This window comes from Panicum virgatum, chromosome 2N (assembly GCF_016808335.1).
Source record: "Panicum virgatum strain AP13 chromosome 2N, P.virgatum_v5, whole genome shotgun sequence".
In the NCBI taxonomy this organism is placed as follows: Eukaryota; Viridiplantae; Streptophyta; class Magnoliopsida; order Poales; family Poaceae; genus Panicum; species Panicum virgatum.
The window spans coordinates 60,694,401-60,765,810 of NC_053146.1; the positions used below are offsets into that span (position 1 = coordinate 60,694,401).

The window sequence follows — 71,410 nt, forward strand, 5'->3', positions numbered from 1 at the left end:
TGGCCGGCGGCGTGGAGAGGGGCGGCCCGCGCCGACTGCCGCCCGCGCGTGCATGCAGGAGGCGCGCCGGCCGTCGTCGCTGGAGCCGAGCTCGTGCAACCAGCGGCGTGCTAGCTAGACAGCGCCCAGCCACCAACCCAGCTATCTGGCTAGAACGACGGCAGCTCGGCGCCGCGCGGCTTGAGGTGGACGGCGCAGTCGTCCCTGGGCGCGATGGTGGGGATGTACGCCAGGCCGTCGCACCCCTCCGTGGCGTGCCGCCGGAAGTCGACGAGCGACACGAACAGCACCAGGAGCGCGAGAGAGAGGGAAGAGGAAGGAGAGCCGGCCGTGCCTTATCTTCGCGAGAGAGGACGGAGGCGCCTGGTGGTGGGCATGGATCCGGGGGAAGGAGTTCAGCCAATAGGAAGGCTTCATTTCAAAGACATGGATTGCACATTATACTGTATTTTTGGATAGATAAATAAACTCAAATGAAAAAGTGCTCAACTACAAAGTTTTAAATCTCAAGGAGCTCTACATCTTTGTTATATAACTTATTTACATTCGAGGCCATCTGAAATTTTTAAAATTTTAAAATGTGAAATCGGATTGCTTATAATGTACTTTTGAAGTACTAGACAATCTCAAATAAAAATATTTTCAACTACAAAAAATTATATTTTGTTGAGTTGTACAACTTTGATATAGAACTTATTTACATGCGAGATCATTTTAATATTTTAAAATTTATGATTACAAATTAGATAACTTATAATAATATCTTAAAATATTAAACAATCTCAAATACAAAGTTGACAACTACAAAGTTTTAGATTTCATCAAGCTGTATGAATTTGGTATAAACCTTTTTTTGCATATGAGATCACATAAAAAAGTTTGTATTCAAAAAATACATCCACTAACTCTCATAAACAATCACACATATACTTCTTGTGAGATGTTTCGATTTTATAAACATCATCATGATAAAGTGTGCGAAATCTTCTCAACTTTTTATCACAGCATCCACGAGTGATACCATCACATCATGACAAATCTCATGATTTTCAGACTTTATTTACTTTTTTTTAGAGTTTTTAAAAAATTCGGACATGCGTTCGTGGTTGTGTTTCATTGACAATATGTTCAAAATTTCTTTTCATTTGATGGATATGATCTCAAACTAGGTTAAGTAGCATGAATATCATTTTTTCACTCATTTTATTATATACTTTGAATCACTTGGGGTTCAAATTTGACTTAATTCAAAAATTGCTTGAAATGAAATTATTTAGTTAAATATAGCAAACAAATACAAAAGTGTACCAAATTTTAATATGAAGTAACACAAGTTATATGTAGGGAGTAGAAAAAGTTTCGAGTTAAAAGGAGAAAAAAATTGTTGTTTTGCCGTGTGAAAAAAAACACACGGCAAACTATTGACTTTACCGTGTGCCAAAAAAAATACACACGGCAAAGCATGATTTTGCCGTGTGCCAAAAAAAATACACGGCAAATTATGGATTTGCCGTGTGTTTTTTAAGCCGGATGTTTTTGTTGTGGCACACGGTAAAGTCCATATTTGCCGTGTGTTTTATTATTTGCCGTGTGCTTTCTATCGGGCACACGGCAAAGTATCTTTGCCGTGTGCCCGATAGAAAGCACACGGCAAATAATAAAACACATGGCAAACATGGATTTTCCTATAGTGCTCTAACATAAATATTAAAATAACACATAGCAGTCAAAACTGCGAACACATCATCTATTTTTCGAGTGAGATTTGAGGAATATCTTCTATATTTAGAATGCATCTTCGTATCTTTGATTGTGCTCTCAGTTCCTCGAACCAATTATAAAGTCATCATTCATGCCAGATTTATAAAGAAATAGACAACGACAATAAGCATATAAAATTAATAGCACAAGCTTACAATAATATATCGGTGTTCATTATTAAAACTTGCACAATCACTAGATAGTATAGTAGCAGTACTACAATACTACAATACAGAACTAGTAGTCAGCTATCCACAAGTAATTAACGAAATATAATCCACCAATCTAGCTACATGCTAGTATCATTCAAGCTCAAGAAAATTTATGACCTTCGTGCGTAACTCCATACATATTGTGTACGTACCTGCGAGAAAGGACCTTGGTTCGGGGCCCCGGAGCGGCCGCCCCTCTCGCCGCCTGTATATTAGTATATAAGAGAGGAAAATGAAAATGTGATGGGAGGAGGAGGAGCAGGAAATGAGGAGCAGCAGCAGCTCAAGAAGAGGAGGAAGAAGCAGCAGCAGCAGCTAGATTATAGATAGCCCTCGTACATTTTTCTGCTGGATCCACCTCTGCTCTAGCCGGATGCTTCTTCATGACGGTGACGGTGCTCTGTCATGAGCCATATGAGTGTTGTTAACTCGCCGCCTCCGCTGAGCTGCTTGGCATGCGACTCCCTGCTGCACCGGTTGGCCGTGTAGACTAGAATATCTACCCACACAGCTAAGACTATTTCCAGCTGGTCCTTTTCTTTCTCCTTGTAATTGTAAAGTGTTTGGGCGAGTTCGATCCCGAATCTCACACGAGAACTTTTCCCATGGTCGTCCAACTCGGGCTTGTGATCGAACAGCCACTCGGCAAGTCTCACTCTACGTTGGAGCCGAGGATCAGAGTTGGGGCCAACCCCACACAGTTTTTCCATGACCATTGTACAGGCACTGTGAATCCAGCCTGCAGGTGGCTTGCGAGTAGGAGGGGGTATCTTGTCGAGTTGGGCAACCAAAGTTTCCTCCGTCCGTTGATACAGCTTGATTTGGGCAAGGCCGGGGAGCATAGCAGGGCGCCTGACGAGCAGGAACATCATGTACTGGGAGATTGCCTTGATTGCCTCCACCACATCACGCTCGGGCGCGTCCAGCTGCTCGGTCCTGACGAGCATCCCAAGTTTTGCGAGGAGAATATCAGTGGCGATGTGCCAGACGACGATGGCCTCCTGGATCTCAGCACCGAGGCGTGCCACTTTGGCGATAGGACTGTGGTCCTTGAGTGCCTTGACGCCCCAATTCTGCCTGATCACCCCCAGCGTGTTAATGTCATTCTCCTTGACAATGCTACGAATGTGGACCAACACTTGGGCCTTGACTTCCTCCGGAACCTTAACACTCCACGCGCTACTGGGGCCTAGGCCTAGCATCGTCCAAGGCCGTACGCCGGCTGTGCGCCAACGTGTGCACTTGTCCAGCATGCTGTACTGCCCCATGGTGCCGTGCCAGCTCCTCGACAATCTCAGGCAGACAGCGATCCCCGTGTCGTAGGCTAGCCGGTGGAGAGAAACGACCACTCGGCGGAGCTTCTCAAACCTTCCAGAGCACAGCATCGCGTGCCGAAGGCGGCTCCACTGCGTGGTGCACAGGAAGGCGAATGTCCAGGTGGAGAAGAGGGCGCTCAGCAGCGAGGTCGTCTCCAGGAGCAAGGCGCCACCCAGCAGGGTGTAGGTGATGGCAACGTCGACCCTGCTGTAACGGGCTTTGCTGCTGAACCGGAACAGCAGGAGCGAGGTGGCTACCGCGAGCGTCGAGGCGACACGGATGCAGTAGCCGGGCAGGGTGTGGACCACGGCCGCCTTGGTGTAGAGGATGTCGTACATGAGGGACAGCTCCATCTCGATCAGCTTCCACCTGTACCTGCTGCCATGGTCCCTAAAGCTTTCAAGCAGCCGGCCAGGGTCGTAGTCGACCGAAGAATCGACCATGGCGGACTTGCAGACGTGGAACAGGGCGTGAGCACGCTTCTTGAAGAACTCTTCTTCTCGGGCACGATCCTTCTTGAACCCCCCTGGAGGTGGCTCGTCGTCGAGGGAGGAAGCGCACTTGGTCGATGTCTCCGTCTTCACCGAATCCCGGATGATGCTTAAGCTGGCGCGCCTGAGAGCCAGTATCTTCTCCACGGACTTGACGAGACCCACGACGGCCATGAAGGCGGCCGCCAACCATAAGGTCCCGCGGCTGGAGACGATGTTCTTGTAGAGGACATACCCGGCTCCCAGGGCCTGCCCGACGAGGGTCAGGCTAGTGCGTTTCCAGAGCTTGTTGTCCTCGAGCTCGTAGGCGGCGATGTTGTCCGGGCCGCCGAGGTGCAGCAGCAGGAAAGGCGCCCACAACGCCACCAGCTGGTGCCCGTGCAGAGCGCTGCCGGCGGCGAGGTTACCCAGAGCGTACGTCGCGGTGTAGTCGGCCAGCTGGTAGGCCAGCCAGAGGATGCCGATCCTTGTCCCGCCGTCTTTGTGCCGCCGGACTCCGGCGAGGAAGAGCAGGACTACCTGCAGCGCGAGGCTGAAGAGCACAATGAACTGCGTCGACCATCCATTCCAGAAGTTCACCCCCCACGGGATCACGGCGGTCACCTGCACTGCTCATCGTGAAACAAACAAAATTAACACTATAGGATGCATGTGACATGTATGCATGCGTACAGGGATTAAACATACTGGCGGCCGGCCGGTACGATGCGTATGCAGTGGCTAGCTAGCTCCTGGCCGCGGCCTGCTGCTAGTGCTAGTAACTGTTAGTTCGCGTCTGGCGATCGACACAGCCGGCCATCGGTAGAGCTAGAGAGAGAAGTGAATCAAGTATTCAAGTGTGCTAGCTCGCCGTTGAGCGGAGGTAGGCAGCCAGTAATCACGCTAGCTACCAGCTGCGACGGGTGGCAGTAGTATATGTTGTCCTGGGCTATGGCTACCCTTTTTTTCCCCCCATTTTATGGTTATCCTCATGCCCCGCCCATTTTTCCCCCCTATTTTATGGTTAGCCTCGTGCCCCACGTGTCAGCATAAAATTATTAGCCAACCAAGGAGAGATGACAGACGCTCGAGCAAATCCAAGGCCTTTCGATCGGTCAGCGATGCCGGTCCACTCGGACCATGTGATGCGCCTCTGGATGGGCGTGCTGCTCTCGAAAGTGGAGCAAAAAGGTTTAGGAAAGATCCTACGAAAGGCCACGGATGGCGACAAGATGATATGATGATAGCTCTCCCCTCCTAATTACTGTAAGAAAAAAGAGTGTCCTATTTGATAAGCAACCGACGTAGCTGCGGCGGCGCATGCGAACGCACGCAAGGGGCGGGCACGAGCGCGAGTGGCCAGCTGATCGAGGCAGGCACAGGCGTGGCGGCCAGCGGGAGGCATAAAACGAGGGGCCTTCTGTTCACAGCGCGCGACCCGCTGCTGTGATGTCGCGGAAAGGTCTACTTAGGAGCTCCCCAAGACCCCACTGCTACACGAACCGATCGTGATCCTGATCCATCTAGAACAAATAAAAGTATTCCACTATTGCAAAAACAAATAAAAGTGTTCTACAGGAAGAAAAACAATCAGATCTATTCTATCAAAAAATAGAAAATAGTCCAAGAACAAAACAAAATGTTTCCGAACAAGATAATTTTTATTAAAAAAGAAATTATTCTCGAATAAATAAAAATGTTCCATAACAATATAAAACAAATAAAAATGTTCCATAACAATATAAAACAAATAAAAATGTTCCATAAAAGATAGAGAACAAATAAAAATGTCACATCAAAATAAATTGTTTTAGAACAAATGAAAATGTTTTAAAAATAATATTGTCTAAATATAGTCAAGAGTGGTCTAGTTTTGAAGGTTTCATCGTAAGAAACACAATTGCGCAATCAAAATTGAATTTGAATAATCAGTTTGTGAAATAGAATATTTTTTGTTTGGGTACATACTTTGCACGGTAATCGAGATATGCATGTGAAGGTTGTGAGCTGCGGCAAGGTTTCTGCGATGCGTCCGTGCCAATTCGCGCGCGCGATGAATAGAAATCACCATAAAACGACGCGCGCGACTAGGGCCAGCGAGACCAGGACAGCGCGCGGCAGTATGCGTGAGAGCGAGGGGCGGCGCACGCGCCTCGCGCCCGTGGCCCTGTTGGCCGCCGCGCCTGCGCGCCTCGCGCTGCTGCGGCCCCGCTGCTGGCCGCGTGCAGGCAGGGAGGCGCATTGGCCGTGTGGCCATGGCTGCCCACGGCGCTCGACGGGGTGTCAACGGCGGCATCCGTCACATGCATGCATGAAGGCGCGTGGTCGACGCTGCACATCTAGGGCGCGACTTACGCTCGATCGGGTGTGCAAGCTGGTTTGCCGTCCGCGACGGGGACGGCGGTGCACGCCGGCTGCGAGCGATGGTGACAGAAGTGCGCAACAAGCATCTAGATCGTGCGACCCTTTTACCCTTAACTAAAAAATAATTAAGGTAAAAAATTGCCATAAATTTCTAATCTCTTTGACTTTGGAAGCATTACGGTACATAGAGATCTAGAGGTGCAAATGAGTGCCCCTTAGGGTATCCATTGCCCCTACTTAGTTCAAAGAATTGTACTAATTTCTCAAATTGAGCTACCACTCTGAAAAATTAGTATAAACTTTTGAACTAAAGAGGGGCGGTGGATATCCTTAGGTGCGCCTCTTTGTACCCAAATAGAGATCCACCAACCATAGACATATCTAACGTCTCCCATCACCCCCTCATTGACACCTCTCAACGCATTCCCTCATAGACACATGAAAGGCCTCCCAACGCCTCCACAAGCATTGTAAAATTTCCGCAGGCGCCTCGCTATTGTCGACGGGAACGTCACCTACCAGTGAAAGCACAACGTCATTAAATCCTAAAATATTCGTTTCTATGAGGAGTCGAACACAACACAGGACACTGCTAGAAAATCTCTCATTAGTACCGGTCGGGAACCCCCGGTTTGTACCGGTTTCCCGACCGGTACCGCTCCTCCGGTACTAAGTGCACGCGCACTTAGTACCGATCAGCTGGCCCGGTACTAAATGACTCGTTTAGTACCGGTTGGTAACACCAACCGGTACTAAACTACTGGCCACGCCAGCAGCTAGTCCGAGCAGTTTAGTACCGGTTGGTAATACCAACCGGTACTAAATGATTTTTTTCTTTTTGATGCTTTATATTTGTTCTTTTTCTTTTCAATTTCAATTAATTAGTATTAGTAGTCGTACTCGTAGCGGTTTGTGTATTCGTACTCGTGCTCGTATCTAGAATTCGTATTTGTATATGGAGCAAAGCAAATAAAAAAATTATATACATATACATACATGGATAAAAGAAATGTTAGAAATTATATACATACATGGATAAAAGACAATAATATTTACAAGTATGAATTCTCATAAGTTTTCTCCGACAAATTCTTCAATAATTCTAATCATCTGCATCGTCATCGACACCGGCATCCTTCTTGCGGCGTTTGTTGAGTTTATCAGCTCGAGCCACACTTATTATTGGATCGGAATAAAATTCACCTTTTGGATTTATCACCTCATCCAACAGGAATCCACAGAGTGCTTCTTGAATTGCCCTGATTCTTTCCGGTTCGATGAGGTTCTCTTTCAGTCTCCAAATCTGTCAACAACAAATAAACACCAATAGTTTAATTTAGTACCTGCATGGAATTAGATACAAGAAATTGTTACTAATGTTATACGTACTTCGAAGTTTTCTTTCTCGGTCTCGGGAACGACGTCAGCATCGATATTTGTGGCTTTACTTTTCTTCCATAGCTTGAAGCTAATGGGAATGTGGTCCCTGACATAACATCCACATTGATTCACCACCGTCGTCTTCACACCCTTCGGAGACTTTGGTTCACCGTTAGGATTCAATGAAGTGATTATAGTGTGCCCATACATGATTTTCTTCGACCCTCGTTTCTGTTTTGGTTTCCTAGTCAATCCGGATACCTAAAAAATATGTATTTAGTACGCATTGTACTTAAATACAGAATTAATGCGTATGTTTATATATATAAGCACGAATTGTATATACCTCTGCGCTATCATCTTGCACAGTCGTTTGTTCTGTCTGGTTATCATCGCCATCGCCAGTATCGTTAAGGTATTGGCTGCCATCGTCCTCGGCAGCATCCTCTTCGTTGTGGTGCGTGCCCGTACCAATTATGTCCGCAAGAAAGGCCTCGTCGTCATCACGGTGAAAGGGTTCCATTTCGTTTCCTATGTGAATCAACATATGTTTGATATGCAATTTTGTACTAATTGACAATGTATAAAAAATTTACAAGTGCACCTTCAATAAAGCCGTACAACGCATACATGGACAAAATTTCTAAAATTTACATCATATACATCTTATATACAATGTGCCCTAGAATTTTATAAAATGTGCCCTGAATTTTGTAAGATTTTCAACTATTTTTATACAATTTTCACCCATTTCTAAGATTTTCTACCATTTTCTACTAATTTCACCTGTTTATAGTATAACAACCTAAAATTTACAAAGAAAATTACAAATTCAATAGATAAAGCTGTACAAGACAAAATTTACATCATATACATGTCATAAAATACATAATTCAAAAATACCAAATAAAACAATAAATGTTAAGCCCGTAAAGACATGAAGTTTTCTACAATATTCAAGATTTTTGTACAATATCCATAATTACTACAAGATATAAATGTGAAGCCCGTAAAGACATAAAGTTTTCTATGTATATATCTACCAATTTTTTTACAAATTTTTACAAATTTCGTACAAATTTCAACAAATTTACTATATATTGAACAAATATCTATAATTTTCTACAAATTTTCTACAATTTCTACAATTTCACTATTGCGTATCAATTTCTAACAAAAGTATGATCAAGGGGCCACTTGCCTTCCTCGAAACGCTGCTGCCGAACGGCGTCTTCAAAGTCTTGCTCTTGTTGACCCTCGAACGGCGCGTCGTCTACGCATCACACGAGCACATACAAGCAAACACATACAACAAATAAGAAACAGTACACCAAACAATATAAACAGTTCAAAAAGAGGGTATAAAACTATTCTACATGTTGCAAGGATCGGTGAGCGCAAGAATCGTTGAAAACGGATTTAAAACAGTGAAGTAATGGCTAAAAAAGGTGCTAAGGGCTTATTTGTAAAGGTTTTAAAACAACAGGGGCTAAAACATAAAGAAAAGGACTAAACTAGGATTATTTTTTTAAAAGGCTTGGACGGCGGGTTGATTTTAGAAAACCAGAGGGGTTCTTTTGCAAAAACGCCAGAGTTGACCGGCACTTGGCTGGTTGACTCGGCTTGGGACAGATCTGGACCCTTGGATCGATCGGGCGGCTGGTACGCGACGCGGCGGTGCGGGCGGCGGCGCAGAGCGCCGGCGGGGACGCTGGGCGGCGGCGGCTCGCTGGCGTAGGCCGAAATCAGCCGTCTGGGGCACTTTTCGAGTGTGGTTTGTACGGGGAGTGAGCTCGCGAGATCGCGAACTCATTTAGGGGCTCGGACGGAGCGCAGAGGCGGCGGAGGGCTTGCACGGCGGCGGAGCGACTCGACGGAGGCGGCGGCGGCGTACGGAGGGACGGAGGCGGCGGCGGAGGGCTTGCGCGGCGGCGTACGGAGGGACAGCGGCGTATGGAGGGGCGACGGCATACGGAGGACACCTCCGGATGATGTGCTTGCGCGGGGGAGGAGGCCGGCGCCGGAGAGGACGACGACAGGCGGCGGCAGCGCGCGCGGGAGGGCGCGGGGCCGACGTCCACGGTGCAGGGCGGCGCAGAGGAGGCTGGCGTGGAGGATGGCGGTGCAGAGGGCCTCGGGCGACGCGCGCGAATGGGGCCGGACGGCGGTGGCGGCGTCGGCGACGGGCTGCGGCCGGCTTCAATCGATCTCGTCGGGGGGGGGGGGGGATGGCGACGAACGCTAAGTCCCCCAGGTTATATAGAGGAGGCAGTTTAGTACCGGGCCATGGCTGCGCCCGGTACTAAACTGCCGACAGCGCAGTTTAGTACCGGCTGGTGCCACGGCCCGGTACTAAACTGCCCAGTTTAGTGCCGGGCCGTGGCACCAGCCGGTACTAAACGTTCCCAACAGGCGAAAAAAATTGGGGAGGCAGTTTAGTACCGGCTGCAACTATGACCCGGTACTAAACTCGCAAAACGATTTTTATATCTTTGTAATTGTTTTGTAATTCGTTTTATGTTTTATGTGCAATAAAATTCAATAAACGATTAAAAAATAGATATATGTAATATTTTCACCATGCAAAATTACATTATTATTATTAAACATACGTTAATTTTAATAAGTATTAGTCTTTGCACTAAATTCAACGTATTGACACTAAATTTCAAATTTCAAATTCAATAAAAGCCTAGAAAATAGATAAATTTACTATTTAAGCACTTAATTTATCATATTAAGTTCAAAATTTATAACATTAGTGTGTCAAATGTGTTTTAGTGTCTAAAGTATTATAAAAATGCATATATTTAATATTTAAACACTTAATTAATCGTATTGAGTTCAAAATTTGTTATATTAATGTGTCAAATGTGTTTTTAGTGTGTAAAGTATTATACAAATGTATAAAAATGCATATATTTAATATTTAAACACTTAATTAATTGTATTGAGTTCAAAATTTGTTATATTAGTGTGTCAAATGTGTTTTAGTGTCTAAAGTATTATACAAAAGCATATATTTATTATTTAAGCACTTAATTTATCGTATTGAGATCAAAATTTGTTATATTAGTGTGTCAAAAGTGTTTTAGTGTCTAAAGTATTATACAAATGCATAAAAAAAATGAAAAAATAAGTTTCAGAATCAAATCGATTGTAGGTTTACGCTCTGAACTCGTCATATTGAGGTCAAAATAAGTTTCAAATATATTACATCAATCACTTGATTACATGAACATGAAAGTATAACATAATGATTACACATTATTGTTTAATGGAGCGTTGACAACCTTTCTTTTTACAAATGTCCCTTGATCATGATCGAGGCGTAAGTAAAGAGCGTCCTCTTTGGACAACAGGATGCTAGGGTCAACATCGATAGAGAATGGAGGACGGTCGTCAAACTGATCCAAGTCTTCTGACTTGTCCGAAATGTCTTCAACTCCAACGATTTTTCTTTTTCCTGGAAGAACTATGTGGCGTTTTGGCTCGTTGTCGGACTTGCCTTGATTTTTCTTAGGCTTGCTTGCCATGTCCTTCACATAGAAAACCTGCATCACATCCTTGGCGAGGACGAATGGTTCGTCTTTATATCCAATCTTTTTGAAGTCCACTATTGTCATTCCATACCGGTCTATTGTTACACCGCCACCTACTCGGTTCACCCATTGGCATCGAAACAAAGGAATCTTCAAGGGGCCATTGTCAAGCTCCCATATTTCCTCTATGACACCAAAGTAGCTGTCCTTATTTCCATCATGGCCTATTGCATCAATACGCACACCACTATTTTGGTTCGTGCTCTTTTCATCTTGGGCTCTTGTGTAAAACGTATATCCATTGATCTCGTATCTTTGGTATTGCATGATTGTGGCCGATGGTCCCCTAGCAAGCCATTGTAGTTGTACAACAATCGTGCTGTCACCTATGAGTTTTCTTCTTAGCTATCTATGTGATGACGTGTAATCCATGCCTTAGACTTCCCTATGTTTTCATATCGGACAATATTGATGTGCTCATCCATATATGGGGCCACGAGGGATGAATTCTGTAGAACGGCAAAATTTGCTTTGTGGATTTCACTTTCAGGGATGTGCATATTAGATTTCTTACCTAGTGTGCCCTTTCCTTCCAATCGCCCATCATAGCGTGACATGGGGACCCCAATCGGACTAAGTTCATCAATGAAATCAACACAAAACTCAATGACCTCCTCTGTTCCATAGCCCTTGGCGATACATCCTTCTGGCCGAGAACGATTCCGAACGTACTTTTTTAAGACTGCCATGTATCTCTCGAAAGGGAACATATTGTGTAGGAATACAGGGCCTAAAATGTTTATCTCTTTCACAATATGAACCAGGAGGTGGGTTATAATATTAAAGAACAAAGGTGGAAAGACCATCTCAAAACTGACAAGATATTGGACCACATCATTCTGTAGCCTTGTGAGCTTATTTGGATCGATTGCCTTCTGTGAAATTTCATTAAGAAAGACACATAGCTTCACCACTGCTAATCTTACATTTTCTGGTAGAATACCCCTCAACGCAACTGGAAGCAATTGGGTCATCAAAACATGGCAATCATGAGACTTTAGGTTTGTGAATTTTTTCTCTTTCATATTAATTCTTCCCTACATATTCGAGGAGTAACCGGACGGTACCTTCATACTGTTCAAGCAATCAAACATGCTTTCCTTCTCCTCTTTGCTGAGAGTGTAGCTAGCAGGACGTAAGTAGTGCTGTCTATTTTCTCTCTTCTCAGGACGTAGGTCTTCTCGTTGTTTTGTTTCTTTCAAATCACGTCTTGCTTCTAGTGTATCTTTTGACTGCCCGTACGTACCAAGGAATCCCAGCAGGTTCACGCAAAGATTCTTCGTCAAGTGCATCACATCGATTGCGTTGCGGACCTCCAGGACATCCCAATATGGGAGCTCCCATAGTATGGACTTCTTCCACATTGGGGCATGTTCGTTTTCATCATTCGAAACTTGTTGGCTTCCACGGCCCTTTCCAAACACGACATGGACATCCTTCACCATCGAGAAAACACGCTTCCCGTTTTGGAATATAGGCTTAGCACGAGTTTCTGGTTCCCCTTTGAAATGTTTTCCTTTTCTTCTTAAGGGGTGGTTGAGGGGAAGGAATCGACGATAACCCATGTACACGACCTTTCTACAATTTTTTAGATACAAGCTGTCGGTTTCTTCTAGACAATGAGTGCATGCCTGGTATCCCTTATTCGACTGTCCGGACAGATTGCTAAGTGCAGGCCAATCGTTGATGGTAACAAAAAGCAATGCTCGCAGGTCAAACTTCTCCTGTTTGTACTCGTCCCAAACACGTACACCTTCCTTCTTCCACAGCAGCAAAAGTTCATCAACCAACGGTCTTAGGTACACGTCAATATCATTGCCCGGTTGGTTTGGGCCTTGGATAAGCACCGGCATCATCATGTACTTCCGCTTCATGCATAGCCAAGAAGGAAGATTGAACATACAAAGGGTCACAGGCCATGTACTGTGACTGCTGCCCCACTCGCCGAATGGATCCATTCCGTCCGTACTTAAACCGAACCTTATGTTCCTTGGGTCGTTATCAAAATCTGGGAAATCTCTGTCCGCGTTTCTCCACTGGGACCCATCCGCAGGGTGTCTCAGTATCTGATCTTGCTTACGCTCTTCTTTGTGCCACCGCATCAATTTAGCATTGGATTTATTTCTGAAAAAGCGCTTCAAACGTGGTATTACTGGGAAATACCACATCAACTTAGCGGGAAATTTTTTCTTGACGGCCTCCCCGTCGACCTCACCAGGATCATTTTGCCTGATCTTGTACCGTTTTGCATCACAAACAGGACAAGCATCCAGTTTCTCATATTCTTCGCCTCGATAGAGAATACAATTGTTAGGACATGCGTGAATTTTCCCTCTTTGCTTCGTATGTTGTAGAGGGCAGTTCATTTCCCTCTGGAAGCATGTTCTTTACGATTCCAAGTAGCTCCTCAAATCTCTTATCGGTGACACCATTAGCTGCCTTCCACTGCAGCATTTCAAGTGTGGTACCCAACTTTTTAAGCCCCTGCTTGCAATCTGGATACAATATTTTTTTGTGATCCTCCAACATCTTCTCAAATTTCTTTGACTCCTTTAAAGTTTCACAGTCTCTTTGTGAATCCACTAGAACCTGACCTAATTCATCAGGTGGTTGGTCTTCTGCTGTATTTTCTCCAGTCTCGTCCATTTCTTCAGCATCGTCCATGGGTTCATCTTCAAAGGCTCCTGCTTCATATAGATGAGCCCAGTCTGCAATATTATGATCATCATCTTCTTCACCATCTTGCATCACAACTCCAGGTTCACCGTGCTTGGTCCAAAGAGTATAGTTATCCATGAAACCCTTTTCATAAATGTGGGCGTGTAGAGTGCTCCTCTTAGAGTATTCCTTATTATTTTGGCAAACGCGACACGGACAACACATAAAACCTTTCGATGACTTGTGGGCCTCCGCCGCATCGAGAAAAGACTTTTGACCATTAATCCACGCCATGGTGCACCAGTCGCCGTACATCCATTGTCGATCCATCAATCTACATTTTTGAATTAAGTAACAACATTATTTTACTTGTTTTCATATCATTTAAATTGGCACATAACATAATGAAATACAAAAGCCATTTTTGCGAATTTAACATTGAAATACAAAATTAATAGAAGTCCAAATTAACAGATACATTACACTACATGCTTAAATTATAGAACATGATAAATAGAAGTCCAAATTAATATATACACTACACTACATGCTAGCTACCTAATACAAACTACTCATCATGAGATCTTTGGACCAATTAATGCCTTGTGAACTGCCTCGCGAAGTCTTGACACAGAACAGTTATATTCCGCCAGCCCCGACTCTTCACGTCTTGCATTATATAGAGCCATCAACTCACGATCATCATCAGTACCATGCAACTCGATATTAAATTCACGACAAAATTTACGGCTTTCTTTGCCAAGGGAGAACATATAAAAAACTTTCTTAATCAAATGACGAATACGACCGCTAACAAGACCAACACGCTGTGCACGGTGGAACTCAAGCTTTCTTAAAATGAAAACATAAATTGTAAACCATAATTATTTTGACACTCTTCAGTTCAATGCGAACACGTCGTTCCACGCCATAAGGGATGCGCAATAAATGTTCGCGGCTTTGTTTCAGGCTCACTTTCTCTAAAACCATCGAGAAGAAAAAATATTTGTTTCGAAACATGTCTATGTCGTCAACCTTGACCCTGCAGTGATAACACTAACATTTGGGGCTACTATTGACATCCACGACACAGTGCGGTACAATAGGACCAGATGAAGGAGTACGGCATTGCTCCGGATAATTTCATTCTTAACTGGCTCAAAAGGTGTGGATTTCATAATTGAGACCAAGACCGTACTCCTTCATCGCGTCCTCATATATACCGCACCGTATCGTGGATATCGATACTAGCCCCGAATAGCAGTGTTTTCACTGCAGGATCAAGGTTAACGACATATTCATGATCCGAAACATATATTTTTTAAACTTCTCGATGGTTTCCATATGAGCCCGAATAAATACATCATTAGAGTGCCAAAATAATGCAACTAAATACATAACAAATACCAAACTAATTAACCATGCCACTTGAATATTGCAAAATCACATTAATTCTCAATCAAAAAACCTGAATAAATTAATTGAGAGAAATCTCTAATTAATTGAAATAAATCTCTATAACTCCTAATTATTTTGACACCCTTCAGTTCCAGGAGAACACTCTTTTCAATATCGACAAACCATCTAGAAGAAAAAAAACTTTGTTTCAGAAAATGTATATGTCAGTAACCTCGACCCTGCGGTGATGACAATGCCTTTCGGGGGGACACGGTGCGGTACAAGGATGTCACCAATCGGCCAGTCGCAGCACCAACATTTTCGGTTAATAGGAACACAGCACTAGGCACAGGCAGCGTGCTCGTTGATATGCTCTCAGTGCAACAACGGCCACGCTGACTGCGTCAAATGCTGTCTTCGTATCAATCGGAAGTGCTGGTGATGCGACCAACCGATTCGCGACGTCCATATAGCGCATAGTGTTTCCCCGAAAGGTAGTGTCATCACTATTGGATGGAGATTAACGACGTATACTTGTTTCGAAATAAAGATTTTTTTAGCTTATAGATAGTTTCAATGTGAGCCTGAATAAATACATCACTAGAGTGTCAAAATAATCAATTCATAATAAAAAAATCTATTATAATTCTTTCATTAGTTCATTATAAAAAAATTAACTATCCACATTATGGTTATATCTACTACAATAACATGTTTTGTCTACACTCATTCTAAAAATTCCTACTATCCACATGCTCATCTGAATCTAAAAATAAAAAATATGCTATGGTCATTTGTAATATATAGAAAATGATTGAAAAATATGTCTATAAATTTTTCATATTCAACATAGCCAATAAACCTACTCCCACATTCAAGTCATCGGTTCTATATATCTCAAATCATTGCATAAATCAAAGAAATCATACTCATCCTCACTATTTCTAAAAGTCACAAATTTCTCCAACTATAGAGCATAAAACGAAGAATAAAGACTATCAATGGAGAGAGGATGAAGTTGCGAACCTTTGGCGCACTTGAATGAGTCCAAATCACACAAAAAATGGATCAAATAATGGCAGCGCAACTCTAATATGAGAGAAGAAACCGAGCTCGAGCTAGCTCTATGGTGAAATGGGCGCTGGCTCGGCTCGGGAGGAAGAAGCCCCAATTTATAGTGGGAGCATTAGTACCGGCTGGTGGCTACAGCCGGTACTAAAGCTCCCCATTTAGTACCGGCTGGAGCCACCAGCCGGTACTAAATTGGCGCTAGCCGTTCCAGGCGGCTATCGGGGGCTGTCGGTGGCGCACTTTAGTGCCGGCCGGAGCCACCAGCCGGTACTAAACGGCTCCCAAGGGCACTGTTTTTTTTTGACCCGGTACTAAATTTGCACGTTAGTACCGGCCGAAACCGTGACCGGTACTAACGGCCGCGGATGAATGTGCGTTTTTCTAGCAGTGGGACCTAAGATGCTAAGTGTATAATTTATTCACATCAATAGCTAAATTGAGCAGAATTATTGAACAAATTTTTAGTAGTTTAGTAACTAGCAAGCTATTAATAAACATTGTTCAGTAATTTAGTAAATGTATTTTAATATTTTGATGATTATTTTGGTAGTAATAGAAAGTGTAGAATATTCTACACCTAGAATAGAATGTAGAGTAGCAGTGCCGCGTAAAGATACACACTCAGGTGGAGTATAGACCAAAAGTACGACCATTGTTGCTTGGAATTGAATCTGATAAAAAACCGCCTACTGTTGAAAGTACAAAACAGTCGGCTGAAACCACCTGTGGGGAGACTGCTTTCTGCATCGCTGACACATAAATATTGCGCATGGGGGCTATCCTTTCACCTTCCGCAGTGCATGTCAAGTACTCTCTCCATCCCACCCAAGATAAGTGTATTTTTAGATTTAAGGTGAAGAGATCAAGAGTAAAATGCACTGTCAGATTTTAAACTTGGCTTGAGGTGTCATTCAGATCCTAAACTTTCAAAATGTACAATTCGGATCCTTAATCTTGCTAATAGAGTAATAGTATCACGTTAGGTCCAAATTATAGTTGGTTAAGTTAAATCAAAAGTTATATGATTTGCTTGAATACAAAATATATACGTGCAAAAAAATATAATAAATTTGTGGATTTGAATGTGCATTCTAGAAATTAGGGATCTAGATGACACTACAAGCTAAATTTGCGGGGCGGCCATGCATTTTAAATGTGTGTGTGTGTGTATTCCTGTAAAAATGTAATTATTTGTATTTTGGGAAGAGAAAAAGTAGAAAAAAACAACTGGAGTTTGATTGTCTCATATATAAAGGTGTATTCTTTTGGATAGATTTTGAACTTTTAAAATGCGCTTATTATGGGATGGAGAATTATGGAAGGGATGAACAAACAAACACTCCCACATATTTCAAATATTACATCAGACCATACAAGCATGTAAAAGCAGTATATATGTCGCGGTGTAGTCGGTCAACTGGTAGGCCAGCCAGAGGACGCCTATCCATGTCCCGCCGTCTTTGTGCCGCCGGACTCCGCGAGGGAGTCAGGGAGATAAGGATGAACTGCAGCGTGAGGCTGAGGAGCACAACTGCACAAGGAACTGCGTCGACCATCCATTTATTCCAGTGGTCCACAGCCGCCGCCGTATCACGGCGAACAATGCCAGCAGCGGTTTGCGAGGCCGGGTAGAAAGTCAGACCTCTCTGCTCTGCGTTAAACTAGGTCATCGATATCTGGTGCCCTTGTTAACCGACCCTCCCCCCATTTCCTCCTGAGTTCGCTGGCCCCGGCCGGAGCTGGGGTTTCGTCTTTCATTCATGTGCGTCCGTCCGTCCGTCCATCCGTCAGTTCCGAATAGATTAATATCTCTGTGGCTGTCATTTTCACCGCCCTGAAAAACAGATGCTGCATTCCTCTCAACATTTCTTCTTCCAGCTCTTTATTTTTAGCTGCTCTTTTTACCGCTTCATGGATGCCACTTGACTCGAGCGTCAACGGCCAAATCAACCACAAGCAGCAATAAGCTAGCTCAGTGAGCGATGCTTATCGCCGTCGCGATGCGCGGCGGCGCGGCCAGTTGGGCCCGGTTGCGTCCCAGCTACGGGATGGCGCGCTTAAACTAGTGGCCGCGTGGATGCTCCGGTGACCGGGCGCCCGCCCGGCGAGGCGGCGATCCAATGCCCGGTGGCCGGGTTTAGTTTTACCTACTTCCTCCCTTTATGAAACAATGAGATTATAGGACCCGTACCAGTGAAATTTAAATTTAACTAGATTCATAAGAATAAGGTCAATAATTATAATTATCTATCTCACACCTTTTTATCTATTAAATATTCTAACACATACTCTAAAGGGAATTTGGTGATCTTACCCCTACTCTGGAAGTGAATTGTGTTTTTACCCCTATTTTTTTGACTTTGTGATTTTGCCCCTGTGATTTGAAAATGAAGCTCCCGTTTACCCCTACTTTGGACGGCCGTTAGAAGGTGCTATATTAAACGAATTAAACAAATTGAAAATTAATAGAATCGTATGCAAAAAGACCTCTATGCCCCTTATCCATCCAACCTTATCCATCCAACCACAACCGACTCCTCTCAGTCACACACGCGCGGAGGGCGAGCGGCGAGCGTGGCGGGCCGGCGCCAGGCGCGCGCGGAGGGCGAGCGGGCGGGCGGGCGCGAGCGCAGAGGCCGGGCGGGCGGGCGCGAGCGCCGAGGGCGGGCGAGCGCGCGCCGCGGGAGGGCGCGAGCGCGGCGGGCTAGCGCGAGCGCAGAGGGCGGGCGGGCGGGCGCGAGGCGAGCGCGGCGGGCCGGCGCCAGGCGAGCGCGGCGGCCATCTGCAGCTGTGGTGAGTACCCACATCTCGCATGAATCTTCGATTTCTTGATCCATTTTTTTGAGGTCGCTTACGAATTTCCTGGTGGTGGATCCACTCAGTCGAATTTCCTGGTCTTCAGCGCGAGGCGAGCGGCGGATCCGGGGCCTGCAGTTTGCGAGCGTCCGGGGCCTGCAGCTTGAGGCCACGAGCTTCCTGGGAAGCCGGCAGACGGGGCACGGGAGGACAGTCCAGGGGCAGTGGATGGAGGATGGTACCGAGAACATCGTAGATATGGATATTGATAGGTAATTTCTTGTGTTCTTGAAAAGCATTAAGTAGCATCTAACTCGGTCAGTAGCGTGCAGTAGCTTTGATGAAAAGATTGGCTTATATAACTACATTCATTGTTGTGATTTGTAGGCCAAATCACAAGGATTTTGAACTTGTAGTTAGGGTTCGGTCATTTTTCAGTATGCCAGATGGGGGGCCAAAGTTATGGTAATATTGCCAACACAATTTATTGACATACATAACTATGGTCTGCAGCAGCTAGTTGATTTCGTAGCTGAACATTACATGTGGGGTTCTAAGCAGTTGTGCACTTTATGGCGTGATTTGGAGAATATATCTTGTGAGATAAAATCTGATGAAGAATTGCTTGATTGGTTTCTACTCAATCTAGACAAAGGGGTTGCGTGTATCAATGTCCAGATGAATGATTTTGAGGGGGCATTACAATGTTCACCAACAAAACGTAGATGTCACCCTTTTCATCGAGGACCCACAAATGAGACACCAACTAATAATGATACACCATCTGATAAGAGACCCACAAATGAGATCCCCACTAATGAGAGAACCAATTTCAAAAAAAAGGCTGCCAAAATCCAGAAGTCCAAAAAATCCAATGATGAGGGCATGTTCTCTGACACAGATTCACTTGCAGCACTGAGTGATAGCAGCTATGACACTGATTTGGCTGCATCATCTGACTCTGATGATGACTGCTCTGATATTGAGTTTGATCCTGATGGGGAGATAGTTGATATGGAAGATGAGTATGATCTTCCCGACTTCTCATATGATGTTGATGATCCTTGTATTGATGTAAATGTGGTGTTCCCAGATGTGGATCAGTGCAAGTCAGCAGTTACACACCATGCTATCTTGAATGACCATGCTTTCGAAATAGTGAAAAAAGACAAGACACGTTTTAGAGCCAAATGCAAGAGAGCTGATAGGGGTTGCAAATGGACTTTTTTGCATCTACAAGCAAGAAATACATTGGATGCAAGGTAAATGATGTGGCCATTTTCTTTCTTTCCTTCATTTATTTGGTGATGATAATTACTGACATGATGTTTTTTTCCGTGTTGCAGGTTAAGACCAGTGGACCAAAGCACACTTGTGGTTCTTTCAACAAGTGTGGTGATACAATGGCTAATAACAAATGGGTAGCTGATCGAGTTGTCAACTTGTTGCGGGATGACCCTGAAATAGGAACAAAGGAGTTACAGGAAACTCTAATGAAGAAGTACTCAATTGAAGTGCCATATGATCGAATTGTTAGAGGCAAGTTGAGAGCACTAGATATGATATATGGCAAATGGGATGACAGTTATGACTTCCTACCTACATATCAAGCTGAGCTTCTGAGATCACTACCTGGCAGTATTGTTGACCTACAAACTGAAGAGCACAATGAAAAAGTGTGTTTCATGAGGTTCTTTGTAGCTCTCAAACCATGCATTGATGGATTTTTGCAAGGATGTAGACCCTATATTGCCATGGATGCAACACACTTGACAGGGAGATCAAGAGGTCAGTTAGCATCAGCTGTTGCAGTGGATGGTCATAACTGGTTATTCCCAGTTGCATATGGAGTCATAGAGGTCGAGACTAAGGAGAGCTGGACTTGGTTTGTTAATAACTTGAAGAAGGCAATTGGTTCTCCGCCAGGTGTGTTCATGTATCAAGTTGTTTTTGCTCAATTAGCATATTTCATATTCCAACTTTCTCCTAACATCGAGTTTTTTTTGTGTTCACACAGGTTTGGTCATTAGTACAGATGCAGGCAAAGGAATAGAAGGGGCAGTAGAAGAGGTGTTCCCAGGAGTTGAACATAGAGAATGCATGAGGCACTTGTGGAAGAACATGAAGAAAAGTTTTAGTGGAGAACTATATGGCAAGAACATGTGGTGTGCAGCCAAGAGCTTCACAGTTTCCAAATTTAACTACTTTATGGGGAAGATACAAGAGAAGGATCCTAGTGCCCTTGAATGGTTGGATGAGAATCATCCATATGTGTGGAGCAGAAGCAAATTCTTTGAAGACTGCAAGGTAGATTACATCAATAACAACCTCTCTGAATGTTTCAATAGTTGGGTATCAAAAACCAAAGACTTTCAAATTATAGAAATGCATGACAAGATTAGGCAAATGATTGTTGAGAAATTTTTGGTGAGGTCCAAGATTGGTAGAAATATGTCAGGAGTGATAATCCCAGCTATCACCAATGCTCTGAATGCTAAAACAAAGACTATCAAAGATCATGATGTCTTAATATGTGGAGCTGGGACAGCTGAAGTAACTGTGAACAAATTTAGACATGCAGTGAACTTGGAGTTGAAAACATGTTCTTGTAGGGTTTGGCAAGTCACTGGAAAGCCTTGTAGTCATGCTCTAGCTTTCATTGCAAAGCTTAGTAGGGAGGTACAGATGGATGAGTTTGTACATGAATACTTCTCTGTTGATAGGTTTAGAAAGACATATGATGGTACTTTCACTCCAATGACATCCAAGGACCAATGGCCAAAAGTTGATTTGGGCTACAAAATCCAAAAGCCTAAACTGAGAAGGAAGCCTGGGAGACCAAGAAAGTCTAGGATAAAGGCTTATGATGAAATTAGCACTAGTAAAAAAAGGAGACCATGTACTGAATGCAATGAACTGGGCCATACAGCTAAACATTGTCAAGGAGGCCTTACTGCTAGTCAAAAGAGGAGGCAGACATCTTCACAAGATGGTTCTGCGATGGACTGCAACGATTCTGTGTAAGTTATGTTATGTTTGCCATTGATGTCTATTCATGGTCGTTCTGTTCATTGCTATTTCACTCATTTTTTTTCCTACATATGAAGTGCAAGTGGTAGTGGTAGTGCAACTGGAAGGGGAAGGGGAAGGGGAAGAGGAAGGGGGAGGGGGAGGGGGAGGGGGACACAACCTGCAGATGGCAACAATGAACCAATGTGAGTTTCATGCATGAATTAGCTGATTTACTTGCTAATTTCCTCATTTCATTTGTATTATTTTCATGAAGTGCAAGTGAAGCTGTGAGGGAAAGAGGAAGGGGAAGTGGCAGAGGAAGAGGAAGAGGAAGAGGTGCAGCACGGGGTGCCAATGATACAAAGTAAGTCATGTTCATTGTATCATTGCAGTCCATTCCTATTTTTTCCCCATTTTTTTTCTCAGTCACTAATTGGTAACATGTTGTACAATCTTTCATTTGAAGCACAAGTGCGGCTGGACAACGAAGGGGAAGAGGAGGGACACCAGGGAGGCTAGCAAGTTTGTTAGGTTTAGATGCTTAAATATGTGCTGTTTGACACCTAGACTAGTAAAAAACTCACTATTACTAGGTTCTTTTGTTGGACATGTCATGCAGACTTGTACTTTGGATCCTTATGCAAGTTGGTGTGCAAAACTGTAGGTTGGGATCTCAGATTGACATCCTTGATGTGTTACAATGTTATATATGCTGCCATGTTTGAATCTATGGAAGTTGTGTTAAAATGCTATCAAATTTTTATCAAATTTGGCCGTTTCGTAACGTTTCTAAATATATGCAACTCATCTCAGTTTCTATTTTATGTGAAAATCCCTTTCAAACGTGGGTATATTGCATTCATAATCTTGTATTATGTGTGAAAATATTTTGGACACGAATTGTATACGTGGCTCATGTATACATGGGAAACACTCCAGAGCTTATCTTACAATGTCAGGACAATACCTAATGTAAACAATCTCATTCTTAATAGGGGTAAAAACACAAATTGTGAAAACAAGTAGGGGCAAAATCACATGGACACGATGGTCTTTTTGTGAGCAAATTGACACCGTTAAAAGGACTTGACAGAGTAGGGCCAAACTGTGTCTTCAGTTTCAAATAACAGGGGTAAATTCACAAAGTTAGAAAAAAAGGGGCAAAATCACCATTACACATGAAAACTAGGGCAAAAACGCCAATGCCCCTACTCTAAAATATATATTTATCATTATCTAGTTACAATAGATTTCATTTTGCATCACACCTCCATATGTATTGAATATATGTTTAATTGAACTATTTGTTTGTGAATTGGTATTCTTATCCCTTCCATCATACATGAATATATGGTGACATATATCGTGGGTAGTATTTTTTATAAATAATAATATTATATTAATAATGAGAGAAATAATAATTTATAATTTTACATTGATGCACTTTAATATATTATTATAATTATATAATTTAGATTTATATTTATGAGTAATTTAACTTGTAATAATAATAACATAATTGGATAATTTATATTCAAATTTAGGAAGGTATTTGTATTATTTTTATAATGGCATATGTGGGTAATTTACATAAATATTAGGGGGTTACTTTAGATTATTTTTATAATGGCAGAGGTGGGTAATTTAGATGCATGTTTAGGGGGTTACTTTAGTCTATTTTCATAATGACAGAGGTGGATAAGGTGGATAATTTATTAGAAAATATAACAGATCCGATGATTATTATAATTAGAATTGTTGAGTTGATGGCTGGATGTTTCTGATTTTTGTGAGAATTTATTGAATTTCTCTATTTTTTCAGAGTGTCCACCTAGAATCCTATGTGGCTTCATATGAAAGCTACATAGGAGCCACCAATTAATAATAGTAAGATTCAAAGCATTCAAACTTTGTGCTCAAATATAAGCATTCCTAGACTCCAACGGACCCCACGTCCTTTTACTAGGCCAATTCCCATCCACCACGCCGTGCTCCCCTTCGTTAACGGCTGTCTCCTCCCAGACCTGTGTGCTGACAAAAGGAAGGGCACATGCGTCTTTCTCCATCCCTACTATTTTGGCATTTGAAAGCTTCAAATGCTTACGTAACGGGACGGAGGGAGTACTATATATATAATAGCTTATTGGGCCGAGAAGCCGACAGGGAAGGGCCGTCAACTTGGAGGCCCTCGGCATTGTTCCACTGGACCTGTCTGAGCTCGAGGACGAAATTTGGAACGCCATCAAGAAGATGCCATCTGACAAGTCGCCCGGTCCGGACGGGATGACAGGTGCATTCTATAAGAGTGTATATGGACAATAATCAAGGCGATTCCGTGGACACAAGGCAATTCCGGTGTCTGAACAGTGCTCTACCGACCTTGATTCCGAAGAAGCCTGACGCCGCAGGGCCACAGGACTTCCGGCCGATAAGCTTGACACACATGTAGCTTTCCGAAGCTCATCTCCAAAATGCTTGCGAATCGCTTATCGCTTCGGCTTCATGAGCTGATTCAACGCCAACCAGAGTGCTTTCGTAAAGGGAAGATCTAGGAGTACTTGATAATTTCAAGTATGTTCAGAGCGCGGTGAAATTACTGAAAAGGAGAAAAGTTCCCAAAATCCTCCTTAAGCTGGACATCTCGAAGGCATTCAACACTGTCGCTTGGCCATTCTTGTTGGATTTGATGCAAGCTTGGGGTTTTGGCAATCGCTGGCGCGACCGGATCGCTCTACTCCTACTCCTCTCCACAGCCTCGACACATGTGCTACTCGACGGGCAGCCAGGTCACAAGATCATCCACAGACACGGCCTGCGACAAAGCGATCCGCTCTCACCTATGCTATTCCTCCTCTCCTCATCATGGATGTGCTAAACCGCATGTTCAGCAAATAAAGCCGATGACCTTGGGCTGCTGCTGCCGATCGGACATCCAGCCATAAAACACAGGTGCAGTATGTACGGGGATGATGTGATTCTCTTCGCATCACCGGCGGAGGAAGCTCAGAAGAGAGTGCTGTCAATCTTTGGTGGCGCTTCAGGGTTGATGACAAATCTGTCAAAGTGTTCCATCACTCCAACTTATGGTACCCAAGAGACCCTGCAGCAAATTCAGGTGATCCTGCCTTGCCAAATGATCACCGAATTCCCCATCACCTATCTCGTTCTGGGCACCTTTGAGAGTCAATCTATTCTTTTGGCTGGCGTGCAGACAGCGCATCTGGACAGCCGATCGACGTCATCGGCGACGGCTGGAAGCACATAAAGCTTGTCTGCTTTTTGATCAAGCCGAGGAAACAGCTGACTACTTATTATGCGTTGCCCATTCTCAAAGAAAGTGTGGCGGAGGACCGTATCCTGGGTGAACTGCGCTTGCAACTTCAGGCGGTTTGTATCCAAGAATGGTGGGAGCAACAGGAGCAGCTACGCCCGGCTACGAAGCGAAAGGGTTTCAATACCCTCTTCATGCTCGCCGGGTTTGAATATGGTCTTTTTCTACTATTACTAATGTGTCTTAAATTTTCTAAACAACTACTACATTTTTTTTTGGATGAAGAGAGTATATACAAATAGGCCGCGTTCCAATCAGCCGGACCGGAGGTATATCTGTAAAGTTTTTTTTTAAAAAAAAAATGGGTGCTGCCGTGCGTGCAAGAACGCTGCCCGAAGGTATTGAATACGAGCAGAATCTGCTGCCAGCCGGCCCATTTGAAAGCTCGTTGTAGTACTTGGAATGTGCGGTAGCAGCACGAAGCTGAATGGCCAAGGGACAGAGGGGCAGTTTCCGCGAGTCCCCCACGGGCCGCGGCGGTCGGCGGCCGAGACGAAACCAGCATCCACCACGGCCAAAATTCTCGCTGGTCCACGGTCCAATCCCGTTGGCGTCCCCTTGTTTCTTACCGACCAAACCTGACCGGCGTCGGCATGGCATCACCGCCGCACCCACGCGGCCACGCCCACACCGCCAGTGCCTCCCCACCCTATCAAAACCGCCACCGCCCCCACGCGAAGTCGCGGCCAAAACAGCACGAAATCGTCGTAGCCGCCACTCCCGCGCGTCTGGCCAGACAACCAGAGGGCATATCATCTCCTATACTCTCGTGACTCGTCGCCTCGCCGCCCCCCGCTAGCTCAATGATTGGGGGCGCCAAGCCGCTCGCGGCGCCGCTGCTCGGCGCGACGGCCCCACCCGGGCGCCGCCTCGCCCCCGCCGCCTGCGCCCCCGACCCTTCCCCAGCACTCGCCACCGCCGCTGCCCAGAGCGCGGGCCAGTCCGACCGCGCCCCGCCACCGCGGCCGCCGGATGAGCCCGCCGCCCCACCCACGGCGCTGCGGAGCACCTCGCAGCTCACCCGGTGGTCCCGCACGCGGGCGCTCCGCTCGGGCCGCCGGCTGGGGCTGGACCGCCCGGCGGCCTCCTCGGCGCCGCCAGTGACCAAGCCGCCGCCGACGCCCGCGCCCGCGCCGTCGCTGGTGCCCAAGGGCGCTGCGGCGGAGGACGACGACGACGACCTGTGCGTCGCCGAGAGGGACGCGGTGGCCGGGAAGGCCATCTACATGGTGTCGGACGGGACCGGCTGGACGGCCGAGCACTCGGTGAGCGCCGCGCTCGGCCAGTTCGAGCACTGCCTCGTCGACCGCCAATGCTCCGTCAGCACCCACCTCTTCTCCGGGGTAAACAAAAATCCCGCCAAGTCTTCACTTTTGCTGCTAGCTCATGCTGGGATAACCGCCCAACTGCTAAGCATAGGCGTGTAGTTATATCATAGGAAATGTTCTGTTGTGTCATCTTCTAACTATCGAGTTAGTTGATTAGGGGAGCTCGCGAGTTTTGGACGCTAGTGGTAAATTTAAGCGATGCGATAAGTGACGAGTAGAGACGTCAGTGATTGAAATACGCGGAGTGAGATGCTGAGTATAGAGACTGAGATTGGGTGAGAGTCAGATCCCCAAAGAAATCCCAAAGGCTTCTGAATTTAGAAACTGGATATAACATCTTGGGATCCAATGATAACTCTGATTCTGCTCTAGAGTCTAGAGTGATATATGTGCCCAAGTATGATACATATGCAGGGTCATTAGTACATCTGGATGTTATTAGATGGTAATGAGGTTTGTGTCAGTTTTGTAACAGAAGATTGCTATGTTGTCCGGGTAAGAAGATTATTTATGTATGTAAAATTGGATTCATTTATGCTACATCCCGAACACTTTCTTCAGTAAAGAGTTAAAGACAAATTCACAATCTGCAACTGTATGCATATGCATGATGCAATTGGATACAGGAAGCCTTTTGTGCAAAATCCATCACTGCATCGTTGCTTCATGCATATCTATTTATTTTCATTGGCTAAAATTCTGTCTCAATCTTGTGCATGCATTATTCGGGGTGGAAAAGACAAATACGTCTCAGGTTGTTGGGATACTACTTATCAGCTTATTAAGGGAAAAGACAAATATTTCTGTTTGGCTTGATCATATTGTTGGAGAAAACAAGGCATTTGTCATGTTCCTGGCTCAGGGAATCCTGATTAGATACTAAGTTATCAACTTTTCTACCTTTGCTAGCTTGAAAAATGTTAGCTGCACATCACTTGATAACAAGTTCCTGCTAATGTGTTTTAGATCGACGACATGGATAGACTTCTTGAGGTAATAAAACAAGCAGCAAAAGAAGGGGCACTAGTTCTATATACCCTTGCCGATCCTTCGATGGCTGAGGCAATTAAGAAGGCCTGTGATTTCTGGGGTGTTCCTTGCACTGATGTTCTTCGACCTACTGTTGAAGCCATTGCTGCTCATATTGGTGTTGCTCCATCGGGGATTCCACGAAGTTCTCCTAGTCGAAAGGGTCAACTAACTGAGGATTACTTCCGGCGAATTGAGGCCATTGATTTTACCATCAAACAAGATGATGGAGCTCAGCCACAGAATCTCAACCATGCAGACATTGTACTTACTGGTGTTTCACGTACAGGGAAGACTCCATTGTCTATATATCTAGCTCAGAAGGGATACAAGGTAGCAAATGTCCCCATTGTGATGGGAGTGGATCTTCCAAAGCCTCTTTTTGAGATCAATCAGGACAAGATTTTTGGATTGACGATAAATCCCGTGATTCTTCAAGCAATTAGAAAGACAAGGGCCAAAACTCTAGGTTTTGATGGGCATACGAGCAATTATGCTGAAATGGAGCATGTGAGGCAGGAATTGCACCATGCAAATCAAATTTTTGCTCAGAACCCAACGTGGCCAGTCATTGGTAAGTTTATTTAACTTGCCTTTATGGAAACCTTTAGTTTGTTATTTCTTTGTTTAAACGTTCTTTTGTACTGTCTTCATGTAGGAGTCACTGGAAAAGCTATAGAGGAAACAGCTGCTGTGATTGTAAGGGTTTACCATGACAGGAAACAGAAATGCTCCATGCCACGCATATCGAAACGGTACTAGAATCATGTTCTAACCCTTCTATACACCTTGTAATATGTGTGTTTTTATAACGCCCATGTCAAATGACCTTAGCCTTTGGTGGCATTTGTATATTAAAGATAAGTTACATTGCAGTGCAGCAGAGATAAATGTATATTGCACTTTTGGCCTTCCATTGGCCTCACATTATTTGGTTGTTAGACTTTCTATATCCCAGGTGAAATAGTAGGGTGAATCGCCTTTCGGAAACTTATCAGAAAATCAGAGTAACATATTTCCTGCAGGACGCTCGAATCAGCATCATCACAAAACTTCTAGTTGTCTGGGTGGGTATAAATAATTAAATATGGACCTGAATGTCCCTTTCCTCCTAAACAAGGATCTTATAAGACAGTATGCTTCTAATATTAACCCCAGGATCATTTGAGTTTTTTTTTAAAAAAATGAGTCAGATAGGCAAATCTTTTTCAAAAGGAGTTAAAAATGTGTCCGTACCCTGACATGGAGATCAGATGCCTTTAACTTTCCGTTGCTTTTCTTTCGCTCTTTCTTTATTAAGTTGTGTTTCAGTTTTCTTAGTGTTAAATGGCTTGATGGATCTTGCTGTTTGATCTCTACGCCTTTATAATGACTGCGTATTGTGGTATGATGTTTCCTACTGTTTCTATTTTTTTTCTGGTTACTATTTGAACCAAGCATCTTGTGGATGTGGTTGAAACTAACAGGATGAACTTCTGGTAGTATGTGCTTTAAACAAAATGTAGTTTATCTGGTGGACCAGGAACTCCCTGGATTGAGGTCCAGACATCCAGTCATCAAAAATCTTGTTGCAGAAACTGCTACAGACTCAAGAGCTTGCATAAGGATCTCCGAGATGATATTAAGATAGTCTTTGATTATGTTTCCATCTGACACATCTAGAAAGAAACGAAACAAACTATTTGCAATTGAGTGAAACAAAAGTTTGTCTGATCTGCACACAAAAGAAGAGTAAGTGTGTGTCAATTGTGTTTTGTGTGTGTTGCTGTGGAACAACCATAGCCTCAGAAAAATGTAGGACATAAGTAATAATTTTGAGTCTTTGCAAAACATTGTTCATTCTAGATAGCTAAGGCAGGCAGGTATCTATCCTGAACTTTTCAGCATAAAACTGAGTAACTTAAGAAATCCATTTCTGTTCTTGCAGGGTGGCTCCAGTTGTAATCTACAATTTCCGGTCAGGTGGTTAACACTCATGTCGAGTATCAAAAGGTCTTTGCTAAGGAGTATTAAGTCTACTCTGCTGCAGTGCAGATATATCGAAATTCCACAATTCATCAAGTCCGGCAATTTTTTACGTCTATCTACTAGATTTAGTGCCATATGCATAGAGAGTGCCATAGTCATTCATGAGGGCTCCAAATTATTCATGAGGGCTCCAAATTCTCCTAGAAAGATCACCCATCTCGTGATCCACGTGTGTCATTCTTTGTTTTCGTTCATTCAGTTTAGGTTAATCGAAGATATGTACCACTCTTCCAGAAATTGCATTCGAGGAGAGACAATTCGATATCGCTGTAAACATATGTACCACAATTTGTATGATTCTGTTTGCAGCAGAAGAAAGAAACGAAAGGTCTTTGGAAAAAATAAAGAAAGAAATGAAAAATACAGTATCATGGGTTATCACTGTTAAGTGACATGTATCCCTTTTTGAGCAATCAGAAAAAAAAGGGGGAAAGGATAAGAAACAGGAACTAGTAGCATCACAAACTTCTCCATCAAACTCGGCCTACTTTCTTCACAGCCGTTCACCCTCTATCCATCTGTGAGACTGACCTTGCAGACTCGCGTAGCACCACAGCTTTGTTTCTTTTATTCCTGGATTAAGATTATGGTACCCCTCTCAATCTTCGCAAGTCATCTTTGTTGTCTGAAATTTCTCAGAAAAATGGCTATTTTTTCCCTAAGGGAAAACCAGTACGCTAATTGGATGCTAGCTGAAGAGAGCCAATCGTTTGGTCCGACGTACCGGCAGTGCCGTTGGCGTCGCCGTCGACCGGCTTCCTGTCGCCCTTCACGGCACCGGCGAATGGAGAAACGGCGTCTAATGCTGCTTTCACGGCACGGACGAGAAGGATGATGGTACGAGGCCCACAGGGATATAAGATTCAGCCCAACTAGCTACTGGCTACAAAAGCCAGCCCAATGAACCAACGCAGCTTGATTGCCCTTCTCGCTCCCAGGTAGGAATGAAAGTGGTAATCTGAACTGTTAGAACAAATTTAATATTTTAAAATAGATATGTATAAAATTGGATGGTGATCATTTCTTATATTATCAAGCACATTATTACAAATAAGAATAAAATTTTGCATAAATTATTTTATGCATTATTTGCTCCCTATAACAAAAAAAAGTGAAAAAAATACCGAATTTGTTTCCGAATCCATACCGAATTTTATATCTATCATTTGAGAAAATATATGATGAATTTGAGGTTTACCTTTTATGAATCTTTACAAGCTCAATGCTCAAAACAAGAATACAAATTTGTATACAAGATTCTATATCCTATTTATTCGCAATCAAAGAAAAACGACCAAAAAACTGATTACCGAATAATTACCGTTTCCGACCGTTTTCAACCCTACTCCCAGGGTCCCACGACTAGGGGTGTCAATGGGTAAGTACCCCTCCAACTCTTTTTATTTAAAGTTTTGTACTAGTTTTCTAAATTGAGATATAGTTTTAGAGAATTAGTACAAAATTTTAAACTCTATAGAGAGGGTTGGAAGGTCACGTATTTGCACCCCTACCCACGACCCCGCGCATGCCTATTCATCTCGCACAAGCCGTCGCCGTCGCCGCCGTCGCCGTCGCGGCGGTCACGGATCTGGTGAAGAAGGCTCCCGCTCGTCGTATGTCCGTTCCTCCCTCGTCATTCGTTTTCTATTTTGGATTGGATTGGATGGATCCTTGGGGAGAGGGACAGTGTCTCCTCCTTGTTTAGATAGATCGCTATGTGATTCAGTTGGATTTACTTATATGCACGCTAGCGGGGTATTTCTGTGTGTTCTGCACTTTTGAGAAAATACAATCTACTTAACATATAGAATGTTCTGATTTAAGTTAGGTGTGTGGAGGAGGGTTTTCAATAGAGAGGGCTGTACGGAATCTCTTTACTGGCCTGATGGAACAATTAGGAAGCGTACAAAATCATATATAGCTAAGAAATCCCATAATCGAAGGTGCCTAATTGCTCAAGCTTTAGTGGACAAGTATAATGAGGATTACATTCTTTTGAAGGTTTGCTCTCTCTCCCTCCCTCCTGTGCCCACTCTCTGTCTCTATCCTGTTTGCACTTTTGCACTGTGCCTTTATTACCTTGCTAATGTAACAATTGCTGATCTGATTCATGCTTCATATTTTAGGATGATGCCCAACTTAAATATGTTTTGAACAGCCCATCAATTTGTGAGAACCAGAGTAGGTACTATCATCTCAACTTCACTACAAGTAAAGGGGCTAGCCCAAATAATTTTTTTTAAAAAAAGCTCTAGTCCAAATAATTGTAACATGGACAATCTTATCTTTGCGGAGGTCAAATGTATGCTACAAGGACAACATGAAGAACTGCTGATCACCTGTTTCTGTACAGTTAATCCTAATGACAATGGTATATACTGTTATATACTCTTTACCTTAAACTAAGTATTGTTGAATTCTTTGGCCGCACTAACATCCACTTATCTGCTTGTAATTGTAATCTGTTTCTGGTTGTAGTACATGATCTTTGCTATTTGGGCCTGTTTGTTTGCCCCCTTGTTCCATCTTTGGCATCATCATTATTCTGGAAATTTGAATATATAGTATCTCAAACTGCTTCTGCACAACCATGACTGTATAAAGACTTCTTATTGTCTTCAATAATTTTATGTGTTTGTGCTTGGTTGGTTACCCTGCAAAGTTGACACCTTTTTTTTAATATATTAGGTCAGCACTGCTATGGTTGCACCAATTGTGGACATGCTGATATGAAGCACCCTGACAGTTCTGTTGAATACATTGCTGGTCACTTGGATGTGTGCTTGCCTTGTTGCGGCTCTGCAAAGTGGAGTGACTCTGACGGTGATGATGTTAAATACGTATGATTATTTATTTCCTTGGGAAGCTTTTCAGCCTCTTTAATACTTGTTGCTTCGGTGCCGATTACATGTGTTCCCCTCCCCCTTCTTTTACAGGTGAAGCTAGGGAAGCTGTGTTAAGGCGCCAGTATGAGGCTTGTGCTGTATGGTACCATTTCCACTAGAGATGTTCGTTTCTGGATTGATTGTAGTTGTGTATTTATTGTCCTTAGGGCCTTAATCAGGAACGTGTTATTAAGAGACTAATGACACTCCCTCCGGGTGTAACTATTGTTGATGACTAAGAAGAGTGCTGGAGTGAAACATCAAGCACTTTTCTTGTGGCTGAATATATATCTCGTGATCTACGCGTGTCATTCTTTGTTCGTTCATTCAGTTTAGGTTCATCGAAGATATGTACCACTCTTCAAGAAATTGGCATTTGAGGAGACAATTGGTCTTCACTGTAAGGATATGTACCACAATTTGTATGATTCTATTTGCAGCATAAGAAAGAAATGAAAGGTCTTTGGGAAAAAAAAGAAAGAAATGAAAAATACAGTATTATGTGTTATCGCTGTGAAGTGGTATGTATCCTCTTATGAGCAATCAGAAAAAAAGGGAAAGGAAAAAAAAGGAGAAAAACAGGAACGAGTACCATCACAAACTTCTCCATCAAACTCGGGCTACCTTCTTCCCAGCCGGTCACTCTATATCCATCAGTGTGGCTGACCTTGCAGATCACTCCCGCAGCATCACAGCTTTCTTTCTTTTATGCCGGATTACGGTACCCCTCTCAACCTTCGCAAGTCAACTTTGTTGTTTGAAATTTCTCAGAACAAGGCCAAAAAAACACCCTCGCTTTCGACAGCCAGCGTCTCACCGAGCGTCGCCGCCGCCGCCGCTGGAGTCCGGCCTGCTCATGGACAGCGTGAAGTAGAGCAGAATCAGGGTCCCCACGCTGGACCTACAGAGATCAGACGAGATCAGAGATATTACTGGCGGTAACTCCAATTCAGCAATCTGACAAGTTCTTTCCAGAGATCCTATGTGCTGGACAGGAAGAGGAGACATCAAGGCATGAACCGAGGACGCCAGGGTCGTCGTCGGCGGTACGACGCCGCCGCGCTCCGCACGGCAGCGTCGCGCTCGCCACGGCGGTTGCTCGTCAGTCGCCGTCGTTTTCACCGCCATCGCCGTAGCGAAGTCGACGCTGGGTACTTCATGTGGGTACTTCATGTGGGAGCATTAATCACCGCGACTTTGGCAGCCACCAAGCTACTATTACCGGGAACTAATTACTGTAAGACGTACTACTGTCATTTGCCATGTTGAGGACTTGAGGTAGCTGACATGTCAGAGCTTCTGTTTTTTGCTTTTGTTTTTGTTTTAAAATGAACTGTCAGACCTGTCAACTGGCAACTGATGAAGGGGATGGTGGTGGTTTTTCTTACAGCGTGGCGAAGAGGAAGACCACCCTCCGGGGATCCAGCCACGGCGCCGGCCGCCGGCCGAACCGCCGGGACTTGCTCCCGGGCGTGCCGGCCAGCGGCGTGTGCACGACCAGCCGCGCGCTGCCGGGCGCGTCCCCGAGGTCGCCGGCCGCCACGTGCACGAACAGCTGCGGCCGCTCGCCACCGCCACCTGCAGATACATCGACGGAGGAGGTCGAGCCGGTCAGGATCCATGGTCGGTTCCAAGATTGCACCTTTCGGCCGCGTCACAACCAAAGATTACACCCCAAAGATGAAGGCATCCCTCCCATTCGTCGTTAGAATCACCACACACTAACACAATGATGTCACTTGTCACTTATGCGACACGGTAACTAGTAATTTGTCAGTAAAATCAGAATCAAGTTACGGGGATAATACAGAGAAAGCAAAAATAAGACAATTCAGCAGGGATTAGCATAGAAATGGCGATTTTTTTTCCACTGAGGCAAAACCAGAACGCGAATTGAGCTAATCGTTTGGTCCGACGTACCGGCGGTGCCGTTGGCGTCGCCGTCGGCCGGCTTCCTGTCGCCCTTCCGCGACAGCGACCTCACCACCTTCTGTCGCGTTCACAGCACGGGCACAAGGAAGGGAAAAGAGTCAGCGTTGGAAGCAACGGAGCGAAAAGAATTTTTGGCGCGTTCCGCCGTGTCCGGCCGGCGTCGCGACTCGCAGCCAGAGCGCGTGCTTCTCGGACTTACGGGTGTTCGCGGGGGCGCCGCGGCCGCAGTGGGTGTCCTCGGGGGCGCCGTGGGCGTGCCCGGCGGGCCGGCGTCGCCGGCGAGGGACGACAGCGCGCCGACGTCGAGGGCCACGAACCCGCCGCCCGTCGCGGCGGCGGTCGAGTTGGCGCCGAAGCTCGATTGTCCGACATCACCCGGAGCGAGAACCTGCACGTCGGACGAATCAGAAGCTGCTGTCAGTTTCACCATTTCGATCGAGCAACTGCAAGAACAGAGCGCAGGGGAATTCCGCCACCAAGCGATCAATCTCACGCGCTTGTTACTACCAAAACGGAACCGAACTTCCGGTGTCCTACCTTTTTTTTAATCCCCTTAGGTGCAAGAAAATCGAACCGAAATTCGCTACAAATTCCAATTCCACTGAAGGAAAACATGGTGGCAGCCAGAGCAGAGAGCGAGAGAGCCGATTGGCTCCGACAAGATTGCAGGTGATCTAGCAGGAGGAGGGACTCACAGGGCGGTTCGCGGCGGCGTTCCCCATGGCTCTGGTGGTCCTGCGGCGTGCCCGTGCGGCGGCAGCGGCTTCTGATTCCTCCTCGTTTGTTGCTTGCGATGCGAGCTCTGCTGGTTCGTTGGGGACGGGGAGAATGATGCCGGTGGAGTAGCATCAAAACTAGGAACCGGGGTAAAGCGCTGGCACTTCGCTCTTTTTCAGGGCGCGAGATTCTCCCTCTCTCTCCAAGAGCATGTGGGGGAGGAGATGATGGCGAGTACGGCTTTTTATATACTGCCGGCTTTTGCTTAAAAATCCGATTACATTTCGCAAATTACAATCACGTTCTTCCTGCCACACGCGTACTCTGGAAAGGTGGTTCTTCTTGGGTAACTTAGTGCAGTTAGGGGTGGTAAAGGGCTATAAATTTAACTTAGATTATCTAAGGGTCGATCAGACTCTAATCTTATATAATTTTAAACTAAAAGTATATAAAATTATAGTTGGATCGTGAAAAGAACACTAGGGATATGATCCATTACCACTCCTAATTGCAGTTGAATCAATATAATTCAAGATGAACATATAATTTTAAAACAATGTGATTTGGCCTTAAATACATCTTCCTTGTCAATTTTGAGTAATAGGCAACCCTAAAGTTTAAGCACATATATTGCGCGCAACTCAAAATGGAGCTCAAAGGCTCAATAAGATATTTATTTGAATAAGTTTTGAGATCATTTGTGAAGCGTCCCCTCATAAGAGAAGACTTAAAAGTGATACAATATCAGTCCCAGGAGGCTGATAACACTTTTATTACATCAGATGGTACATCACCGTACAACTCTACGCGGGAGTGGGCAGTGAAGCGCCACTAACGCGAGGATAACAACTAACACCCACACAACGACATTAACTACGAAGAGGGGTCATCAGAGTCTTACGTCATACGGAACTTCCAGCGGGTGACCCTATCCACAGGCAAAGTTGGGTGCAGGACGGAACCACTACTCAACGTCTTCGGAAATGAAGTCTGGATCTTCCTCTGTAAAAATTAAGAATGGGGTGAGTACAAACGTACTCAGCAAGTCCAACCACACCCACGGAGGGGTATAAACAGAATATAATACACAGGGTAAATCAAGGATAAGGCTAGGGTTTAATTTGCGGAAATCTAATTTTTATGCAGGGGTTCATTTGAAAGAAATGATTTTCAAGCAAATTTTCTTATACCGAGTAACCTGTAGTGTTGATCCACACAGGATCCAAGTTTTAAGTTGCTACCAGACTCCTCATCCACCGTAGCACACGGCACAACTGCCGAACACTTTTCCAAAACAACTCACGCCAACCCATCCAATCACAGAAGAAACACTAGTTATGTGAGCACACCGTAACTCGCCCAGTACCGTGGGCACGACTATTCGAATAGATTTTAACTCTGCAGAGGTGTGCAACTTTACCCACAAGCGGGGTACCACAGCACGATCATCTTAGTGTCGGTACAGATCCCAACAAAGCCATTACCCACCTTAGCTAGATCTGACTAGCCACCACGGGATCCACCAAGGGGTCATCGACCTTTCACCTAGGTTTAACAGGGGCATAAGTCACACAAAGCTTATCCCTTCTCCTCAGTCACCCGTTGCTCTCAGCTCTCCTGATGGCTATCAGACTAACTAGTGGGGTTTATGCTAAGCCGTTGCCCATACAACGGTCGAGTGGTTTGCACGATAGTGGAGTTAGGTGAGATGACACACCAACTCGGTCCTTAATTGTGACAAGATGGATATCTCCCTTCCTTGCTCTACCACACAGGTTAGAGCACACCATTTGGCAAATCACACAGAAGTGCCATCCATCCCGTCTAAACTTATCTTTCGAAAATTCCACATTTTTTCCTTCCCACACACTCTTACACATTTTCCTTTTATAAAACAAGTTGTACCGTGTTTAAGGTCCTAAGCGTTCTAGCAGCGATTAACGTCCAAACAAATCACATTTAGACATTAATTTAGGTGGTCAAGAAATGGTTATAGCAAATCAAGGGGTGGCTATAAAACCATGTTTTCAGCAGTTAAAATATATGCAATTTAGTAAAACAGGCCAAAAGGTTGTGTTTATAAAAACTGGGACAAAACATGCATCAAAGGATGAGATTGAACTTGTCGTCTTCAAAGCCTTCCGGGAAGTCCTGATCGAGGTACTGTCCTTCGGGTTCAGGGTCGCGGAACTGGTCCTCATTCACTCGCTGCTCGTCGGTGGGCTCTCCCTCATTCACACCGTGATCTACGACGTATACAAACAAACATACAATCAAGAAAAAGAAATAAAAGTTTTATCATTGAGCTCGAATCGGAAACAATTAAGATATGGAGATAGGAGTAATATTTTTGGGTGGTTTCCTAATGGCATGGTCAAAACTATGTTAGAAATGGTGTGGTAAAGTTTCAGGTCGATCGAAGGATTTTTGGCACATGAAATAATAAGTTAATGGGGTGTTTAGGGTCTAAACAAGGGTCCAGGGACTTGTTTGTAATTAGTGAAAGGACCTGATTAGAATTCTAGGGAATGTTTGGGTTATTCTGGAAAAGGGTAGGGTTTTATTTATAAATACGTTTATATGATGGAGGGTTTATTTGTGAATAGGAAAGTAGGTAGGGTTTCTTTTGTAAAAGAACTAGAGAGTGGAAGGGTTCTTTAAAGAATAGAGGGAAGGGAAGGGGGTTTTTGGCAAATAGGCTAAAGAGTGGGAGGACTCTTAAATAAAAAGAAGAAAGGGCAGGGGGCTCAGCACAAATGTGCCCTTCCTCTTCCTCCCGTCACTGGAAACAAAGGAGGGGGGCATATGGCAGTGCTCGTCGCCGGTGAGCTAGGGAAAGGCGGCGCTCGGGAAGAGGGGGAAAAGGGAGAGGAGAGTGAGAGGAGCCGATCCCCTGCCGCGGCTCGGGCGGAGGTGGTCCGAGGCGGCCTGGCCACGACGGCCGGCGGGTGGCGGCGGCCCTGGACCGGCGTCCTGGAGGCACGGCGGCATCAAGGGGAGGGGGAAAAGCGAGAGGGGATCTAGAGGGTTCTATCCCCTATCTCGGCTCGGGTTGGGGCGCAGCGGGGGGGGGGGGGGAGCTGTCCGCGGAGGCCGGCGGCGGCAGAGCTGAGTGCGGCGGCGGCGCTGGGAGCTTGGGGAGGGAGCTGGGAGCGGCGGTGGAGGTCGTAGGGGAGATGAGCTGCGCGGGGAGCCTATTTATAGGCTGAGTAAGGTGGTGGAGGAGGAGCGAGGCGATGGTGGCGGCCGGCGAGCTCGGAGGGGCGCCATTAATGGCGCTCGGCCGCTTGCGAGCGTCGGTGGCACGATTCGCGGCGGCGACGCGACGGCTCAGGCAGTGGGCACGTGGAGGGGCCGGCTGCGGAGCTCAGTGTCGAGCTGTGCGGGCTCGAGCGTCGAGGCGGGGCGCTGTGCGATAAGTGCCGCTCGGCGGGCGGCGCGGCGGGGCGGCCAGGCGACGGGACGAGTCGGGGAGCGGCTCGGCGAGCGGCGCGGCCGCGTGGGGGCGCGCGTGGAGCGCGTGGAGGCAGTCGGGAGCGGGTGCGCGCGCGCGCGTGCGAGGAGCAGGGTCGGCGCGGCGGCGAGCTGCTCTGCAGCGTGCGGGGGAAAGGAGAGAGAGAAGGAAGAGAGGGGAAGGAGGGAAAAAGAAAATGGAAAAAGGAAACAGAAAAAGAAAAAGAAAAAGAAAAGGAGAGAGAGAGCACGCCGGCGGGATTCGCGGTCGGCGGTCGCGTGTGGACGATAGGCAGCCGAGCGGCGTGGGATGGGACGGCGGCGAGAAAAAAGAGGGAGTGGTACGGTCGGCGGAAAAAAGGAGAAGAAATGATGGAACGATGATTGGGACGGCGAAAATTTCTGGGAAGGAATTAGGGTTAGGGTTAAATGAGCTCAACGATGAAAAAGTTTTGAAAAGAAATATTTTAGCACGTGATTTAATTTGGTAAATTTTTGGATGTTACAATTTGCGTCCCCAGTGTCTCGGAGGAGTACTGAGCAGATCTGGTAAAGTATTTACATTGCTGCCAAACTATGGCTAAACTAGGTACCACTTGATTGGCAATGTTTGACCAAACTATACTTTGCCAAGTGGCTAATTAATGTCTCGCGTGCAAAACTTCGTATGGATTAATGAGCTACTTGTAGGTTTTTAGCATCCTAGCCATGCTGCCTCGTACCCGGAGTAGTTTGTAGTATTTTTCAAAACACGAGAGTTTTATGGAATGTCTAGTACAATTGCCTTGCTTACGAAATTGTTGCTCTCTGGTAAATACTGCATTTGGAGGTCTTCATTGGAATCTTTGTGAGCGTTCTCTCAGCGAATTTCGAAGTCCCTCGAGGATCGATCCATAAAAAGCAGCGAGGAAAGATCGAATTGTTTATTCCCTCGAGGTCGTTTTCGTGAGAAAAGATTTGGCAGGCGGATATCCTCAACTCATGCATTCGATGGCTGCGTCCTTTCGCTGCCGCCACTTGCACTTGAGGCAGCCAGGCAAGCGTGCGAGTATTTCCCCCAACTCCACCCATTTCCTTCTTTTTTTTCCCTCGCCTTTTTCTTTTCCAATGCTGCTGCGTGCTAGTACAACCCTATGAGTAGTAAAAGTATATTTTTTGTTTTTTTTGCCTGAAACTGTGTGAATATATGGTGACACGTACGGAAAGTAATACAACGTATGTAGGACAAACAGTCATCCTGCCAGGAGGCAGGAGGAATACAAATGGCGCCAGCAGGTGATTACGTTTCTTTTGTTATCTTGATTTGTTTTTGGGAGAGGCAGGCCTATCTTCGCCTATATTCTATTGAGGCAGCCAACTGGCCGCGGCAAACGTAGCAGCAGCCAGGTTGCACTCCCCGGATCGACGGCCGATGATATGATCGGCCGGTGACATGGGAATCCTCCACCGCGGCAATGGAGTTGAGTGCTGTTTATTTTATTCCAAATAAACGGAATTTCAGTTGAAGCTGACAGCAGTGAGCAAACGACGAGAGATCGATGGATGTCTGAAGATGATCTAGAGCTAGTCAGCACAAGAGCTCACCAGGACACTCCCTACTTTGCTCCTAACCAGGGGTGGGTTAGTTATTTCACGGTATTTGCATGAGTACGTACCATACTCGGCCGGCATCTTACTATTACTAATTTGAGACTCATTTAGAGCCTTCACATAAAGCCACTTGGATCCTAGGTAGATAATCTAAAAAAAATAGAGAAATCTTATAAATTCTCACAAAAATCAGAATCATCCAGCCATCAATTCAACAACTCTAATTATAATAACCATCGAATATATTATCTTTTCTAATAAATTACTCACCTCTCCCATTATGAAAATAGATTAAAGTAACCCCCAAACATGTATCTAAATTACCCACCTATGCCATTGTAAAAAATATAAAGTAATCCCCTAATCTTTGTGTAATTACCCACCTATGTCATTATAATAATAAAAAATATACCCCTATAAATTTGCCTATAAATTATATAATTATGTAATTTTTATTACAAGTTAAATTACTCCTAAATATGAATATAAATTATATAATTATAATAAAATATTAAAGTGCACTAATATACAATTTTAAATTACTATTTTTGTCATTATTAACATATTATTTATATAAAAATTATTACTAATTGGAGGCTCATTTGGAGCCTCCACGTAAAACCACATAGGATCCTAGGTGGACAATCTAAAAAAATAGAGAAATCCTATAAATTCTCAAAAAATCAGAAACATCCGGTCATCAATCCAACAACTCTAATTATAATAAGCATTGGATCTATTATTTTTTCTAATAAATTATCCACCTTTGCTATTATGAACATAGACTAAAATAACCCTCTAAATATGTATCTAAATTACCCGCCTCGGCCATTATAAAAAATCTAAAGTAACCCCCTAATCTTTGTGCAATTACCCACCTATACCATTATAAAAATAAAACAAATACCCCTATAAATTTGCCTATAAATTATACAATTATGTAATTATTATTACAAGTTAAATTACTTCTAAATATGAATATAAATTATATAATTATAATAAAATATTAAAGTGCACTAATATAAAATTCTAAATTACTATTACTATCATTATTAATATATTATTTATATTATTATTTATATAAAAATAATACCTATGATATATGTCACCATATATTCATATACGATGGAAGAGATAAGAATACCAATTGACAAACAAATAGTTAAACTAAATATATATCAAATACATATGGAGGTGTGATGCAAAATGAAATTGTAACTAGATAATGAAAATGTATATTTTAGAGTATGTGTTAGAATATTTAGTAGATGAAAAAGGTATGATATAGATAATTATAATTATTAACCTTATTCTTTGGGGTTGCGATGCACACTTGCAGAGGCAAGTAGAGAGCCGTATCTAGGTAGACCACGGAGCTTATATTACATATAGCTACAGCCTAAGCTTAACGCACGCCAGTAATTGCGGCCGCCCGGGGGGATCGGAGTGGCTGAAGCTACGAGCAGGCAGCTCATGAGCTGAAGGAATAATGGATGCGCGGCCATGCGGGATGCTGGCCGATGACCGTGATGCGACAACTGCGCGCGCGACCGAGCAGACTCCGCCCACCGCTCAACAGCTGTTGCGATGGAATCGCGATTCGTGGCGGATGGGTTGGCCGGCTGGACGGATCCGTGATGCACGCGCGCACATCGTATAGTATTCGGAAATGGAATGATCAGGTAGAACATCATGCAGGGCCGCGCACATGCGTCCCTTCGCTCTCGCTCCCTCTGTAGTGATATGATCTCCACGCACCTCTCGAACAATTGCTTTCTCCGCCGCGAATTGCGCGCGTGCGTGCTTTGGCAGATCTTTTCTTCAACGAACTTGGTGCAATGCCCCAAGAGCTAAAGAGTATGTTAATTGCAGATGACGGATGATACGGACATACGGTTGACTGTCACTCTTTCAGGACCGGGTGCAAGCCAAGGGATCGATTGCATACGTGGCACGTGCACAGGGCGAGGCTGCAGTAGACTGTACCCAGCCAGACATGTGTCCATTGCAAGCCAAAATTCGTGCAGTAAAGCATCGACACTGAATAAAGTCCTTTGGGTGTCTGTACAGTTGGGACCCGGCGTTACTGACAGCGACACAGCTGATCTATTGCGCATGCAGATACTTCCTTGCGGCACATGGCGCTTTGCGAGAGCCGCTGAATGGAACCGTGTACGTACGTGGGGTGGTGTTGCTGTCCGAGTAGGAATGCGGCCGGTATGTTCCAACGGGCCAAAGTGCACGCCCCACAACGGGATCGATGGACACACTCGCACAGCCGGCCGCCGGCGACCGGCCAGAAAAAGCAAGGTAATCTGAAGCACGTATTGCAGGCCTACCCGATAAGCCACTGCCACTGCCAATAATCCATGCGCTTTTTCGATCTCCTAAGTGCGTCGCGCGGCGCCACACATACACTAACCGATCGGCCGGTGGCGCACAAGGCATGCACTTGGCGAGTTGGCGATGGAGTTGCTGGCCTTGCCGGACGTCCTTGTCGTCGTCGATTGTTTCTTCGTCGTGGGCAAAAGGGGCCCTCCAAATCTGTGATCGCCGCCGGCGCAGCCAAGTGCTCGTGGCAGCCCTGCCTAAATTAATTTGGTTTAAGTGCGCTAACTATCATCAAAATGACAATCAGGGTTAGCACGCATTTAAAATGGAGTAATCCGGCAGTGTTGTCGGGTAAAATCCCGATTAAACCACTGGAAGCAGGATCGACAAAGCAGTCCAGAGAATGCAATATTCCACAAATTTTACAGTACAGAGTATGAAAACTGATTATTACTATTACAAACCGAGTTTGAATTTATAAAAGTACAACAGAGTTCAAGTTTGACATAAAACGAACGATAGTCTAGCGTCGAAACCAGACGTCATGATGAAGCCCGTACATGACGTCAACCGTAACCTCCGAGGTACCACCTGAAAAACAAAGCCACAAGCAAGGCTGAGTATACTAATACTCAGCAAGGCTTACCCGACTAAGGGTATACTTATCCCTTTATTTAGACATGCAAGACTTTTGGCTTGAGGGGTTTGTTTGCCGAAAAGCAGTAAAGAGTAGATCCTTAATTTCATATTTTAGCTTTCAGGTTCTAGTTCAATTAACCATTCTAGATGAGCATCTATCCAATAGCATACATGGTGGAAACAATTATCTTTCATCATCCAACCAACCATATTCATCATCATCTTTCACTTCTTACTCTATGTGGCAAAAGGGTTAAGCAGTCCCAAACCGTGAGAAGCGGACGATTCGAATCGAATTTGTTAACCTAGCCAGACAGACCTAACACACACGCATGGGGATCGACGTCTCGCTTCGCCCACGCGACTTTTCCCTTCAATTCCCGCTGCACGGAACAGGCCCACCGCCCTCGACTACAAGAATCCACCCCACGGTACGACGCCGGGTTGTGAGCCTTCTTGCACCCGCACGTGGCCGCATGAGAACAACGTTCAAAGACGGTGGGGAGTATGTTCCGGCCTCGGTGCAATCTAGTACTTAAGCTTACCGATTACCATATTTCTCGGCATGTGGTTAGTACATTCAAAAGCTTAACCACCACTACCACACACTGCGGCCTTATCCATTTTCACTAAACAGACGGGGTATCACAAGTACCACAACCCCGCCCGTGAGCCTTATAGTTGCAGTATGTAGTAGGCATTCGACTCCTATAATTCTCGCGAGTGACAGGAAATCACTCGACTTCTACCGAACCATTAGCCTAGCCAACTAGCGACCTACACATTCTAGTGTTCAAGCATAGGTACCTAAGATCATGCAACTAAGATTCCAAGCAACTCCTATAAACTTAAATGCACAAGTAGATAGGAATAATAATAAGTTGCATAAATTTAAAATAGATAGGATATGCTCTGGGGTTTGCCTGGAATTAACACTAGGTCAGTGTTAGTTAGAGAACAACTGCTCGGCGAGCATCTTCCTTCGGTTGTGCACATCTGGATCCATTCGTCCATCTTCTAGACGTGTCCACCATTCACCGTCTTCTGGCTCGGCTCCAACGTCAAATCCTTCACGTGGTTCATCTATCGTACCGAAATGAAATGCAGCAATGCATATGTATGAATGCACAGTTTCGAGTTGCTCAACAATATAGATGTTATTATTTTTCCTTCACGATAAAGTTGTAGTCCAACATAAAATGAGTTTGGACGTGAAACTTCCTAATTAACATTTCCTGGGCAGTCATTTATAGAGTAGTAATTTAACATGATTTAGTTCGTGAAAGGAACAGGGTGGTTTTCAAAATTTTGCTAAGTCATGCAACACAAGTATTTCAACAAACAATAGACAAACAAGAATAAATTGTATAGATCAAAACATAAAAGTAATGGTAATGAAATTTTAACTGAGTGTTGATGACCCGAAGATGAGCCTACTGTACACTTTTCAAATTTAAAGGAGCACTACTCAGGGCATGAAAAATAAAGCAAGTTATAGTGGCACAGATCAAGATTAATTTATGCAGACCATTCTACTAAGATTCTGTTAAGTAATGAACCCTAAACTTTTTGTGGAGCATCTACACAACTAGGATATGATTCCGTGCTACTTTCACCTAAAAACATGCAGTATAAAGACCAGTGCAAAATAAACAATCTAGACAAGATGATATCATGAGCAATTAATATCCCTGGCTCTACAAGGTTTTTGGCTCTCAAAGTTTGCAGGTAAGTTTGTCTCATCAAAACTAACCAATGGTAAGATTTCAGATTTTTCCAGATGAAACAACTAGTTATCATGATATAGTACCATTTCTAAGGATTAAATCACAGAGCTAGTTACACATATCTAAAAACATTCAAATCTGGATAGTTGTGTTCACATGGTACGCTAAGCACACATAAAAAGTTTCATCCATAGATTTATAGTGTAACAATCAGAACAAAAATACAAAATTTATCCTAGATTTAGCAAAGGCTAGGTTTTCATCTAGCTACATATGTTATCTGGAGCTCAAAATTTTACACCAAGCTAGAGATAGAACAAAGTATTTACCAGCCAAAAATCATCAACAGATGCTGAGTAGAACTTCTTGAACATTTATGTCCTATTTAAACTAACTTTATTTATGGATAAAATAGAATCTGAATCTGAACATGTGACTGTAACAAAACTTGTAGTTATTGTTCTAAGGATTCCAGAACAATTTAGTTTGTATTTTTTGATTTTTCTACGATTTTATATGGAATTTACAAGTTTGCTGTCTTGAGGGTGTTTTTACAGATTAGACCCCGAAGTTTCGTTTCTTCTCATAGGAGGTCCCTGGTCGGGTTTCAGCACAGGGGAGGGATGGGAGGCGCCGTTTCCGGCAAAGTCTGGCCCTGGAGGCGAGGGGAAAGTTGGGGGAAATAGAGAGGGGCTCAAGGCGCACCTAACGGTGGTCGTAGCTCGTCGGGAGAGGGCTGTAGTAGGGCTCCCTGTGGTGGCCGGCGGACGGCAGAGGGGGTTCTCGCCGGCGGCGGCACTCCAGGGCATTCTGGAGGAGATGGTCAGGTCCAGGAGCTTCACCGAGCGGCCATGGGGTGCTAGTGGGGTGGTTAGTTCGGGCAATGCGTGAGCGGAGGGAAGGCTCCACGGGAGCAGGGCGACGGCGGCCATGGGGTGCCGCGGCGGCAGCTCGCCGGCGGCGAAGGGGTGGGGCGGTTGGGTCCGGGAGGTTCAATGGGAGGTGGGAGGCGTAGCTGGGGGAGCAGTTGCGGCAGCGGAGGGCCGGAGAGGGGACCTCCATGGAGCAGGACCGGCGGCAATGGCGCCGGCGGCGCGCTGAGCGACGGGGAGGAGGGAGTTCGGCTCTGGAAGAGGCGAAACGGAGAGGAGAAAACAAACTTGGCTTCGTTGGATGGTTAAGCGGCGACGAGATGGTTCGATGAGGTGACGCGTGGTGGTGCCGGCGACGAGACGGCGTTCGGCGGCGAACGGCGTCACGGCAGGAACAGAGAAGGGAGATGGAGTGAGGGCAATTTCGTAAATAAAGCAAAGTTCAAAACTCCAGTTTGTAAACTCAATTTTTATTCCTATTCCAAAGGTCAAATGAAAAACTTTTGAATACCAAACTTGCTCAAAATTTCGAGATCCACAATTTTCGTTTTATGCACTTTTTCATTTGAACAATGGTTTGAAAGATAAAATTTGAAACTTGAGTGTATTTGAAAAGATCCTATACGCTTCGAAATTCAAATTTTTCTCCCATTTTTGTGTGGCGACTCGAAAAACTTCGAACACGAAAGTTGTTCGTCATTCGAAAGCCTATAACATTAGTTTTGGGAAAAAATCCATTTAAGCAATGGTTTGAAATTCATTTTTAAACCCGTTTGTTTTAATTTGAAAGATATTTTAATATTTAAAAACTTTGATTTGAAGAACTCGTCATTCCATGTGTAAAATTTTATTTTTGACCCTTGACATCAACTAAACTTTGGTTTATCACGATGTTAATGAGATGCCTAATCAATTTCATATGCACACGTGCATCGGTTCTGAAGTTATTTAAGTGTTCTCCCCTATGTTCAAACATGCATAGACACACATACATATGGACATTCCTGCATGCACACGCATTCATTCTGAGACTTCTTGGTTAATGACGCATGATTCTGTGGTTATAATTTCTTACTTAGTATTTTTAAAAATCTGGGATGTCACAGTGCTGGACTGATCAACTGGCCGGAATGTTGATGATGTTCACCTATGGAGTTGCCGAGGGCGCCGGGGGCCACTGGATCGTACCTACCGGTGGTAAAAGATTTTAAAATTTGATTTCGATAATTTAAGGGCCGGACTCTAAAAGAGTTAGACTCTAATCTTATTCAATTTTAAACTAAAAATTACAAGCGTCAAATTGAATTATGAAAGGTGAGGGACCGAAAGGGCGACCAGAGGGGAGGTGAATGGGAACCGATTAAAAATTCTTGCAAACGAAAAGATCGGCTTAGTCCCGAAGTACACACCCAACCCTAGAGTCCTAGACATAGTGTCGAGTAGCTATGGACGAGCTACATCAACACAAGAATGCCCTAGGAACGAACGGAAACCAAGCGGAAGCAAACTCCGAAAAGCAGCGCAAGAATCAACGCACGGTATACACACCGGTTGAACCGACGTGCACTAGGGGCACCTCGTCGGTTTAACCGATGTGCAGAGCCTGCAGCAAACAAAAGCTAACACCGGTTGAACCGATGCAGAGGCTTTAAGAAGCGTCGGTTCAACTGACGTTGAACACCGGATGATCCGATGAATTCAAATTTAAACGCCGGTGCAGTTGTCCAGAGAGAGCTCAAACTGGACTAAAGAGCACCGGTTGATCCGACGAATTCAACTCCAAAGCGCCGGTGCAATTGTCCAGAGGAGCAGCAAAACGAATCCAATGGTGCACCGGTTAAACCGACGTCAACAATGTTCAATACGCCAGTTGAACGGGCACAACTGCAGTAGAAAAACCCTCACCGGTTGAACCGATGCTCGAGGTAGCTAAAGCACCGGTGCAACTGAAGAACAACAGAAAACCCTAATCTCAGAGAAACCTACTCACCGGTTGATCCGACGCATACACCTTCAAAGCGTCGGTTTAACCGGTGCTAGGAAAATCAGAAACCAGAGAGGTTTTTCCAGCCCGCGTTTCTTGACAAACTCAACGATCGAAGGACCAAATCATGTCCAAACCTTGCCAAACTTTGTAGACACGATCACAAAGGACTTGTGAACATATCCACAGAAGGAATCGACGAATCACTCCATGGTTTGGGAGGAATCGAGGAATTCCCGAGCAAGAACGGGGTTTTCTCTAGAACGCGAAAACTTCGATTCGAGGAGACTCGTGATTCCGGGGGGTTTAGCACTAGGTTAGATGGATTGGAATCATCACAAAGAGTCACGAAGTCCTCAAGAACCCGCAAATCATCTCGTGTTCAAGAATCGACGAAGGAAAATCGTATTCAACAAAAACTAGAGACAAGACGTACGAGATTGATTCAAATTCAAAACCCCGGAGGGCACAAGGAGGATTGGGCCTCCTTTCCCACACAATCTCAGTACAAAAACCTCAAGAATCCATACCAATAATCCTAATCCTAGAGAGGGAGGAAGAGGGAGGAGGAGAGGGGCGCCTGGGAGGTTGCTGCTGTGTGTGTCTCAAAGCGTAGGGGGAAAGAGACAGATGGAGGGGGTATTTAACCCACTGACTCTAGACCAAACTACCCCTAGACTTAATTTGACACTAGAAAGCCCTTAGGGGCAAAACCGGAAAAGATACATTGGACTCATCCGACGGCCGTGGTTCTTTCTTCGAGTCGAAGTCTTCTCCGCGATGCCGCCATGTAGATGAAGGTCCGGTTCATGGTTTAGAGGGGTCCGCGAAACCCGGGTAGATGGCCGGTTTTGAGAAAACCGCCAAAACTTCTCGCGCGGGAAGATTCCCGCCTCCACGCTGTGGCCCTAGACGTTGTTCCTGCCTTGGCCTTCGGACGGCCCTAGACGACGCCCGACGCCCGTCACCTCCTCGCCCGCAGCGAGGCCTTAGACGCCGTCGACGCCCGTCACCTCCGTCAGTCCCGAGACCGACGCCCGTGCCTCCACGACTTAGCGTCTTCAACCGCTGTCCGCCTGCTTGGTTTTGTGGCGCAAACCAAGAAACCCGCCTTCCGTCGCCGCTTGCGCCCTCGATCCAGGAGTGGACGCCACAGCTGCCGCCCGGCCTGAGCTCCTCCACGTCAACTCTCTGTCGACACTCGACGCCCGTGTACCTGCAATCCAAAGACCAAGCGCACGATCACACCGCACGGTTGACAATTCACTCATCACAAGCAGGATAGAGTACTCAATATTCCTCAATCTCCCCCTTGATGAGTGCATTGTCAACACACCACAAACGAACCAATGATTGAAACAAAAATAGTGAAGAACAAAGAAGGAAGAGAGAACTTGAACAAGTGACAAAAGCTCGAAAGAAGCAAGAACTAGTCACTTGACCAAGCAAAGATCGATTCCCTAAGACAAGGTCAACGGCTCGACGCAATCGATCAAACTCAAGCATGACTTCCTCAAAGACAGAGGCAGGGCTTGACACAGTCATGCCAGAAGCAGAGAGAAAACCAGGAGCTAAACAAAGCAGAAACTCCCACTGAATGCATTTCCCCCTTACCAATGCAACTCTCACCAAATGTATGCACTCTCAAGGCCCTGTGCACAACACGTTTTTGGAACTCTCAAAAATCAAACAATTTTCCCTTTGTTCGATCACTAACCTTCTCCCCCTTGTTGGCACATGCACACATCAAGGCTAAAAATGACCTAAAGCTCCCCCTGAAACTGAGACTCCCCCTGAACATATGCTATGCACTGAATGCAATGCAGGAGGTGTAAGTGAAAGCATTCAGGGATATAAGGGTATGAGCTACAACTAGTCATAAGCACGTGTGCATCCATAAACAAGACCTGCATCTAGCTCAACAGGGTATATCAAATCAGTCTAGAGCTAGGCAAGTTCCAGTTTAGGAGAAATAAAAGCATCACCCTTGATCTAGCTCTAGCAAGTAGGAAATGAAAGACAATGCTAATCAAACTCATACAGGTGAGCCAAAAACATCCAAAGCATGTTGTAAATATTGATTTTGCAATCTCATTATATCAAGCAATTATGAATGCCAGGGGTTGAAAACTTGTCATGCCTTACTAGGCAACGAGGCCAAGCCTATGCCAAGGGCAATCAGAAGCTTAAGACACTCGTTTCAGTCATGCACAGCCTTGCCCGGGTTCTCACAAGTGCAAAGTGAGCCGTCCCGAAAGCTCAATCAGTGCGACAAGCAATCCCACCTGGATCTTTTCAATCCATTTCAAGAACAGTTCAAGCAATTTTATCAATTTTAGATCATTTCAAGTATGAATTGCTGAACGAAAGGCTACACTAGCATGAATAAGATAGCAAACCATATCAACACGCCCTAACATGCTAGTAGCCAAAACAGGGTGATCATGTTTTCAGATTTTCAAATCAAAATAGCTTAACTCAGATGATGTTATATACACAGTGGAGCAAGCTATACATGATCAAATTTATCAACTCACACTAGCAGCCACTAGAAGATCATAGCAATGTATACAAGAATGCAAGTGCAAGTGAGGCAATGCAAAATGCAGAAATGTACAATGTATATGCACAATACAACTACCAAACCTATAAAACAAAGAGAAAAGCAAACAAGACCTACAAAGCTAACCAAGGAAAAGTCAGCGATCAAAAGGGGTAACAAACCCCAAGCTCCCCTCGCAAGCGAGCAAAGGTGTCCTGCTCAAGAGGTTTGGTTAGGATATCTGTGGTTTGCCTCTCTGAAGGGACATGGTTCAAGTCTATGTGGCCTCTCTCATGGTTATCTCGCAGAAAATGGAACCGGATATCTATGTGTTTGGTTCTGGAGTGTAGGACAGGGTTCTTTGCAATGCTAATAGCGGTCATGTTGTCTACAAAGATGGGAACCCTACCAAAACTCAATCCATAATCCTGCAATGTTTGTTTCATCCATAGGATCTGGGAGCAACAGCTAGCAGCGGCAACATACTCAGCTTCTGTGGAAGAAAGCGCTACGCTAGCCTGGTTGCAAGAGGACCAAGACACCAAAGATGTACCGAGAAATTGACAGGTGCCAGATGTCGACTTGCGATCCAACCGACACCCACCGAAATCGGCATCAGAAAAGCCCACTAAAACCAGAGAAGAATCCACAGAGTACCAAAGACCAAATTTAGGGGTGAATTTCAGATACCTGAAGATGCGTTTCACCACCTGCCTGTAGGAGGTGCGCGGAGAAGCCTGGTACCGCGCACAAAGGCCGACGCTGAACTGAATGTCCGGCCGTGTCGCCGTCAGGTACAGGAGGGAGCCGATCATGCTCCTGTACTCCTTCTAGTCCACCGCCTCGCCGTCCAAGTCCTCATCAAGCACCGTCGATATGCTGATCGGAGTCGGCTGAGGAGACAAGTCACTCATGTCAAACTTCCGCAGCAAGTCCCTCGTGTACTTGGCTTGATGGACGAACGTGCCCTGAGGAGTTTGCTTGATTTGCAGCCCGAGGAAGAACTGCAGCTCACCCATCATGCTCATCTCGAACTCCCTGGACATCTGCTCAGAAAACTTGGAAACAAGAGCGTGAGAAGAGCCACCAAAGAAAATATCATCCACGTATATCTGAACTAATAGAAAATCAGTGCCAGACCGCATGAGGAACAAAGTTTTATCCACACATCCCATTTTAAAACCCTGAGCCAGCAAAAATATTTTCAGTCTATCATACCAAGCTCTAGGTGCCTGTTTCAAACCATAAAATGCTTTTTGAAGTTTATAAACACGGTTTGGAAACTTGGGATGTTCGAAACCAGGAGGTTGTTTCACATAAACCTCTTCTTCGATAAAACCATTTAAGAAGGTAGATTTAACGTCCATTTGGAAAACTTTAAAACCATTAGAAGCAGCAAATGCAAGAAAAATCCGAATCGCTTCCAAGCGAGCAACAGGGGCAAAAGTTTCCTCAAAATCAATCCCTTCTTTTTGGCAAAACCCCTGGGCAACAAGATGAGCCTTGTTTCGAACAACCAACCCATCCTCACCCTGCTTGTTTTTGAAAACCCACTTCGTTCCGATGGGATTACAAGCAGGTGGAGGCTCGACTAAAACCCAAACTTGGTTTCTTTCAAAATTTTCAAGTTCTTCATGCATGGCATTGACCCAATTAGAATCAGAAAGAGCGTGTCCAATATCTTTGGGCTCAAAAGAGGCAACAAACACTGAATGAGCAAAGCCAGCGATACTTGTTACCTTGGACCGTGTGACTCGCTCATTGAGGTCACCTAGCATCTATTGAGGTGGATGACGACGTTGAATGTGTCGCGGTGCTTCCCTTGTCGAAGTCGCCTCCTCCTCAACCAAATCTGGTGTCTCCTCAGGTGCAGCTGGTGAAGCCTGAGTCACCTGCTCGATCGGCCCCCGTGAAGTAGACGTAGTCGGATCGGGGCCGTCATCATCGTCCGAGCTCGTGGCGGAGGCAACTGGGTCCACAACACGCGTGATAGTCTCAGCCTCACCCTCCACAGCTTCTTCCTCCTCATCTTCAAAGATGGAGGTGCCGAGCTCATCATATCCTGCAACTTCAAAGACAGAAGCATTGCACGGTGCAGTCTCGTCGAAAGTGACTTCACAAGTCTCTCTGACGATGTTAGTATCAATAATTAGCACACGGTAAGCTCTGGAGTGAGAAGCATAACCGAGAAAAATTCCGTCAGACGAGCGAGACTCAAACTTGTCAAGATTTCCTTCTTTCAGCACAGAACACCGGCAACCGAAAACTCTGAGATGGTCAACACGGGGCTGGAGTCCAAATCGCAACTCATAAGAGGTCCTGTGCATGAAAGCACGCAAGAAAATACGGTTGGACATGTAACAAGCGGTGTTAACCGCCTCAGCCCAGTATTTGCGAGGAGTCCTATGCTCATCGAGCATCGTCCTCACCATCTCAACCAGCGTCCGATTCTTCCGCTCTACAACTCCATTCTGCTGTGGAGTGTAGGGAGAGGAGTACTGGTGTTCAAGACCTTGATCACTACAAAAGGTGTCAAAACGAGCGTTTTTGAATTCTGTGCCATTATCACTGCGATCGCTCGCATGGCCTAGGGTAGCTCGTTTTTCAACCTCAAGATCAAGTCTCGAACAAACTCGAAAGCCTCATCCTTGGTTCTCATGAAAAAGACCCAAGAATAGCGAAAGAAATCGTCCACGATCACAAGAACATACCACTTCCCACCAACTGACATCACCCGAGAAGGACCTACTGTGTCCATGTGTAGCAACTCTCCAGGGTGAGCGGTCATCACCTGATTAACAGGCAGATGAGAAGCGGCAATCATCTTCCCGTGGCGACACGGATGGCAAACAAGGTCCTTTTCAGACTTCAATTTGGGCAATCCTCGGATTAGGCCAAGTGAGCTAAGTCTCAACAACAAATCGAAGCTCAAATGTCCAAGTCTCCTATGCCACTTCCACAAATCAGAAGAAGGACCATCCAACAAGCAACGAGAAGGGCCAAGAGGAGTTCCAGAAAAGTCAACCAAGAAAACCCGATTGCGAGGTGTAATCCGACAAACCAAATCTCCTCTGGAATCCAACACACGCGAACAGCCCTCCTTGAAGCGAACCTCAAACCCCTCATCAAGAAGTTGCGAAACAGAGAGCAAATTGAACCCAAGGTTCGAAACCAAAGCAACCTCTCTCAGGGTAAAGCGATCAGAAACTCGAACAGCGCCAAGTCCACGTACCTTTCCTCTTCCATTATCCCCGAACACAATGTACTCCTTTGAGCGCATCGGGATGAGGCTGGAGAACCATTTGTCATTTCCGGTCATGTGGCGCGAACAACCGGAGTCGATGATCCACCTGTTCTCCAAGCCTCCAACCTGCACATCAGTAATGAGACAAAGGGTGAGCAAATGTCTCAACACTGGGGTTAGCAAAGTGAGAAGCAAACCAGTGTCGAGCCATTTGCTCTACAGAAGGGTTAGCAAAAACAAGCAAAGCATATCCCCCGTCCCGTCTACCGCATGACTGACGAACACGACCGCGAGTAAAGCGTGGTGCCTCGAAACCTCCTCCAAAGCCTCGATCCCGTGGTCCATAGCCGTACTGAAAACGACCAGCAGCATGACCGGCAAAACGACCACCCGCTGGAGTACGGTAAGCACCACCGTCTCCCTGACCTCCACCTACACGGCGCGCCCTAGCATCTTGCCTACCACCATGCTGAGGAGGACCATGCACCCGAGCAGAGTACATGTCCGCATTCCGTCTTTCCTGCTCACACCTCACAGCTCGCTTCCTTCTAAAGCAAAACTCCTCCAGGTGACCTTCTCTGTCACTGAACTCGCAGTGGTACCTCACCTCTCTCTTGGGAGGTGGAGGCCTAGCCTGCGGATGGGGAGGAGCAGCCCTCTTCTTCTGGGCAACCTGAGCTGCAGCAGCAGGGAGCATGTCGAGGGGATTCCTCAGCTCATTGGACTTTGGAACCCAAACCTGTTTCTGTGGAGGTGCTTTTTGTGGTTCTTTCAGCACACCATCCACGGGGTCAACAAGCGAAGGCTGCGTGCTCGTGCTAGCAGTGTTTAGAGCACTTGGAGCTCCAGCAGCCTTACCGATCTTACCATACAACTTGTCAAAGTCTGACTTCGTGTATGCGTAACTGACCCCAAAACCATCACCACGCTTAAACTATTTGATCATCATGCCCAACTGCGGCTCACTGCTAGAAACCCAACTCAGAATCGCCCTAAGATGTGTGTTCTCATTCTCCAGGTTGGCTTTCTCTACCGCAATATTATCCAAATCAGAGATCCCACTGTAAAGAAGCTAGATCAACCTTAAAGATAGGACACTCATCACATTCCAGCACATCACTAACAATGGGAGCGTCCTTGACAAGTTCAAGTTCATGCTTGGCCTTGGCTAGCTCATGAGACACGTCAGAAAGCGAAGTCTTAGCAACATCTAGGTTCGCGACGTTCTCATCATGCTTGGCACGGAGAGCAACAAGATCATTCATGTGAGATATGCAGCCAGCGCACTCATCCTCACCAGATTTCTCCCTAGCACAAGCCAGCTCAGCCCTAAGCTTTCTACGCTCTCTAGCTGCTTCCTTAAGCAGCCTTTTCTGATTGTCGAGAGCGGCGTACAACTCTCTAACCTCTGTATCTAGCAGGTCGATTGTGGAGTTTACCTCTGAATCACTCTCGAATCCAGGAGAAGAGTCGACGTGCGTCGGTGTAGCATATCCACAAGAAGACGCACGAGCACCATCGGCCTCACCCGCCATGGTGCAGAAACCCTTGCGCCGACCGGCCGCCAAGCATAGGCCGATGAAGCCGGTGGCTTCCTTGTCCCGCTTCTTCTTCTTCTTGTCATACCTACCGGCGGTAAAAGATTTAAAAATTTGATTTCGATAATTTAAGGGCCGGACTCTAAAAGAGTTAGACTCTAATCTTATTCAATTTTAAACTAAAAATTACAAGAGTCAAATTGAATTATGAAAGGTGAGGGACCGAAAGGGTGACCAGAGGGGGGGGGTGAATGGGAGCCGATTAAAAATTCTTGCAAACGAAAATATCGGCTTAGTCCCGAAGTACACACCCAACCCTAGAGTCCTAGGCATAGTGTGGAGTAGCTATGGACGAGCTACACCAACACAAGAATGCCCTAGGAACGAATGGAAACCAAGCAAAAGCAAACTCCGAAAAGCAGCGCAAGAATCAATGCACGGTATACACACCGGTTGAACCGACGTGCACTAGGGGCACCTCGTCGATTTAACCAATGTGCAGAGCCTGCAGCAGACAAAAGCTAACACCGGTTGAACCGATGCAGAGGCTTTAAGAAGCGTCGGTTCAACCGACGTTGAACACCGGATGATCCGATGAATTCAAATTTAAACGCCGGTGCAGTTGTCCAGAGAGAGCTCAAACTGGACTAAAGAGCGCTGGTTGATCCGACGAATTCAACTCCAAAGCGACGGTGCAATTGTCCAGAGGAGCAGCAAAACGAATCCAACGGTGCACCGGTTAAACCGACGTCAACGAAGTTCAATACGCCGGTTGAACGGGCACAACTGCAGTAGAAAAACCCTCACCGGTTGAACCGATGCTCGAGGTAGCTAAAGCACCGGTGCAACTGAAGAACAACAGAAAACCCTAATCTCAGAGAAACCTACTCACCGGTTGATCCGACGCATACACCTTCAAAGCGTCGGTTCAACCGGTGCTAGGAAAATCAGAAACCAGAGAGGTTTTTCCAGCCCGCATTTCTTGACAAACTCAACGATCGAAGGACCAAATCATGTCCAAACCTTGCCAAACTTTGTAGACACGATCACAAAGGACTTGTGAACATATCCACAGAAGGAATCGACGAATCACTCCATGGTTTGGGAGGAATCGAGGAATTCCCGAGCAAGAACGGGGTTTTCTCTAGAACGCGAAAACTTCGATTCGAGGAGACTCGTGATTCCGGGGGGTTTAGCACTAGGCTAGATGGATTGGAATCATCACAAAGAGTCACGAAGTCCTCAAGAACCCGCAAATCATCTCGTGTTCAAGAATCGACGAAGGAAAATTGTATTCAACCAAAACTAGAGACAAGACGTACGAGATTGATTCAAATTCAAAACCCCGGAGGGCACAAGGAGGATTGGGCCTCCTTTCCCACACAATCTCAGTACAAAAACCTCAAGAATCCATATCAATAATCCTAATCCTAGAGAGGGAGGAAGAAGGAGGAGAGGGGCGCCTGGGAGGTTGCTGCTGTGTGTGTCTCAAAGCGCAGGGGGAAAGAGAGAGATGAAGGGGGTATTTAACCCACTAACTCTAGACTAAACTACCCCTAGACTTAATTAGACACTAGAAAGCCCTTAGGGGCAAAACCGGAAAAGATACATTGGACTCATCCGACGGCCGTGGTTCTTTCTTCGAGTCGAAGTCTTCTCCGCGATGCCGCCATGTAGATGAAGGTCCGGTTCATGGTTTAGAGGGGTCTGCGAAACCCGAGTAGATGGCCGGTTTTGAGAAAACCGCCAAAATTCTCGCACGGGAAGATTCCCGCCTCCACGCCGTGGCCCTAGAGGCCGTTCCCGCCTCGGCCTTCTGACGGCCCTAAACGCCGCCCGACGCCCGTCACCTCCTCGCCCGCAGCGAGGCCTTAGACGCCGTCGACGCCCGTCGCTTCCGTCAGTCCCGAAACCGACGACCGTGCCTCCACGACTTGGCGTCTTCAACCGCCGTCCGCCTGCTTGGTTTTGTGGCGCAAACCAAGAAACCCGCCTTCCGTCGCCGCTTGCGCCCTCGATCCAGGAGTGGACGCCACAGCTGCCGCCCGGCCTGAGCTCCTCCACGGCAACTCTCCGTCGACACTCGACCCCCGTGTACCTGCAATCCAAAGACTAAGCGCACGATCACACCGCACGGTTGACAATTCACTCATCGCAAGCAGGATAGAGTACTCAACATTCCTCAAAAGTACCACTAGAGTCATGGCCTATTATCATCCTATTTTTTAATTTAATTTTCGGATCATGTTATGCGAGCTGCTGCTAGCTGCCTGTCTTGTCGCTGATCAAAAGCGACACCCACTAGCGAGGAGAGCACCCGGTCCCCATGCTCCAACCAACGACGCTTGCTTCTTTATTTTCTAATTTTCTTTAAAGGTACTACAGTCAGCCAGAAATACATATGCTGCTAGTTCTTTTTTCATTGGTTCAGTCAGAGTGTCTGATAGTAATTCCTCCGTCCACATAGGATTCAAATTTATAGTAAACTAGGCGTATAGCCTGCGCATTTACGCAGCTAGTATTGAAAATTCAAAAATTCGCATGTCGTTGTATTCTTACTTAAAGATTATACTATTTTGTACCATACATCACCCTATTCATTATCGTAAATTATGTCTTATTGTTGGTTAAAACAATTCAAATATGACCTACATATATTAAAAATTTGATTTGTTGAGCTTTAATAATATTATGCATATAATTATTCTTATTTTCTTTTTATTTTGATTGATTGTTGTTAGTTTTAGTTTTTATTAATAGTATATGTTTGTAACTGATACATAGCTATGGTATTTTATATTAAATTTTTCATAATAGCATTGGTGGGTGATTTTTTAATTAGTCACAGGGATATTTTAAGCAAATTTTATCATAATGGCATTGATGGGTGATTTTTTAATTAGTCACAGGGATATTTTAGGCTAATTTTTATCATAATGACAGTGGTGGGTAATTTTAATTTTTCTATTTTCCTCCGATTAACGTGGGAATTTCTAGACCTTGAGAGCGAACGTGGAGGCTTCGTTTGTTGGCCAAATAATAAGATAATAGAAGATAGATAGTATTAGCGCTTATATCATCTAATAAATTTATTGTAAAAATATATCTATAACTAATCTAATTGTACTTATTATATAACATAAATGTTATTGTACTTATTGTGTATCATAAATGTTATTATTATTTATTTAAATTTAATCAATGTTTAAACTGTTTGGCTTATCGAATCAAGAATTGCATTATAGGAAGGAGGGAGTCCTACAGAAGCATTACTTGCCTGGCGGTCTAAAAAGGATCTTTTTCATTTTTATATTTTTTAAAAAAACAAAATTTCAAAAATATATGTCGAATAGGGAAATTTTCAAAAATGGGTGCCTGTCACCCCCCTAATGGGCGACAGGACCTAAATGTAAAAAAAAATTTATATTTAGGTCCTGCCGCCTAGGGCGCATTAAACAGTGAACTTGTAAAATCGATATAAAATCGTAAAAAATCAGAAAAATACAAACTCAACTGTTATGGATTCTATGAAATAAGATCATTAGAGTTCTTAATAGATTTAGATCTGTAAACATGATTTTTTGCGGGGTAAGTCTTCCCCACCCTATAAATACAAAGGGTCACGGCCGATTGAAGGCAGAACCCAATCGAACCAATCAAATACATTTATCTTTATTGTTTTTACCTTTCTTCCTCGTTATCCTACTTTTCCAACCTCGACATGCTGTTCTTCTCTCGTCTCCATGGCGTTTGAGGACGCCTTAGCTGGCCTGCCGAGCCTAGGGCAACCCTACGCGCGCTTGCCCCGACGGGGTCCCTCCCGGGCGAGCGTTCGTTGGATCGTCGCCGTTGTGCACGGCGACCGGTCTGACCGGTCTCTCTGACCGGTCTGACCGCTCCACGCAGGAGGTGCTGCAAGGAGCTCCTCCTCGCGTCGCGCGACCTAGCGCGATCGTGTGTTGGCCCGCAAAAGGCGTCAACATATTTTGGCGACTCCGCTGGGGAAGAGAATCAGGTTATCATGACCAATTTTTCAAACCCTAGCCATATGGCGGCACGTGATAAGCTACTTGAGGAGTATAAGCGAGAATACGATGGAGCAGTTAAAAGATTATTCTTGTCTCGCTGCTATACAGAGCAAGTAGTCAAGAAGATAAAGGAGTGTCAGATTCCATCCACCATTGAAATATTAATGGAGATGCGATCCTCAGGTACTTTATCTAATGTTATATCCAGTGTTGTCAAAGATTTGATTAATCAAATAGATAGTTCAATTCAAGCTCCTGTTGTTCAAAAGTCGGTTATTGAAAAGCCGGCTAATAATCTTTGTAAAATTTGCCTGATGTTGCTGGTCAAGATACAATTCGGCCGTCCCAAGCCGAAATTATTAAACCAAAATCCCCTAGCAAGAACACAGAGACTAAATTTAGTACTTCAACGCTCGGGGGGCAACAAAACAAAGACAAATCTGCTGGTTGCACTGCAGCCAGTCTAACCGATCTTAAGACCGGTCTAAGCGGCTCATCTAGGGTTTTGCAGAATAAATCAAAACCTAAGATGGTTAAGCCCAAGAAACCAGAGATTGGTGTTTGGTAAACTATTGAATCCAAATGCCGTCACAAGCATCAAAAGGAAAAGCCGAAGCCCTTTCTTGGAGATCTTCCGGCTAAATCCAAAAAACAAAAGAATGATGCTAGTCGGCTAAAACATCCAAAACACTCAAGATCTACTTCAAGACAACAATTCCATGATCGGAATCGACAGACGAATAATTTTCCTAATTCAGTGCCGTTTTCATCACATAGGTCGTCTACACATATACCATACGGGTCTTATTATAGCATGCCTTGTTTTTATCCGTCATGGTATTTTAATTCCTATATGCCGTCTCTTCCTACATATTTGTGCCCAAATTATATTACTTATAGGGAGCCGGCAATTAGTAAGCCATCACCTACAAATAATGGCCGTTTTGATCCAAAAAATCGGCCTGTGCAGAAAAAGAAACACATGGTGATCAAGCAAGTTTATCGTGTCAAAAAAGATGGGCGATTGAATAAAAATTCAGATTTGACACAAGATAAAGAAAAGCCGACCGTTGAAGAAACATCGGCTAGTTCCGTTGCTCAGATTATCCCCAATGCAGACCATACTTCAAACAATATAGTCGAACAATGTTCAACTTCGGCTAGGGGGCAAGATAAGAGCATCTATATCGGTTCTGACAGGACCGGTCTAACCGGTTCGTCAGACCGGTCTGAACCTGGAAAGTCTGGTGGTGCAAAAAATAGGATCAAGCCGACCTTTGAGGAGCTTCTGGATAAATACAAGAAGATATCTGCGCAAAAACAAAGCAATCAATTGGAAGGCAAACGAAAAAGGAGTTCTTCATCACCAGGATCAAGAAAGCATCAACGGTCATCGTATTGGTCTTCGTCATTCATCCCGTCGATGCATGTACCATGGTCTGCATATTCAGGTTTGCTTAATCCATGGTTTGGTCATAATCCTTGGCTGCCATATTATGATTATCAGTTTTATACTTTACCAAGGAGTTATGATTTGTATAATCGGACGCATTGGCCGTCACAAGATTTTTGTTATTGAACATGCTAAGGAATATAAAGCCGAAATAGTTTGCTGATCGTAAACTAGAAATTGTTACATGCTAGTTCTCTTAGTTCGGCTATTTTAGCATGTTTAAATATAATGTATGGCCGACGTATTGTTAATCGTCGCCCTTAGACAATTTTGGTCCAGAGAAGTGTTTTTTGGCATGCTAGCATCACCAAAAAATAGGGGGGCATATGTTGATGACCAAAATTGGCAGTAACCTGAACAGACCGGTCTGACCGGTGTGTCCAGGCGGTCTGGCATGACCAACCGGTCTGACCGGTAGGGCCGACCGGTCTGACCGGTCTAGGAGGAGTCCGAGTACAATTAGAGTTCTTAATAGATTTAGATCTGTAAACAGGATTTCTTGCGGGGTAAGTCTTCCCCACCCTATAAATATAAAGGGTCACGGCCGATTGAAGGGAAAACCCAATCGAACCAATCAAATACATTTATCTTTATTGTTTTTACCTTTCTTCCTCGTTATCCTATTTTTCCAACCTCGACATGCTGTTCTTCTCTCGTCTCCATGGCATTTGAGGACGCCTTAGCTGGCCTGCCGAGTCTAGGGCAACCCTATGCGCGCTTGCCCCGACGGGGTCCCTCCCGGGCGAGCGTTCGTCGGATCGTCGCCGTTGTGCACGGTGTTGGCCCGCAAAAGGCGTCAACAGTGGCTTCTTGCCTTGATCTAATGTAAATACAAACACACCCTTTCCTCAAATGAAACATAAAGAAAGAAAGGGCTTTCTCTTCTATGAGTGTGTGTAGATGAATTTTCACAAACTGGATGAGCAGAATGACCCCCAAAACGCCACGAGTATATTCCCACAACTTAGAACGCGAAGAATGTTTCCAGGAAGAGAAACGTGGCACCGCATGAAAGCAACTACTTATATAGAGAGAGATAATAAATAGTTACAAAATATAATAAAATATGTGCTAAACTAAAATAAAATATTTTTCACAGTAAACAAATATGCGGAGGCAGGCGCGCGCATGCGGCAAACAGATCACGGCCAGTGTTTTCCTTACCGATCGGTAACCGCCGGTTACCGCCAATTTTTACCGATACCGCTACTAGGCGGCAACCCATACCGGCGGTAAATTTCGAAAAATTTCGCCTAAATTTAACATTTTCAAAAATATTTGAAATAAAAAAGGAAAAAATATGGTAAGAAAGTAGAGATGACATACATCATTTTAATATAGAACATGTTCAAATATTTGACTGTTTGGGCACTCAAAAAAATAAAAAAACTTTCGGACCGGTAATCCCGAACGGTATCCTCTAATCCCGAGCGGTATTCGGCGTTTTCCGAGCGGAAATCGGCGCGTTTGGACCGGAAACCACTGCATTGTGAGTATTTCTTGATTTTACATTGATTTTTAGATGTTTGTTGTGTAGCTATATTCAAAAACATGTGTTCATATTAGCTATATGGATCCATTTGTTCATGGTAGTTGGATGTTAATTTGTTCATTTTAGCTATATGTATATATGTGTGTTCATATTTCAAATATGTACATATATTTTCATTTGTTCATTTGTTCATTTGGACTGGAAACCACTACTATGTATTATATATATTGACGATGATGGTTTGTGAGGACTATGGTTGTGATGATTTGCATGGACTATTGTTGTGATGATCTATATGGACTATGGATGTGAATTTCTATTTTTATGGATATGAACTTCTATTCTATATATGTGTAAATGTTATATAATTATTTGATATATACCATCAGTAATGATATTTACAAAATTACGGTGAAATGCTGCCAAATTTTTTAATTTTCCAAAGTCATACGGTGTTTACCGGTTAAAAACGACAGTTACCGGTCGGTAAACATCGATTACCGGTCGGTAAACAACGGTTACCGGTTTTTTGAATTTGAATTGTCGTTTCGAGCGGTTTCTAGCGGTTTTCGGCGATTTACCGCCGGTTTACCGATACCGCTAGTTGGCGAAAATCGCTTTACCGTCGGTAAGGTGAACCCTGATCACGGCCATGTATCTCGCCAGATGACGTCGGTATGATCCCAACATCACTTCGTTTCTCTGTCTATTCCTGTATCGTCTCTAGCTTGGGCGGCGACCGGTGGTGCCTCTCCGCCGCGTGCTGGAGCTCCGCGACGTCGACGCGCACGGTGCCCATGCGCATGATCTCCGCCACGACGTCCTCGTCAGACGCCCCTCCGCGGCCGGCGTTCTCCAGCAGCCGCCGCAGCTGGCCCTTGGTCATCCTGATCTTCACCCGCGTGCCGCCGCCGCTCCCTGCCGACACCACCCCTCGCGCCCCGCCGGAACGCTCCTCCGGCTGGCTCCAGTCTTCGTCGTCGTCCCACGCCGTCACCCTCGCCCGCTCCAGGCAGCTGCAGTTGCCCATGGAGATCTCTCGAAGCAGCTGGCTAGTATAGCTAGTACCACTACCAGCTGGCGCTACAACGAACAGCACTTGCGAGAGCTCAGAAAGGCAAGAGGACGAGGTGCCGAGGTCACGAGGAAACAAAGAGCAGTGTGAGCAAGATGGCGAAGAAGGCTAAGAGAGCTAACTAGAAGAGTAGCAGTGGTGATCGATCTTGATGGCTTGGGGTTTTTGAATGGGTTTTGCATTGTGTAGTGAGGAGACAGGGGTATATAAGGTGGTTGAGGTGCATATACGGGTGTCTGATGGTGAGACGACTGAAGAATTGTTTTAATTTATTAGTCTTTCAGATTAGAAGCAAAAAAGGCTCGCCCAGAGCAAGTTCTAGGAAGGAGACTTGAGGTACCACCACCGTACAGGGCACAGTCGTTGCAGTGCTCTAGTTTTTTTTTTAAAACAAAATTAGAATTTAGAAGCAAGAGGACTGAGAGATGCAAGGTTTTGCCCTGCTTCCGTACCTCGATGCAGCGAGGTTTGGCCGACAGAGTTTGTGTTCTTGTGTTTGTCTGCAGGCTTTTAATTAAGGGTCAGTTGGATCCATGCCACTACAATTTCACGAAGTTGGATTTCATGTTGAAATCCATGCCATTGAGTGGCATGATTTTCAACGTGAAACCCAATTTCACGGAGTTGTGGTGGCATGAATCGAATTTTCCCTTTAATTAAAGTGATAAAGTAGTGTTTGTCTGCAGTTCGTTTAATTTGAACACGCGTCCGCGGATTAATAATTAAGTTCTGAATCATGATGATGATGATTACGGCTGGTACGAGTGGAATAGTGCATCATGTGTGTCAGCACCTGTTTGAAAACTTGTGCTAGAGTACTACTGATTTGGTACAGTACTAGTGCCACTACATATCAGAAAGAGATACTGTTCCGATTCTATTTGTGATGACGTGCGTTTATCAACAACCCATACTCATCTTGAAAAGAGATACAGGTATTAGTTCCTTCTATTTTCCTCTTTTCAAAAAACAGAAGCGGTGGCAAAATCAAAAGATGCAGCTTTTCAGAAAGGGAGGAGGTAGCTAGCTCGACGCGCTAGCTAGCCCACGGTAAAAAATCTGCATACATTGTCAACACGACCGTGTGACCCAAGTACACTCTTGAAACGCACAAATTCAGTAAACAAAGGTGCTGCAAATGTGAGCAATGACATTTGCCCCACTTGCACGAACTACAGGCAAAGTTCATCTCTCTCTCCCTTGTGCCAGCACACATCACTGACTCCGTCTCGTCGCGTGCCGGCCACGCGCCGTGGCCCGTGGGTTAGATTAATTATGTCCTTAGGTTAATCTGATATGATCCATCAACAAAGTATGGTAATAATAATATTCTCCTCTCTATGCTTATGAGCTTATCTTCTGCAACTAGAGATGGTAATGGCTATGGCCCTCATGCTCTCTATTTTTTCTTTTGAGATTACACCATACAACTCAGACACTCATAATACACACATACATATTTATGAATACATGTATGCAAACTCTATCTCTATGAGCATCTTCAAAGACTGAGCCAGCAAATCCTCGAGATTGACGAAGTCACCACAGACGCCTCGCTGTCGACGGAAACGTTGTCTACATTCACAATCCGATTTGGCTCTTAATATTTTTAACTCAAAATCACATAAAATTAGAGTCTTATCCTTTTAAAACCTGACTCTTAAATTATCTAGAGAAAATATTAAAGTCTGTTACCACCCCTATCTGCAGCACAAGGATCGAATCCCCTACCAACGGCGGAGAGTGAGAATATTTAGTGGCATGGCAGTCCAACTCCAGAAGGATCCACACACCACAATATTTTACTCCGCCGCACTTCGTGCTAGCAAGGGAACACTTCAACTTTTCTCGACAACACGGTCTCGACAAAATATATAATAACATAAAAACATACTTTCTCACAATTGATAACACGGTTCATTTCGGCATTACATCAGCAACGCCCTCGTTCTGTGTGAACGATCCTTGCAACAAAATTTAAATGACAATTTCATACATACCATAACATTTCCTCCTCTCTTGTTTTTTTTTTTTGCTAGGAGAGATCAGAAGAGGAATGGATGAACCGGGGTTTGGAGGGGGAGTAGCAGGAATCGATTCTCTGCGGCATATGGCCGGCGGGCGGCGGCAGACAGGAAGGGGAGAGTGCATGGAGAACTTGATAGCGATCGGATTATTTTTTTAAGAAAAGATACAATATATTAGAGAAAAATCCGATTTACACTCTTAACAAATTATCGCAAAAATCCTATTTTCAATCTTTAATTACAAAACCAGATACTCCAACTATTGAACCAGACAAATATGATCCCTTAGGTGGTTTTGGAGGTGGAATTAAGAATATTTAAATTTAAACTAAAAAAATTATAAGTAATTCATTTTAGATCAAAAGAATACCAAAAGGGTACAAAATTTTTTTAAAAACGTAACCTATCTATTGGCATGATACTTTTCAGTTATTCAGATCAAATTATTTTATTTTCATAATATTTGGTTGCTTTTAGTTATATCTATTATTTTTGAATAACTAGGCTTCAAATAGAGCAATAATATATAGGTTATATTTTTAGAAAAAAATTTTGTATTATTTTCATATTTTTGATTTAGAATTAGATTTAATATTTTAGATCTAATTAATTTTTTTATTTTTTCAAAAATATAAAATGACTTTGGAAACCACCCAAGGGCCAAATTTGCACGGTTTCAACAGTTGGATGTTCTATGTTATTCGATTTTTATTTGAATGTTGAAAATCAAATTTTTGTGATAGTTCGAGGTATAACTTGGACTTTTCTACATAAAACCCTCTGTCACACCCGGTTTTAAGGATAAAACTGAATGCATAACTACATGTATGTCAGGATCAAGTTCCATACATATAGAGACATTACAACTGAATAATAAGTAACAGTATCACAAAAAGAGAATTACAACGATTAAAAAGACTATTAGAGTTATACAATTTATCATGGAAACGAAAATTTCAAACTTCACAGGCAATTAACTGGGGGTTGCGTAGGCCTAGAACTCAGCATCATCTTCACATCAACTTTATCTTTTGAGCAGCAATAACCAAGGGTGAGTACACTTAGGATTGGTACTCAGCAAGACCACAAGAAATAACAAGAATATGATTTATATCCATCTTTAAATTTATTAATCATGTGAGGGTCCAAGGCGCTCATAACCTTGAGCACGACTGATATATCAGTTTTCACTCTGCAAAGGTTGTACACTTTCACCATAATTCACGTAAAAGTTCCAAAGAACTTTGAACCCAACCACGATGTGCTAGCTAGGCACAATACCATATTTCCGATGTGTGATTGCATAGGGATGTTACGAGGCCTTTACAAAGATTCACTAACAAGTGACAATCCGCGATGTTTTCAAGCCAAAATAGAGCATAAACTTCCCTAATGGTCAGCACCTTAGCCAAGGCTGCTACCCAAAGATGACCGGGCTATACCCTATCGATGCATCCCCTCTTGCCCTTTAGGTAAGACTATCAGAAGCTAGAGTTTATAATTAATTAGCCAAGACTAGAGCTATATAGTATTGTGGTTGTACTGTTATTTTGGGTGGTTCTCCATGTTCCAATTAAACAAAGTATCCTTGTAAATAAGCATAGATAGAAGTATGGTTAAGGTCACTTGACTTTTTCCAACGATAAACTACTCTTCCTGCTCTTCAGTTCTTGCTCACTTGGAACCCTTGATTCTTCAAGCTTCAAATAACGATCCTTCTACACGATGCAATCACCAAGCAAACATACAAAGCAAACAACAAGCACATCTAAGAACAATACACCAAAATAAAAGAAAGGCTTAAAAGAACATATGGAAAGATAGGGCTCGTTGCTACGGTTACGAGAGTGCAAAAAACGTGGGAAAACAAAAGATTTGAAAAGAAACTGCTATCAGAAGATTTGAATTATAAAAGAAAACAAAAGAACTATATGCTTTATTTATTTTAATAGAAACCACATACAAAAGACATTTAAAAGAAACTATCCGTGATTATAATTAACTCACATTATATTTGTATTTATAAAAGCAAAATAAAATTTAGTTAAATTATATATATATTTGTCTATCTAGAAATTACACTAATTAAATAATTAATTAGAGAGCAGATATGTGAGAGCATCTAAACACGTGACTTTAGAATTTGGTTAAACTAAGAAAACAAAAAATGTATTTAAGTTGTTATTAATCAAATTATCATTAATTATAAAAACTGGAGTAAAGAGTTAACTCTTTTCATTAGAAAAGCTAGATGAATGTATAGTAATCAAATTAAACTTATATTTAATTTCAAAATAGAAACTACAGCACAACGACACTACTAAATGATAGGTTAGTCTACTAGAAGACTAACGCAATAAAAATGGGTTGAAACAAATCTCTAACGACGATTCTGCGAAAGAAACAAGTCCGTAGAGATCTATACGTGATTAACTATAGATTGCGAGGGCTAGCAAAAAAGATTTGCAAGATACCACAAACTATGCTTACAGAGGATAACAAGGTGATAAAGCTATTGCTTGCAAGGATCACGTGAGCACAAAAATTGATTCAAACGGAGCTAGAACGAGAAAAGTTATAGCTTAATCAAGGTTCCAGGGCTTATTTGTAAAAGATTTAAACTTTTAGGGGTTAGATCTGAATAAAACAGGGACTCAAACAAAATTAAATCTAAACTTTAGGGGTTAGCTTCAAAACAGAGGCGCCTGTACTGTGGGTTCAATTTTATAAGAGGTCAGGGGCTAAAACAGAAGATAACAGGCTGATTTGTAAATACTTTTGAACTATGATGGATTGTGGGTTGATTTCTAGAAACCAGAGAGGCTCTTTTGCAAAAATTCAGAGGGTTGATCGATACTAGGACTGATGACTTGGGTTTAGATCTAATATGGGCCGCTAGATCTCGATCGGACGGTTCAGGGTGGATCGGGCGGTGCTGAGGTCGGCCGGCAGTGGGCGATGGCGAGCTCGCCGGACTTCGCCCAAACAGCGGTTCGGGGCTTGGTTCGGCTCGGTTTTGGGCCTGGGAGCAAGCAGAGAGTACGCGAAACGCGATGGAGAGCTCGGCTCGGTGGGGTAACACGGCGGAAGGAGCACACGGTGGCGAGGTGTCTCGGCGGGGCTCCAACGAGCGATTGCGCGGGAGGGGAGGCGAGGGAGATGGGAAGAAGGGGCCGGCGAGCGTGCTCACCACGATTCGAAACTCCGGGGCTGGGCGGTCGATGGGGAAAGGCGACAGTGCGGTGGTTCGGTGGCAGAACCGAGGTTCGAGCTCCAAGGTGGCGGCGGCTAAGGTTCGCGAGGTGAGGAGAGGTGGTTGCGGCTTCGGTGGGGTCAAGGCGGGGTATGTTGTTTCTATTTATAGGGCGGGCACCAGGGGTCCTTGGCGTGCGCGCGGGGAGGTGTGCCCCGATGGGACTCAGGGGGAGTCCGAGCCTAGCTCGAGCTCAGAGACGGGTTCGACGGGCGGACCCCACCAGGCGGTTAGTGCGGGGAGGAAAGAGAAAGGGGGCGCCGGATTGGGCGGGGGAAAGACAAAAACTGGGCCGGGGTTGGGCCGAGCGGGGAAATGAAAAGGAGAAGAAGCAAAGGAAAGGCTGGGCCGGGCCAAAAGAGAGGGAAAAGAGAAAGGAAGAGGGGGACGATATGGGCTGGGCCGAAAGCGAGGGAGAGAGATGAGAGAGAAAAAGAAAGGTTTTGAAATAAAGATCAATCAAATTCAATTTAAATTTAAATTTAAAGAATTTAAATTGAAACTGAAACTCATACAAATAAACAATGCAGTGCACCATAAAAAACAAACTTATTTACTTTAGATAAACAGTCAATTATTATTATTATTCTTGTACTAAATTTCCTCTAAAGAGAAATAATGTTGGGGAAAATTTTAAAATTACGAGAAATTTGTTGATTTTATTTTTCTTATAATCACATCCTAAAATCTAACAATTTCATGGTGTGACACTTCAGTTACACATGAATTTATTCCAGGCCAGAAATAATAGGAACAATAAGAGACTCGTGATAAGTACTACAAGAGACGGGGATTCATTTTAGGTTGAGAACTAATTGCAATCAAATAGAGTCATAATAGTTATAATAAGAAGGATTAATTCTCAGTTGCTTGTTGTTGCAATTATTTCTCAACCCGAAATAAATCATAGTCTCTTGTTGTATCTACCATTAATCTCTTAGTATCATTTCCTGTCTGGAATAATTTCATGTGTAACCGAATAAAACCTTAGGAGATATTCTGTAAAGTGAGCAAAAACTGCTGCGTCGGCCATGGCGGCTCGGCTCCGTCCGTGAGCGCCGGTTCCGGCCACGGGGCCGGTGGAACACGTCGAGAAGGCTGGTGATATGATGTCTTACCGAGAATTGATCCCTGTTGGGGAATCTAGCGTTGATTCCATGTTGAAGGTGTTGACAGCCAAAATTGGCATCAACTGGTCTGACCAAACGGTCTGACCTGTCTGGTGCTGTAGCTGATCCGGTTGGAGCCCGACCGGTCTGACCGGTGGGTCTGACCGGTCTAGGAGGAATCCGACTGTAATTAGAGTTCTTAATAGATTTAGATCTGTAAACATGATTTCTTGCGGGGTAAGTCTTCTCCACCCTATAAATATAAAGGGTCACGGCCGATTAAGGATCCAACCCAATCGAATTTATCAAAAACACATCTTTTATCTCTTTATCTTTTCTCTTTACCCTACTTTTACAACCTCGATATGTTGTTTTTCTCTCGTCTCCATGGCGTTTGAGGACGCCCTAGCTGGCCTGCCGAGTTTAGGGCAACCCTACGCGCGCTTGCCCCGATGGGGTCCCTCCCAGGTGAGCGTTCGTCGGATCGTCATCGTTCTACACGGCGACCGGTCTGACCGGTCTCTCTGACTGGTCTGACCACTCCACGCAGGAGGTGCTGCAAGGAGCTCCTCCTCACGCCGCGCGACCTAGCGCGATCGTGTGTTGGCCCGTAAAAGGCGTCAACAGAAGGGTGCTCTATTCAGCTGTTTCTGTCATAGTACATGAACTTGTTTCTGCACTGAACATGTTTTAGATTATAGTGGTGTGATGCATACGGGGCACCTTTTGCCTTGCCTCGCTCGGATTAACAGGGAATCTGCTAAGAAACATTATAGAATAGCACCCTTTGATGAGAGATATGAGCAAGAGGATTCAAAAAAAGTTGTGTTTTCGGAATTATATGAAGCTAGTAAACAAACAAAAAATCCATGGATATTTAAACCCGAGTACCCTGGAAAAAGTAGAATATTTGATGGGAGAACAAGAGATCCCTTCGAAAAAATTAATAGGGAAATCCTATATCTTAAAATTAATTTATCAAGTTGATGAAAAAATTCATGGACGTTCTTGTGACATCCCAGAGTTTTAAAATGCTAAGTAAGAAATATTAAATACGATATTATGCATAATCAACCAAGAAGATGGACTCGAATACATTTATGTGTGCATGCATGTGTATGTGTATAGATGCATAGGTCAGAAACCGTAAATAATTTTGTAAACCAATGCAAGTATACATATGAAAGCGAATAGGCGTCTCTCTAAAATCATGTTAAATCAAAGTCTTGTTGAAGTTAAAGAGAGAAAATAAAAGTTTGAACATAAAATGACAGGTCCTTTGAACCGTAGTGTTCAAAGATTTAATTTATCTGTCAAATCTCAAACTAATCTGCTTTGAAAATAATTTCTAAAATATAGCTCAAATGAATTTTTGTCCAAAACCAAAGTTGTAGGTTTTCAAGATACGAACAACTTTCGTGTTCCAAGTTTTTCGAGTTGCCGCACAAAAATGGAAGAAACATTTGAATTTCGAAGCGCACAGGACATTTTCAAATGTACTTAAGTTTTAAATTGTATCTTTCAAACGAAGCTTCAAATGAACTTTTGCCTAAAACGAAAGTTGTAGATCTCGAAATTCTAAGCAAGTTTGGTATTCAAAAGTTTTTCATTTGAGGCCATGTAGAAGGAGAAAATTTTAGTTTTCAAACTGGAGTTTTGAACTTCGCTTTATTTACGAAACTGCCATTACCTCCATCCCCTCACACCTCCCTCTCTGTTCTCGCCGTGACGACGGCGTTTGCCAGCGCCGCCGGCCACGCGC

At 44.5% G+C, this 71,410-nt stretch overlaps 5 protein-coding genes and 1 long non-coding RNA gene across 7 annotated transcripts; 3 read left to right on the plus strand and 3 right to left on the minus strand.

Moving 5' to 3' along the window:
* Positions 1–1,912: 1,912 nt before the first annotated feature.
* On the minus strand, positions 1,913–4,718 carry LOC120661556. 2 transcript variants are annotated; one of them, XM_039940455.1, is made up of 3 exons: positions 4,469–4,718; positions 2,313–4,389; positions 1,913–2,178 (listed from the first exon to the last, which is right to left on the minus strand). In XM_039940455.1, coding segments are annotated over exons 1-2 (2,052 nt in total). In that variant the 5' UTR covers positions 4,470–4,718; the 3' UTR covers positions 1,913–2,178; positions 2,313–2,338. The 2 variants fall into 2 exon arrangements, with proteins under 2 accessions (XP_039796389.1, XP_039796388.1); XM_039940454.1 differs by having other exon boundaries at positions 1,913–4,389.
* Positions 4,719–19,914: 15,196 nt separating this feature from the next.
* On the plus strand, positions 19,915–22,053 carry LOC120662849. The gene is made up of 3 exons (XM_039941913.1): positions 19,915–20,145; positions 20,376–20,955; positions 21,047–22,053. The coding sequence occupies exons 1-3, from the start codon at positions 19,915–19,917 to the stop codon at positions 22,051–22,053; spliced, it is 1,818 nt and encodes a 605-aa protein (XP_039797847.1).
* Positions 22,054–22,218: 165 nt separating this feature from the next.
* On the plus strand, positions 22,219–22,771 carry LOC120661557. The gene is made up of 2 exons (XR_005669937.1): positions 22,219–22,405; positions 22,508–22,771. It is a non-coding gene; the product is annotated as an uncharacterized LOC120661557 (long non-coding RNA).
* A 3,322-nt stretch (positions 22,772–26,093) lies between these two features.
* Positions 26,094–28,659, plus strand: LOC120661558 (pyruvate, phosphate dikinase regulatory protein, chloroplastic-like). The gene is made up of 3 exons (XM_039940456.1): positions 26,094–26,715; positions 27,667–28,303; positions 28,388–28,659. The coding sequence occupies exons 1-3, from the start codon at positions 26,176–26,178 to the stop codon at positions 28,489–28,491; spliced, it is 1,281 nt and encodes a 426-aa protein (XP_039796390.1). The 5' UTR covers positions 26,094–26,175; the 3' UTR covers positions 28,492–28,659.
* Positions 28,660–33,023: 4,364 nt separating this feature from the next.
* On the minus strand, positions 33,024–35,499 carry LOC120661560. The gene is made up of 5 exons (XM_039940457.1): positions 35,270–35,499; positions 34,774–34,962; positions 34,563–34,632; positions 34,031–34,220; positions 33,024–33,543 (listed from the first exon to the last, which is right to left on the minus strand). Exons 1-5 carry the CDS (start codon positions 35,294–35,296, stop codon positions 33,456–33,458), a joined length of 564 nt encoding a protein of 187 aa, XP_039796391.1. The 5' UTR covers positions 35,297–35,499; the 3' UTR covers positions 33,024–33,455.
* A 27,117-nt stretch (positions 35,500–62,616) lies between these two features.
* Positions 62,617–63,439, minus strand: LOC120658955. The gene has a single exon (XM_039937061.1). It carries the CDS (start codon positions 63,212–63,214, stop codon positions 62,891–62,893), a length of 324 nt encoding a protein of 107 aa, XP_039792995.1. The 5' UTR covers positions 63,215–63,439; the 3' UTR covers positions 62,617–62,890.
* Between the last annotated feature and the right edge of the window lie 7,971 nt (positions 63,440–71,410).

Excerpts from the sequence above, each read along its gene's own strand:
- LOC120662849 (XM_039941913.1), top strand. The coding sequence starts at position 19,915 with ATGTTCTCTGACACAGATTCACTTGCAGCACTGAGTGATAGCAGCTAT. Across the intron at positions 20,146-20,375 it reads TGGATCAGTGCAAGTCAGCA|GTTAAGACCAGTGGACCAAA; the intron begins GTTACACACCAT and ends TCCGTGTTGCAG. Across the intron at positions 20,956-21,046 it reads GGCAATTGGTTCTCCGCCAG|GTTTGGTCATTAGTACAGAT; the intron begins GTGTGTTCATGT and ends GTGTTCACACAG.
- LOC120661558 (XM_039940456.1), top strand. The coding sequence starts at position 26,176 with ATGATTGGGGGCGCCAAGCCGCTCGCGGCGCCGCTGCTCGGCGCGACG. Across the intron at positions 26,716-27,666 it reads GCACCCACCTCTTCTCCGGG|ATCGACGACATGGATAGACT; the intron begins GTAAACAAAAAT and ends AATGTGTTTTAG. Across the intron at positions 28,304-28,387 it reads CCCAACGTGGCCAGTCATTG|GAGTCACTGGAAAAGCTATA; the intron begins GTAAGTTTATTT and ends GTCTTCATGTAG.
- LOC120661560 (XM_039940457.1), bottom strand. The coding sequence starts at position 35,296 with ATGGGGAACGCCGCCGCGAACCGCCCT. Across the intron at positions 34,963-35,269 it reads ACGCCGCCGCGAACCGCCCT|GTTCTCGCTCCGGGTGATGT; the intron begins GTGAGTCCCTCC and ends TCCGACGTGCAG. Across the intron at positions 34,221-34,562 it reads CGACGCCAACGGCACCGCCG|GTGGCGGTGGCGAGCGGCCG; the intron begins GTACGTCGGACC and ends ATGTATCTGCAG.
- LOC120658955 (XM_039937061.1), bottom strand. The coding sequence starts at position 63,214 with ATGGGCAACTGCAGCTGCCTGGAGCGGGCGAGGGTGACGGCGTGGGAC.